This window comes from Trachypithecus francoisi, unplaced genomic scaffold (assembly GCF_009764315.1).
Source record: "Trachypithecus francoisi isolate TF-2019V2 unplaced genomic scaffold, Tfra_2.0 Lachesis_group1, whole genome shotgun sequence".
Lineage (NCBI taxonomy): Eukaryota > Metazoa > Chordata > Mammalia > Primates > Cercopithecidae > Trachypithecus > Trachypithecus francoisi.
In genome coordinates, this window is record NW_022681454.1 from 76326395 (window position 1) to 76398037 (window position 71643).

The 71643-nt window shown below is 45.3% G+C and overlaps 1 protein-coding gene across 3 annotated transcripts; it reads left to right on the forward strand.

The window, feature by feature from the left end:
* The first annotated feature begins 23935 nt into the window (after positions 1-23935).
* SPINK2 (serine peptidase inhibitor Kazal type 2) lies at positions 23936-38876 on the forward strand. 3 transcript variants are annotated; one of them, XM_033214575.1, is made up of 4 exons: positions 24051-24202; positions 25194-25228; positions 36914-37023; positions 38552-38876. In XM_033214575.1, the coding sequence occupies exons 1-4, from the start codon at positions 24148-24150 to the stop codon at positions 38595-38597; spliced, it is 246 nt and encodes an 81-aa protein (XP_033070466.1). In that variant the 5' UTR covers positions 24051-24147; the 3' UTR covers positions 38598-38876. The 3 variants fall into 3 exon arrangements, with proteins under 3 accessions (XP_033070467.1, XP_033070466.1, XP_033070465.1); XM_033214574.1 differs by having other exon boundaries at positions 24057-24307; XM_033214576.1 differs by lacking the exons at positions 25194-25228; positions 36914-37023 and having other exon boundaries at positions 23936-24352; positions 38552-38875.
* Positions 38877-71643: the final 32767 nt, after the last annotated feature.

Consider the following 71643-nt stretch of genomic DNA (forward strand, 5'->3'; position numbering starts at 1 on the left):
ATATGGAAAAACAAAAGAAAAAACATGAAAGGTCAAGCCATTTCACCAGTCCTTTAGGCTGCCCTTGCCTCCTACTTAATTCCTTCTTTCTGCCCTTCTCTAAGCTCTTCCTAAATACAGCATTGAGAAAGCATTTACATTTCTTTTCTTTTTTTATTTTTATTTTTTGAGATGGAGTCTCGCTCTGTCACCCAGGCTAGAGTGCAATGGCGTGATCTCGGTTCACTGCAACCTCTGCCTCCCAGGTTCAAGCGATTCTCCTGCCTCAGACTCCCAAAAAACTGGGATTACAGGTGCCTGCCACCAGGCCTATTTTTTTTTTTTTTGTATTTTTAGTAGAGACAGAATTTCACCTTGTTGGCCAGGCTGGTCTCAAACTCCTGACCTCAAGTGATCCACCCATCTTAGCCTCCCAAAGTGCTGGGATTACAGGTGTGAGCCACTGCACCTGGCCTGTATTTACATTTCTCCCTCTCTCTCTCCCCAGCTTCTCCTTCCCTTCCTTTTTTGGAGTTGCCATAGGAGTCTGTAAGATAGCTCCCAACATCCCCCCCCCCACCCCGCCCCGCCGGTATTCATGCCCTTGTGTACTCCCTCCCCTTCCTTTAAGTGTCAGCTAAACAAAGTGACTTGCTTCTAACAAATAGAATAGGGCACGAGTAATGGGATGGCACTTCCAAGATTAGCGTACAAAAAGAAGATGTGATTTTCATTTTGTATTCTCTGGATCTCTCTACCTTCATTCTGGGGGAAGCCAGCTGACATGTTGTCAGCAGCCCTGTGGAGGGGGCCATGTGGCAAGGAACTGGTGACTTGGGCTAACAGCTTGGGAGACCCTGAGACCTGTCAACAACTACTGAGTAAGCTTGGAAGTGGACTTTCCCCTAGTAGAGCCTTGAGGTGACTATTGCCCTGGCTGACACCATAATTGCTTCCTTTTGAGAGACCTTGAGCCAGAGGACCCAGAAAAACCGTGTTCAGAATCCTGACCTGCAGAAACAGTGAGATAATATTTCTTGCCCCAAAGACAGTCATCTGTTTAGCTTCAGCCCAGTCAACTCTCACCTGGATAACTTCAGTAGCCTTTTATTTTTGAGATGGAGTCTCTCTCTGTTGTCAGGTTGGAGTGCAGTGGCGTGATCTCAGCTCACTGCAACCTCTGCAAGCTTCTGCCTCCCAGGTTCAAGTGATTCTCCTGCCTCAGCCTCCCGAGAAGCAGGGACTACAGACATGCACCACCAAATCTGGGTAATTTTTGTATTTTTAGTAGAGACGGGGGTTTCACTGTGTTGGTCAGGCTGGTCTCGAACTCCTGACCTCAGATGATCCGCCCACCTTGGCCTCCCAAAGTGCTGGGATCACAGGTGTTAGCCACTGCAGGTAGCCTAACTTCAGTAGCCTTCTAGCTGCCTCTTCATAAGGAAATAGTCATCCATTTCTTGCTTGTGTCAAACCCTGTGTGAGACACCCTCACTCTAGCAGTTCCCTCACCTCAACCAATGTATTCATCATATGACAGAGTAATTTTCGGCCAGGCGCGGTGGCTCATGCCTGTAATCCCAGCATTTTGGGAGGCCAAGGCAGGAAGATCACAAGGTCAGGAGATTGAGGCCATCCTGGCTAACACAGTGTAAACCCCGTCTCTACTAAAAATACAAAAAATTAGCCAGGCATGGCGGCAGGCGCCTGTAGTCCCAGCTAGGGAGGCTGAGGCAGGAGAATGGTGAGAACCCGGGAGGCAGAGCTTGCAGTGAGCTGAGATCGTGCCACTGCACCCCAGCCTGGGTGACACAGAGACTCCATCTCAAAAAAAAAAAAAAAAAACCAGGGTAATTTTCCTGAATGGTCCACCTTTCTAAGGGGTCAAGGCCAAATTCCTTAGCATAGCTCATAAGCTCCTCCATGCTTTGGTCCTGGTCTCCACTGCAGTCTTGCCCTGCCTGCCCCTACTCTCCACGCCAGCTGACCCATTGGATTCAGCTCACCCTCATTCACACTTGTTCATTCAGAACACACTCATGAGGCCAGGCCTAGTGGCTCAGGCCTGTAATCCCAGCAGCCTGGGAGACCAAGATGGGAGGATCCGATGAGCCCAGGAGTTTGAGACCAGCCTGGGTAACACAGTAAGATCTCATCTCTGTTAAAAAGAGAGACAGGATCGGGTACGGTGGCTCACTCCTGTAATCCCAGCACTTTGGGAGGCCGAGGTGGGTGGATCGGGAGATGGAGAACATCCTGGACAACATGGTGAAACCCTTCTCTAATTAAAAATAGAAAAATTAGCCGGGCGTGGTGGCTGGCATCTGTAATCCCTGCTACTCGGGAAGCTGAGGCAGGAGAATCGCTTCAACCAGGGAGTCGGAGGTTGCAGTGAGCTGAGATCACGCCACTACACTGCAGCGTGGTGACAGAGTGAGAATCCATCTCAAAAAAAAAAAAAAAACCAAAACATTTATGAGGGCCTACTTGAAGGGGTGGCCTGCCGCTCCACACTTGTGGGTCTTTCTCGTTAGGTGGAACTAGAGACTTGAGAAAAGAAATAAGACACAGAGACAAAGTATAGAGAAAGAAAAGTGGGGCCCAGGGAACCGGTGCTCAGCTTACAGAGGACCCACGCCGGCACCAGTCTCTGAGTTCCCTTAGTATTTATTGATAATTATCTTTACCATCTTAAAGATAAGGGAGTGGCAGGACAATAGGATCATTTTAGGGAGAAAATTAGCAATAAGACATATGGATAAAGATCTCTGTGACATAAATAAGTTTAAAGGAAAATGCTGTGCCTTGAGATGCATATGCAAACTCTCCATAAACCTTTTAGCAGTATTGCTCCAGCAAGTCCCACCTTATTCCTAAAGGCGGTTTTCTCCTTGCTCAGTAAACAAAGCATACAATCGGGTTTTACATGGAGATGTTCCATTGCCCAGGGACAGGCAGGAGACAAATGCTTTTCTCTTACTTGAGATTAAGAGAATGGTGATGACCTTTAACCAGCAAGCAGCCTTTAGGCACTTGTTTAACAAAGCACATCCTGCATAGCCCAAAATCCATTAAGCCTTGAGTCACCACAGCACATGTCTCTTGCAAGGACAAGGTTGGGGGTAGGGTCACAGATTAACAGCATCTCAAATACAGAACCAAATGGAGTCTCTTATGTCTACTTCCTTCTATATAGACACAGTAACAGGCTGATCTCTCTTTCTTTTCCCCACACCTACTGAGTGCCTGGTGCTTTTGAAAGGCACTCAAATTCCACGATGAATAAAATGGAAAAGTTCTATGCCCAAGGAACTACCATATTACTATATAGTAGATGATATCTTTGGGATGTTCTTCAAGTACCATGGAAAACTAACCCAGACTTGGGGGTCCTAGAAAGGCTTTCTGGAAGATAAATGAGGGAGGGCATCCCAGGCAGGCAGAATAGACAGACAAAAGCCTGGACGAAAGTCCTGGCCTCTGCCCACCTGGGAAAAGCTCCTCAAGTTGTTTTGTTTTGTTTGTTTAGAGACAGGGTCTCCTTCTGTGGCCCAGGCTAGAGTGCAGTGGCACAATCATGGCTTATTGCAGCCTGAAACTCACTGTCCATAGAGCCAATCCTGAACCATGCATCCTACATCACTTCCTGTATAAGCACTTACTCTTTTTTTTTTTTTTTTTTTTGAGAGGGAGTCTCGCTCTGTCCCCCAGGCTGGAGTGCAGTGGCACAATCTTGGCTCACTGCAAGCTCTGTCTGCCTCCTGGGTTCACACCATTCTCCTGCCTCAGCCTCCTGAGTAGGTGGGACTACAGGCGCCTGCCACCATGCCCGGCTAATTTTTTGTATTTTTAGTAGAGACGGGGTTTCACCGTGTTAGCCAGGATGGTCTCGATTCCCTGACCTCATGATCCGCCCGTCTCGGCCTCCCAAAGTGCTGGGATTACAGGTGTGAGCCACTGAGCCCGGCCAGCACTTATTCTTGAAGGAAAGAACTGCAATGGTTCTTCCTTTATTTGGGCCCAACTGCTTTAAGATGGCTCTGAATGCCCAGGGGATGGAGCAGGGCAGAAGAGGGAGAAGGCCCCAGAGAGCATAGCAGAGGAGGCATTGGCCCACGGCTAGAGGCATTGAGCTCCTCCAAAGCCCAGCTGCTAGAGGCATCCCTCAATCTCCAATTATCTGATTCTGGGAACCTGTAGGTACTTTCAAGCTGGAAGGAAAATGAGTCCGAAGCTTGTTTGCTCCCTGGGGGCAGTTCTGTGATGGTCAGGTTTTGAATATTTGTATATCAATGAAAACCAGAGACAATAGTTACATAAACCCCTAGGTGGGCTGATTTGGGGAGCAGAATTGGAGGAGGATTGAACTTCAACTCCTCTGGAAATCTGCAGAGCAACTTAATGGACTGCAGAGTCTATTCAGAAGGATGGGCTGGGTGGGGTCTGAATACTTGAATTCTCTTTTACCTTTGTTTAGGATGAGAGAAGCTAGGGGTGGATGGAGGTTTCTGGAAGGCTTTTGCACCATGGCCCTCACCCTCTTATTTATGCCCTGCACACTACACTTTACTCTGTAACCCACTCGCTACCACTAAGATAGCAGCCCCTGCCTCCAGTTGACATCAGATGTTGAATTTTTCCAAAGGGCTGGAATTTTTGCAATTGTCCCTGATCTGTGACTGTATCACAATGCCAGATCTCTCTCTCTCTCTCTCTCTTTTTTTTTTTTTTTTGAGACAGGGTTTCGCTCTGTCACGCAGGCTGGAGTGCAGGCTGGAGTGCAGTGACACAATCGTGGCTCACTGTAGCCTCAACTTCCCAGACTCGAGCGATCCTCCCACCTCTGCCTCCTGAGTAGCTGGGACTGCAGGCATGCACTAATGCCTTGTAGCATGTACATAGTAATGCAGCATGCCTGGCTAATTTCTTTTTCTTTTTCTTTTTTTTTGAGAGGGAGTTTTGCTCTTGTCGCCCAGGCTGGAGTGCAATGGCACTGCAAACCCCGCTTCCCAGGTTCAAGCAATTCTGCCTCAGCCTCCCGAGTCACTGGGATTACAGGCATCTGCCATCTTGCCCATCTAATTTTTTTATTTTTGGTAGAGACAGGGTCTCACCATATTGCCAGACTGATCTCAAACTCCTGACCTCGGGTAATCCGCCTGCCTTGGCCTCCCAAAGTGCTGAGATTACAGGCGTGGGCTGCGCCTGGCCATTTTTATTTTTTTTATTATTTTTTATTTTTTTGTAAAGACGATGTTTTGCTGTGTTGCCCAGGCTGGTCTCAAACTCCTGGATTCAAGTGATCCTTCTGCCTTGGCCTCCCAAAATGCTGGGATTACAGCTGGGGGCCACCTTGCCCAGTCCTTCAGCACCAAATCTCTAACCTAACCCCATGTTTTATACCCTTCAACAACCCCATGTGGCCTGTCTCACTCAACATTGCTTCAGAGACCCAGTGTTGTCGCGTAGTACTGCAGGGGGTGCTATTGATAATGTCAGCAGCAGTGATTCCCACGGGTCAGAAGAACTCCATTCTTGCCTCCCGGAGGAAACAGTTCAGCTGAGGGGCATAAGACAGAGTGACAGACTGAGGCAAGTTTTAGAGCAGGAGTTAAAGTTTATTAAAAAGCTTCAGAGCAAGAACAAAAGGAACTACACTACACTTGGAACAGGGGCAACCAAGCATCTTGAGAGATCCAAGTGCTCCAACTCACCTTGGCTTGAGGTTTGTACATTGGCATGGTTCTGGGGTGTGCATTCCTTCTCCCCTGATTCTTCCCTTGGTGTGGGCTGTCCTCGTGCAGTGGCCTGCGGATACTTGAGAGGGGCCGCGTGAGCAGTGCAGTGTGTTTGCTGAAGTTATGCACATGCTCATTTGAGGCATTCTTCACTTACCAGTTGAGTGTTCCTAGAGGAAGGTCATACACCAGTTAAACTCTGCCATTTTGCCTCTTAGTGCATACGCTTGAGCCCACTCCCCCAACTCCTGAGAGCTTATCGGGAAGCTGTAGATCACCAGCGTCAGGTGTTTTCTTGCTTTTTTTTTTTTAGACAGAATCTTGCTCTGTCACCAGGCTGGAGTGCAGTGGCACGATCTTGGCTCACTACAATCTCTGCCTCCTGTGTTCAAGCGATTCCACTGCCTCAACCTCCCGAGTAGCTGGGACTACAGGCATGCACCACCACGCCCGGCTAATTTTTTGTATTTTAGTAGAGACGGGGTTTCACCATGTTGGCCAGGATGGTCTTGATGCTCTGACCTCGTGATCCACCCGCCTCAGCCTTCCAAAGTGCTGGGATTACAGACGTGAACCACCGCACCTGGCCACTAGGTGTTTTCTATCTATTGGGAGACTGCCTTTCCCTGGTGCCTGTTGCAACCAATTTTTATTTTATTTTATTATTTTTTAGATGGAGTCTTGCTCTGTCGCCCAGTCTGGAGTGCAATGGTACGATCTGGGCTCACTGCAACCTTCATATCCCCGGTTCAAGTGATTCTCCTGCTTCAGCCTCCTGAGTAGCTGAGACTACAGGCACCTGCCATCATGCGTAGCTAATTTTTGTATTTTTGTAGAGACGGGGTTTCACCATGTTGGCCAGGCTGGTCTTGATCTCCTGACCTCAGGTGATCTGCCCACCTCAGCCTCCCAAAGTGCTGGGATTATAAGCGTGAGCCACAGCTCCTGGCCCAATTATTATTTTAGAGAGACAGTTTAACAGCTGCCTGACCATCACCTGACAGTTGCCTGGCCATCACCTGACATTCCTAGGGGGAGGGGAGTCCTCTCCTGCCCTGCTCACATCTGCCTAAGTACCTATTCTAACAGTATGGCGCTGTTTTGGAATTTTAGGTTAAAAACTGAACTTTCCAGTGATGGAGAAAAAAAGAATGTTTCAACTCAATTATCAGGAAATCTGGTGACCAGATACATATGTATCTTTCTTGAATTGGGCCTCATGTAGAAAAGATTGTTCATCGTGAACCCCACGCCCGTTTTACTGCCGTCTCTCAAAGTTTCACAGAAGAGGCACAAAGGTCCCTTAGTAGTCAAGACCTTGAAGTTCAAGGATGTGTCCTATTTATTCCTGGACCTGCCACACTGCAGACATTCAGTAAACATGACGGTCTATTTAGGAGAGAAGAAGCCACCTACAATCTCTGGGTCAATTTCTCCCTCATGCTTTCCCTTTCTGCATAACTCCATAGCTTCTGGTGTCACACCTGCAAAACCAAACCAAACAAGCTTCCCCATAAGCCATCCCTGCCCCACTTTCTTTCTCTCATTTGCCCCTGCTTATGAGCACTTTCTCTCTCTCATTTGCCCACCTTAGCTACTATTCTTTCTTTCTAGAAAAAGAGATGAGTTCCATTTCCCCTATTCACTCCCTACACCCCAACATCACGAAATCTTTCAGCTTCTATTATTCACAGAAACCATATTCACTACATTGATCAGTAGCCTTTTTTTTTTTTAGTTGCCTCTTAATTGAGAAACCAGCAGGGCCCCTTATCGTCACTTAGCTTATATTGCTGTTGACTATTTTGCCTTGAAATGTTTCTATAGGCTGGGCTCGTTGGCTCATTTCTGTAATCCCAGCACTTTGGGAGGCCGAGTGGGATGGATCACTTGAGGTCAGGAATTCGAGATCAGCCTGGCCAAAATGGCGAAACCCTGTCGCTACTAAAAATACAAAAATTAGCTGGACTTGGTGGCGCATGCCTGTAATCCCAGATACTTACCTGGGAGATGGAGGCTGCAGTGAGCCAAGATTGCACCACTGCACTCCAGCCTGGGAGACAGAGTGAGACTCCGGCAAGAAAAGAAAGAAAGAAGGAAGGAAAGTAAGGAAAGTAAGGAAAAGGAAAGAAAGAAAGAGAGAGAGGGAAGGAAGGAAGGGAGGGAGGGAGGGAGGGAGGAAGGAAGGAAGGAAGGAAGGAAGGAAGGAAGGAAGGAAGGGAAAGAAAGAAATGCTTCTATAGTATCTTTTTTGACAACACACTGTCCTGGTTCTCCAAGGACCTTTTCAGGCCAAGTCACCTCTCACCCTCAGGCTCCTTCAGAGCCTCCTTTAATTCCCCTCCTACCCCAATAACATAGGCGTTACTGAGGGTCCTAGTAAATTAAACTAAGTTTGGCCAGAGGCTGCCTCCATACCTTGAGTTCCTACTGAAAGAACTGCAACCTAACTTCAGCAGGTAAACTGAGAGCCTAATATAGAAGTTTTGTTTTGTAACAAATAGCTAAGTGTCAGCCAAGCACAGCAGCTGAGCTTCAGTCAGTCACAGGCTACCAACTGATCAGATCATGTCTTAATACTGAGCTGTAACCGATCAAGCTGTTTTCCACACCTCATTTCTGTTTTTTTTCTGTCTATAAGTGATCCCTGCCTACCTTACATACTGGAGCTCTCTGAAGCTCTGCTTGTTCCCAGAGCCACCTGATTCAGGAATTGTTCTTTAGGCTGGGCATGGTGACTCACATCTGTAATCTCAGCACTTTGGGAGGCTTAGGCAGGAGGATGGCTTGAGGCCAGGAGTTCAAAATCAGCCTGGGCAACAATGCAACACCCTGTCTCTATGAAAAAAATAAATAGCCGGCACGGTGGCTCACGCCTGCAATCTCAGCACTTTGGGAGGCTTAGGCAGGAGGATGGCTTGAGGCCAGGAGTTCAAAATCAGCCTGGGCAACAATGCAACACCCTGTCTCTATGAAAAAAATAAATAGCCGGCACGGTGGCTCACGCCTGCAATCTCAGCACTTTGGGAGGCCAAGGTGGGTGGATCATATGAGGTTGGGAGTTCGAGACCAGCCTGACCAACATGGAGAAACCCCATCTCTACTAAAATACAAAATCAGCCAGCTGTGGTGGCGCATGCCTGTAATCCCAGTTACTCGGGAGGCTGAGGCAGGAGAATCGTTTGAATCTGGAAGGCAGAGGTTGCAGTGAGCCAAGACTGTGCCGTTGCACTCCAGCCGCGGCAACAAGAGCAAAACTCCGTCTCAAAAAAGAAAAGAATTGACTTTTTTTTTTTTTTTTGAGACGGAGTCTTGCTCTGTTGTCCGGGCTAGAGTGCAGTGGCCGGATCTCAGCTCACTGCAAGCTCCACCTCCCGGGTTTACGCCATTCTCCTGCCTTAGCCTCCGGAGTAGCTGGGACTACAGGCGCCCGCCACCTCGCCCGGCTAGTTTTTTTGTATTTTTAGTAGAGACGGGGTTTCACCGTGTTAGCCAGGATGGTCTTGATCTCCTGACCTCGTGATCCACCCGTCTCGGCCTCCCAAAGTGCTGGGATTACAGGCTTGAGCCACCGCGCCCGGCCCAAAAAGAAAAGAAAAGAAATAAATGAATAAAAGCTTGGCATCATGGCGTGTGGCATGTGGTCCTAGCTACTCAGGAGGGTCCCTTGAGCCCAGGAGTTTGAGGCTGTGGTGAGCTATGATTGCGCCACTGCACTCCAGCCTGCGCAACAGAGTGAGACCAGTCTCTAAAAAATATATATTTTTTTAAGGAATAATTATTTGTTCAATTACCCTCTGTTAAATTTAATTTGTCTAGAGTTTTTCTTTCAATAATTCAGTTGCTCCTCTCCCCTCCCTCCCCTTGCCAGAACTTTGCTCCTCAAAGTGTAGGAGGACACTTTGCCAGCAGCACTGTCCTCACTGAGAGCTGTATAGAAATGCAGAATCTTAGGCCCTACCTCAGGCTTTCTGCATCAGAATCTGCATTTTGTTTTTGTTTTTTGTTTTTGTTTCTTTTTGAGATAGAGTCTGTCTCTGTCACCCAGGCTAGAGTGCAGTGGTGGGATCTCGGCTCACTGCAACCTCCGCCTCCTGGGTTCCATCGACTCTTCTGCCTCAGCCCCCTGAGCAGCTGGGATTACAAGTGCTCACCACCATGCCCAGCTAATTTTTGTAGTTTTTTTTTTTTTTTTTGAGACGGAGTCTGGCTCTGTCGCCCAGGCTGGAGTGTAGTGGTGCGATCTCGGCTCACTGCAAGCTCCGCCTCCCGGGTTCACACCATTCTCCTGTCTCAGCCTCCTGAGTAGCTGGGACTACAGGTACCCGCCACCACGCCCGGCTACTTTTTTTGTATTTTTAGTAGAGACGGGGTTTCACTGTGTTAGCCAGGATGTTCTCGATGTCCTGACCTCGTGATCCGCCCGCCTCAGCCTCCCAAAGTGTTGGGATTACAGACGTGAGCCACTGTGCCCGGCCAATTTTTGTAGTTTTAATAGAGACGGGGTTTCACCATGTTGGCCAGGCTAGTCTCAAAACTCCTGACTTGAAGTGATCCACCCACCTAGGCCTCCCAAAGTGCTGGGATTACAGGCCTGAGCCACCATGCCTGGCCTTTTTTTTGAGACTTGGTTTTGCCATGCTGCTCAGGCTGGTCTTGAACTCCTGAGCTCAAGTGATCTGCCCACTTCAGCCTCCCAAAGTGCTAGGACTACAGGCATGTGCCACCATGTCCAGCTATTTAAGAATATATATTTTTTGTAGAGATGGGGGTCTCACCATGTTGCCCAGGCTGGTCTTAAAGTTCTCCTGCCCAGGCTGATCTTAAAGTCCTCCCAAAACACTGGGATTACAGGCACGAGCCACCGTGCCTGGCCTGTTATAATAATTTTTTTTTTTTTTTTTTTTTGAGACGGAGTCTTGCTCTGTCGCCCAGGCTGGAGTGCTGTGGCCGGATCTCAGCTCACTGCAAGCTCCGCCTCCCGGGTTTACGCCATTCTCCTGCCTCAGCCTCCGGAGTAGCTGGGACTACAGGCGCCCGCCACCTCGCCCGGCTAGTTTTTTGTATTTTTTAGTAGAGACGGGGTTTCACCGTGTTAGCCAGGATGGTCTCGATCTCCTGACCTCGTGATCCACCCGTCTTGGCCTCCCAAAGTGCTGAGATTACAGGCTTGAGCCACCGCGCCCGGCCTTATAATAATTTTTTAAAAAATTGCTTACTGGTTGAGAACATAGGCTCTAGAATTAAACTTCCTGGATTCCAATTCTGGCTATGCTTTTCACTAGTTGGTGACCTTGAATATCTTGCTGAACTCCTCTATACCTTGGTTTCTTAATCTAGAAAATGGAAATAATAATTATTCATACTTCAGACATTTTTGGTTTTGGCTTTATTTTTTGAGATAGGGTCTCATTCCCATCACCCAGCCTGGATGCAGTGGCGCGATCATGGCTTGCAGCAGCCTCAACTTCCCAGGCTCAGGTGATCCTCAGCCTCCCGAGTAGCTGGGACCACAGACAGGAGCTATCACACCCAGCTAATTTCTTGTCTTTTTAGTAGAGATGAGGTTTTGCCACATTGGCCAGGCTGGTCTTGAACTCCTGACCTCAAGTGATCTGCCCACCTCTGCCTTCCAAAATGCTGGGATTATAGGCATGAGCCACCTCTCCTGGTTCGGGTTTTGTGAAGATTAAATTAGCTGATACCTATAAACTAACTGCTTAGGAGAATGTCTGACACATTTTGTGATGTTGATGATAACTTACATTAACATGCATGCCTTGTAGGATCCCCTACTTTGACCCTGATGCTCCTACTTTACTAGCTGTTGGACTTTCAGCATGCTTCTTAAATTCTCTAAGTCTTGGCTTCTTATCTGTAAGTGGGAATAATAACACAGGTAATACTTACTGTATTAGATTGTAATGGAAAATAAATTAGATCATTCATGTACAGTGTTTATAAGTGCTTGACAATATGAAGGGTTAAAGTTTTTTTTTTTTTTTTTTTTTTTTTGTTGAGGCAGTCTTGCTCTGTCTCCCAGGCTGGAGTACAGTGGCACGATCTCGGCTCACTGCAACCTCTGCCTCCCAGGTTCCAGAGATTCTCTGCTTCAGCCTCCTGAGTAGCTGGGATTACAGGCATGTGTCAGCACGCCCAGCTAATTTTTTGCATTTTTAGTAGAGACGGCATTTCACCATGTTTGCCAGGCTGGTCTTGAACTCCTGACCTCAAGTGATCTGCTTGCCTGGGCCTCCCAAAGTGCTGGGATTACAGGGGTGAGCCACCTTGCCCAATCAAAAAAGGGTTTTTTGTAAGATAAGATCTTGCTATGTTGCTCAGGCTGATCATGACTTCCTGGGTTCAAGTGATCCTCCTGCCTCAACTTCCCGAGTAGCTAGACTACAGACATGCCACCCCGCTAATTTAAATTTTTTTTTTTTTGTAGAAACAGGGTCATGCTACATTGCCCAGGATGGTCTCAAACTCCTGGCCTCAAGCAGTCCTCCTGCCTTGGCCTCCTAAAATGCTGGGATTACAGGTATAGGTCACCATGCCTGGCCTAATACGAAGGTTTTTTGGTTTTTTTTTGAGACAGAGTCCCACTCTGTCACCCAGGCTGGAATGCAGTGGCTCAATCTCGGTCCACTGCAACCTCCGCCTCCCAGGTCCAAGCAATTCTCCTGCCTCAGCCTCCTGAGCAGCTGGGATTACAGGAGCCTAATACGATGCTTAGCTAATTTTTTTTTTTTTTTTGAGACGGAGTCTCACTCTTGTTGCCCAGGCTGGGGTGCAATGGCACGATCTTGGCTCACTGCAACCTCCGCCTCCTGGGTTCAAGCAATTCTCCTGCCTCAGCCTCCCAAATAGCTGGGATTACAGGCATGCACCACCACGCCCGGCTAATTTTTGTATTTTTAATAGAAATGGGGTTTTGCCATGTTGGCCAGGCTGGTCTTGAACTCCTGATGTCAAGTGATCTGCCTGCCTCAGCCTCCCAAAGTGCTGGGATTACAGGAGTGAGCCACTGTGCCCGGCCTTAAATTTTTTAATAAATTGAAACAAACTGAATTACAATGTCTATTTCACAGTTTACTGTGGAGATAAAATGAGAGTACTTTGAAAATTTTAATTTGAAAGCTTTACTTTGAAAGCTTTAGCACTAAATGATGCACTAGTTATGTCAATTCATTTCCACTAGATGGCAGTAGACATCGCCAAAACCAGCTTAGCTCTACTAGCTGTTGGAGAACGTACATTTTTAGGATATGACTTAACTAGTCTTGGATTTGTGATTATATTGAAATGTTGGAGTTTTGATTTCAAATGAATGGACTACCTGCTTGAGCTTAGAAATATTTTTGCTTGATGTGGATTATGAAAAATGATTATTCTTAGTATACAGCCTGTTCCATACCCCTCTCCCTCAGTTTCCATCTTCATCTTTGAATGTGCACATCTTTGTTTTTCATCTTTGTTTTTGAGACAGAGTCTTACTCTGTTGCCTAGGCTGGAGCGCAATGGCGTGATCTCGGCTCATTGCAACCTCTGCCTCCTAGGTTCAATCGATTCTCCTGCTATCCCAGCACTATGGGAGGCTGAAGATTGAGCCACTGCATTCCAGCCTGGGTGACAGAGTGGGACTCTGTCTCAAAAAAAAAATCAAAAAACCTTCGTATTAGGCCAGGCATGGTGACCTATACCTGTAATCCCAGCATTTTAGGAGGCCAAGGCAGGAGGACTGCTTGAGGCCAGGAGTTTGAGACCATCCTGGGCAATGTAGCATGACCCTGTTTCTAAAAAAAAAAAAAAAAAAAAAAAAAATTTAAATTAGCGGGGTGGTGTGTCTGTAGTCTAGCTACTCGGGAAGTTGAGGCAGGAGGATCACTTGAACCCAGGAAGTCATGATCAGCCTGAGCAACATAGCAAGATCTTATCTTACAAAAAACCCTTTTTTGACTGGGCAAGGTGGCTCAGTCATGAGCCACCGCACCTGGCCTGGAGATATCTTTTCTACCCAACAAAATCATTTGCCACTTATTTTCCATAAGCTAACATCTAACTTTACAGACTCCGGGCCCTATCAATGGTAAATAAATGAAATGAAATGACTTCCTCTGGAATCAGACAACTTCCATGCCGGCCTTTTAGACAGTACTCTAGTGTGACTTTGAAAGGACATATTTGGGCCGGGCGCGGTGGCTCATGACTGTAATTCCAACACTTTGGGAAGCCAAGGTGGGCAGATCACAAGGTCAAGAGATGGAGACCATCCTGGCCAACATGGTGAAACCCCGTCTCTACTAAAAATACAAAAAATTAGCTGGGCGTAAGCCGGCCGCGGTGGCTCACGCCCATAATCCCAGCACTTTGGGAAGCTGAGGCGGGCGGATCATGAGGTCAGGAAATCGAGACCATCCTGGCTAACATGGTGAAACTCCATCTCTACTAAAAATACAAAAAATTAGCTGGAAATGATGGCAGGTGCCTGTAGTCCCAGTTACCGTGGAGGCTGAGGCAGGAGAATGGCGTGAACCCGGGAGGCGGAGCTTGCAGTGAGCCGAGTTTGTGCCACTGCACTACAGCCGGAAGACAGAGCGAGACTCCATCTCAGAAAAAAAAAAAAAAAAAAAAATAGCTGAGCGTGGTAGCATGTGCCTGTAGTCTCAGCTACTTAGGAGGCTGAGGCAGGAGAATCGCTTGAAACCACTGGAAAGCAGAGGTTACAGTGAGCCGAGATCAGGTCACTGCACTCCAGCCTGGGCAAGGAGAGCAAAACTCCGTCTCAAAAAATAAATAAAATAAAATAAAATAAAGAAAGGACATATTTGGAGGACACATTAGGATAATTTTTCTTAAATGTTTAAACTTGTTGCCAGAGGCAATACGGAACATACATGTTGGGTTGCCAACTTGATCGACAATTGCATTTCAATTATGTTAGCTTCAGGGGTAAAGTTTCTATCGACATCACAGAGCCTAATGGTAAAGAAAACCACATTGAATTAGGCTTGTCTTTTATTTATTTTTTATAGAGATGGGGCTCTCACAATGTTGCCCAGGTTGGTCTCAAATTCTGGCCTCAAGCTATCCTCCCATCTCTGCCTCCCAAAGTGCTGGGATTAGAACACCTGGCCAATTCTGTGTTTTGACCACTGTATTTTCCTAGCTATTTTCCAGCTAATCAGAAGCACATACAAGTCAAAAATACCCAGGACACATAATTTCACAATGCTGTGTAGAAAGCAAGGCAAGAAAGGTTATATTAACATTTAATTATAAGTCTTATTATTGTCTTGTTTATGGTGAGCATATTTTGTAAAATAATCGGGATACCTACTCTGACAAAAGGTTGTTTTAATTTTTCTCATAGAAACCTGGGAATCTTTTAGTTGAAAGTTTCACAAATGTCTAAACATTAAATTACATTACGTTTGAATTGCCCTTCATTGTAGAATATAATAAAATCACCTATTCTTGTTTCTTTTCTTTTCTTTTCTTTTTCGAGAAGGAGTTTCGCTCTTGTTGCCCAAGCTGGAGTGCAATGGCCAGATCTTGGCTCATTGCAATCTCTGCCTCCCGGGTTCAAGCAATTCTCCCATCTGAGCCTCCCAAGTAACTGGGATTACAGGCATGTGCCACCATGCCCAGCTAATTTTGTATTTTTTTTTTTAGTAGGGATGGGATTGCTCCATGTTAGTCAGGCTGGTCTCAAACTTCTGACCTCAGGTGATCTGCCAGCCTACAGCCTCCCAAAGAACTGGGATTACAGGCCTGAGCCACCGCACCTGGCTAAAATTACCTATTCTTAATACTTAGACTTAAGGCCACTACGATTTACTAGAATAACATTAATTACTCAGGTTCATTTAAATCATGATGATGTTAAAGAAGGAAAAGAGGCCGGGCGCGGTGGCTCAAGCCTGTAATCCCAGCACTTTGGGAGGCCGAGACGGGCGGATCACGAGGTCAGGAGTTTGAGACCACCCTGGCTAACACGGTGAAACCCCGTCTCTACTAAAAAAATACAAAAAGCTAGCCGGGCGAGGTGGCGGGCGCCTGTAGTCCCAGCTACTCGGGAGGCTGAGGCAGGAGAATGGCGTAAACCCGGGAGGCGGAGCTTGCAGTGAGCTGAGATCTGGCCACTGCACTCCAGCCCGGGCGACAGAGCAAGACTCCATCTCAAAAAAAAAAAAAAAAAAAAAAGAAGGAAAAGAGACTTTGTACACTCAGAATATTTTGAATTACATACCTTTATGGCTGAGCACAGTGGTTCATGCCTATAATTCCAACACTTTGGGAGGCTGAGGTAGGGGAATCACTTGAGGTCAAGCCAACATAGTGAAACCTCATCTCTACAAAAATACAAAAATTAGCCAAGTGTGGTGGCGCTGGCCCATAGTCTCAGCTATTCAGGAGGTGGAGGCATGAGAATTGCTTGAACCCGGGAGGCGGAGGTTGCAGTGAGCCGAGATTGTGCCACTGCACTCCAGCTTGGGGAACACAGCGAGACTCTGTCTCAAAAACAATAACAACAACAACAACAACAACAAAACCCAAAAAATGAAGGCCAGGCGCGCCGGCTCATGCCTGTAATCCCAGCACTTTGGGAGGCCGACACGGGTGGATCATGAGGTCAAGAGATCGAGACCATCCTGGCCAACATGGTAAAATCCATGTCTACTAAAAATACAAAAATTAGCTAGGCATGGTGGTGTGTACCTGTAGTCCCAGCTACTTGGGAGGCTGAGGCAGGAGAATAACTTCAACCCAGAAGGCAGAGAGCCAAAATCAGGCTGGAGTGAAGACTCTAGCCTATTGACAGAGCGAGACTCTGTCTCAAGAAAAAAAAAAGAATTGTGTCTCTTTACTATTCAGATTTTATAGATAATTTTCAAAGCTTCACTTTTATATTTTGAGATGATAGTAGACTTGCATATAGTTGTTAGAAAATAGTATAGTAATATCTTGCGTAACTATAATGTAGAAAATAGGAAACTGACAATACAGTCTACTAACTTGAATCAGATTTCACCAGTTTTACCAATGTTCATTTGTGCGTGTTTGTGTGTGTATTTAATTCTATGCAATTGTATCCACATTTGAAGATTCCTGTGACCACCAACCCCGTGAAGATACATAACAGAATAAAAAAAACCCAGGGTTTACTTTCTTTTTCTTTTTTTTTCTTTTTTTTCTTTTAAAAAAGGGCTGGTCGTGGTAGCTCACACCTGTAATCCCAGCACTTTGGGAGGCTGAAGCGGGCGGATCACCTGAGGTCAGTAGTTTGAGACCAGCCTGACCAACATGGCAAAACTCTGTCTCTACTGAAAATACAAAAATTAGCCTGGCGTGGTGGTGCACGCCTGTAGTCCCAGCTACCCGGGAGGCTGATGCAGGAGAATCACTTGAACCCAGGAGGTGGAGGTTGCAGTGAGATGAGATTGCGCAACTGCACTCCAGCCTAGGTCACAGAGAGAGACTCCATCTCAAAAACAAAAATAAAAAACAGCCACCGCGTCTGGCCTGCTTTGATTGATTGATTGATTGTGTTTTTTTTTTTTTTTTGACACGGAGTCTCACTCTGTCACTCAGGCTGGAGTGCTGCGGCACAATGTCGGCTCACTGCAACCTCTGTCTTCTGGGTTCAAGCGATTATCTGCCTCAGCTTCCTGAGTAGCTGGGACTGCAGGCATGTCCACCACACACCTGGCTAACTTTTGTAGTTTTAGTAGAGATGGGGTTTCACCATGTTGGTCAGGCTGGTCTCGAACTCCTGACCTCAAGTGATCCACCTGACTTGGTCTCCCAAAGTGCTAGGATCACAGGCATGAGCCCCCACCCCTGGCCCCAAGTTTTCTTTTTTGTGGGATAAATGCCCAAGAGTGCAATTACTGAGTCATATGTCATATGGTATTTGTATGTTTAGATTTTTTTTTTTTTTTTTCGAGATAGAGTCTCACTCTGTCACCCAGGCTGGAGGGCAATGGCGCGATCTCGGCTCACCACAACCTCTGCCTCCCAGGTTCAAGGGATTCTCCCTGCCTCAGCCTTCTGAGTAGCTGGGATTACAGGCACCCGCCACCAAGACCAGCTAATTTTTGTATTTTTAGTAGAGACAGAGTTTTGCCATGTTGGCCAGGCTGGTCTCAAACTCCAACCTCAGGTGATCCACCCGCCTTGGCCTCTCAAAGTGCTGGGATTACAAGCGTGAGCCACCGTGCCTAGCCACTTAGATTGTTAAGAAGCTGCCAAACTCTATTCCAGAGCAACCATACTATTTTATTTTATTTTATTATTTTATTTATTTTTTGAGATGAAGTCTCGCTCTGTCACTCAGGCTGGAGTACAGTGGCTCGATCTCAGCTCAGTGGAACCTCTACCTCCTGGGTTCAAGCGATTCTCCTGCCTCAGCCTCCTGAGTAGCTAGGATTACAGGCGCACACCACTACGACCATCTAATTTTGTTTTTGTATTTTCAGTAGAGACAGGAGTTCAGCATGTTGGCCAGGCTGGTCTCGAACTCCTGACCTCAGGTGATCTGCCCACTTCAGCCCCTGAAAATGCTGGGATTACAGGCATGAGCCACTGCGCCCAGCCTATTTATTTATTTATTTATATTTTTGAGGTGGAATCTCATTCTGTCGCCCAGATTAGAGTACCGTGGTGCGATCTCAGCTCATGGCAACTTCTGCCTCCCGGGTTCAAGTGATTCTCCTATCTCGGCCTCCTGAGTAGCTAGGATTACAGGCACACGCCATCATGCCTGGCTAATTTTTGTATTTTTAGTGGAGATGGGGTTTCACCATGTTGGCCAAGCTGGTCTTGTACTTTTGACCTCAAATGATCCACCCTCCTCAGCCTCCCAAAGTGCTGGGATTACAGGCGTGAGCCACCGTGCCGGGCCAGAGTAGGTGTACTATTTCACATTTCCGTGAACAATGAGTAATCCACTTTTCCCACATCCTTGCCAGCATTTGATGTTACTACTGTTTTTTATTTTAGTCATTCTGACAGGTGTGTAGTGTTATTGCAGTTTTTATTTTGCATTTCCCTAGTGGCTTACAATGTTATGCTCATCTGCCACCTGTATATCCTCTCCAGGGAAATGTCTATTCATATTTTTTTGCCCACTTTCTAATCATGTATTTTTTTTATTCTTGGTTTTGAGATATCTTTATATATTTTAGACAAAATATGTTCTCCTGGTCTACAATTTCTCCTTTTCTCTCTCTCTCTCTCTTTTTTTTTTGTTTGAGATGGTGTCTTGCTGTTGCCCAGGCTGGAGTGCAGTGGCACTATCCCGGCTTACTGCAATTTCTATCTCCCAGGTTCAAGTGATTCTTGTGCCTCAGCCTTCTGCCTTTTTTGTTTGTTTGTGTTTAGAGATGGAGTGTCCCTGTGTTGCCCAGGCTGGAGTGCAGTGGCTATTCACAGGTGAGATCATTAAGCACTACAGCCTCAAACTTCTTTTTTGTTTTTGAGATGGAGTTTCGCTCTTGTTGCCCAGGCTGGAGTGCAATGATGTGATCTCGGCTCACTGCAACCTCCGCCCCCGGATTCAAGTGATTCCCCTGCCTCAGTCTTCCAAGTAGCTGGGATTAAAGGGATGTGCCACCACACCCAGCTAATTTTGTATTTCCAGTAGAGATGAGGTTTTTCCATGTTGGTCAGGCTGGTCTCGAACTCCCGACCTCAGGTGATCTGCCCACCTCAGTTTCCCAAAGTGCTGGGATTACAGGTGTGAGCCACCGTGCCCGGTCTATACTAGAGCATCAAACTTCTGAGCTCAAGTGATCCTTCTGCCTCAGCCTCCCGGCTAGCTGACATTACAGGTGCTTGCCACTGAGCCTTGCTACTTTTCATCTTGTTTTTTTTTTTTTTTTTCCCGAGAGTTTCACTCTGTTGCCCAGGCTGGAGTGCAACGGCATGATCTCGGTTCACCGCAACCTCCATCTCCCGGGTTCAAGTGATTCTCCTGCCTCAACCTCCTGAGTAGCTGGGATTACTGGCATGTGCCACCAAGCCCGACTAATTTTTTGTGCTTTTAGTAGAGACAGGGTTTCACCATGTTGGCCAGGCTGGTCTCAAACTCCTGACCTCAGGTGATCCGCCCGCCTTGGCCTCCCAAAGTGCTGGGATTATAGGCATGGGCCACTGCACCCAGCCTCATCTTCTGCATAGGTTTTTTTTTTTTTTTTTTCAGAGCAAATGCTTTCTCCTATGCTTTTCTCTAAAATTTTAAAGTTTCGGCCGGGCGCGGTGGCTCAAGCCTGTAATCCCAGCACTTTGGGAGGCCGAGACGGGCGGATCACGAGGTCAGGAGATCGAGACCATCCTGGCTAACATGGTGAAACCCTGTCTATACTAAAAATACAAAAAACTAGCCGGGCGACGTGGCGGGCACCTGTAGTCCCAGCTACTCGGGAGGCTGAGGCAGGAGAATGGCGTGAACCCGGGAGGCGGAGCTTGCAGTGAGCTGAGATCCGGCCACTGCACTCCAGCCTGGGTGGCAGAGCGAAATTCCGTCTCAAAAAAAAAATAAAAAATAAAAATAAAGTTTCATATTTTAAGTCTATGTTTCATTTTGAGCTAATTTTAGTATAACAGAGCTTGCTTTTTTATGCCTATGGCTGCATTTCAAAAGCCTAGAATTGATTATTAAATAGGTATTGGATAATATGCTTTGATGGGGTTAGTAATAAGATCTTAGTAGGCTGTAGCATGAGAAACCGTGAAAGCTCCTCTCTAGGCCCCTATGAGGACAAGGGGAGCAGCAGGAACTGACAGAAAACTAAAATTGAAAGTCAGACTTCTACAGGCAGAATTAGCTAGATAATTCATGATAAAAAAAAAAACCATGATTTTAAAGGTAGTGACCAGATAATAAGACTGAAAAAAAATTTTTATTTTGCCTAAATTGTCTAGACACTTTATCAATTTTTTTAATTCATTTTGAGCTATGGTGACCTAAGCAGCAATGAATACCTAAAAAATGACTAAAAACCAAACTACAAGGATTAACCACAAAACAGATCTCTTAGCTTGCACCTGGTTTTACCCTCCAACAAACATGCCAGTGGTCTGCATGGCCATTTTTTGGGTTGGGCTTAAGGTCAGTAAACTAAGGCCCATAATCTAAATATGGCCTGCTGCCTATTTTTGTAAAGTCTTATTAGAATATAGCCATGCCAGCTGGGCACAGTGGCTCATGCCTATAATCTTAGCACTCTGGGAGGCTGAGGCAGGCAGATCACTTGAGCTCTGGAGTTTGAGACCAGCCTGGGCAACATGGCAGAACCCCGTGTATTAGTCCGTTTTTACAATGCTGATAAAGACATACCTGAGACTGGGAAGAAAAGAAGTTTAATTGGACTTACAGTTCCACATGGCTGGGGGGCCTCACAATCATGGTGGGAGATGAAAGGCATTTCTTACATGGTGGCAGCAAGAGAAAAAACGAAGAAGCAAAAGTGGAAACTCCTGATGAACCCATCAGATCTCCTGGACTTATTCACTATCATGAGAACAGCATGGGAAAGACTGGGCCCTATGATTCAATTATCCCCCTGGGTCCCTCCCACAACATTTGGGAATTCTGGGACATACAATTCAAGTTGAGATTTGAGTGGGGATACAGCCAAACCATATCACCTACTTCTACAAAAAATACAAAAATATTAGCTGGGTGTGGTGGTGCATGCCTGTAGTCCCAGCTACTTGCGGGGCTGAGGTGGGAGGAGGCTGAGGTTGAGGCTGCAGTGAGCCGAGATCACACCACTGTACTCCAGCCTGGGTGACATAGCAAGACCTTCTCTCAAAAAACGAAACAAAACAAAACAAAAAAAGAATACAGTCATGCCCATTCATTAAGTTACAGTCTATGTCTCCTTTTGCACTACAATGACAGAGTTTGGTTGTGACAAGAAATCAACGGTACTTACTATCTGGCCCTTTACAGAAAATGTTTTTTGACCGTTGTTCTTGGCTCACAAATGCTGAGACAACATGTGAAAAGCACCATGATAGAAAATATTTCTAAGGTATAACTATCAATGTTTTTTTTTTTTTTTTTGAGACAAGTTCTCACTCCTATCACCCAGGCTGAAATGTAGTGGTGTGATCATGGCTCACTGCAGTCTCCACCTCCCAGGCTCAGGTGATCCTCCCACTTCAGCCTCCTGAGTAGCTGGGACTACAGGTGCGTGCCACCACACTAGGCTAATTTTTGTATTTTTTGTAGAGACAGGGTTTTGTCACCATGTTGCCTCCCTTCCCCTGCCCTCCCTGCGCCCCCTGTGAGTGGCGCTGGCACTCCAACTCCTGGGCTCAAGCAATCTGCCCGCCTCTGCCTCCCAAAGTGCTGGGATTACAGGCATGAGCCATCCTGCCAGTCAGTCAACTCTTTGAAACAAAATAACATAAAGGCAGCTGTATCCACACATATCACATTTATAAGAAATCTATCTTGAGGTGTAAATGGCTTTTCTTCTGAAGCCGAAATTCCTACTCACACAACTCTGAGCATTGCCCCTGAGTCTAGGGTCAGATTTGTGTTCCCAGAGCGTCAAAGGTGTTTGTAAGCAAGTGCACATGTCATTTGGTAACAGACATCCAACACAGTTGAGAAAGCGTTATACATAAATTGTATTTTACCAATTCTTGATAAGAATCTTCAGCAAAATGACCTGTGACCATTTTATGACTGTTGTTCAAAGAACTGAATGTGATGTGACTTAGAAAAGTACTAACATTCATTTCAAATTTACCCCTTGGCCTCAGATAGGATACCAGCCAGAACTCAACCATGTGTGGTGCCAAGCGGAGTTGAAAACTGCACAGTGTCTTCTTGTTCCAGCCCTTGAGGTTGCTAAGGTCAAGGGGTGGGCATGGGAACATGCCAGTCATAAGGTGATTCTCCATCAGCTCTACACCTCCCTTTCTATACTCTGCTATGTGGTGCCAGGTCTCAGCAGACCTCATTTCTGCTTTTCCAGCTGGCTTCCGCAAGGTTATGCCCATAGGGTCCGTGAGGGGAAACCCAGAAGGCAGGAGGAGGGAGAAGGGACTGGCTCCTGCCTGCTGGCTGTTTCTTTCAGCAGTGCCACAGCAATGACTCTTCATTACTCTGACAGAATCAGCTGGCTCCAGTCTCCAGCACTTTTTTTTTTTTTGAGACAGAGTTTCACTCTGTTGCCCAGGCTGGAGTGTAGTGGTGTGCTTGGCTCACTGCAACCTCCACCTCCCGGGTTCAAGAAATTCTCATGCCTCAGCCTCCTGAGTAGCTGGGATTACAGGAGTATGGCAACATGCCCACTAATTTTTGTATTTTTAGTGGAGACTAGGTTTCACCATGTTGTCCAGGCTGGTCTCGAACTCTGACCTCAAGTGATCCACCCACTTCAACCTCCCAAAGTGCTGGGATTACAGCACAAATCTGACCCCAGACTCAGGGGCAATGCTCAAAGTTGTGTGAGTAGGAATTTCGGCTTCAAAAGAAGGGCTGGGCAACATGGTGAGAACCCCTCTCTACAAAAAATGCAAAAATTAGCTGGGCATGGTGGCATATATCTGTGGTCCCAGCTACTTGGGAGAGAGGCTGAGGTGGGAGGATACCTGGAACTTGGGAGGTGGAGGTTGCAGTGAGCTGAGATTATGCCACTGCACTCCAGCCTGGGCAAAAGAGCGAGATCCTGTCTGAAATTTAAATAATAATAATAATTTATTATGTATTTTCAAGTAGCTAAATGAAAGGATTTTGAATGTTCTCAACACAAAGTAATAATAAATGTTTGAGGTGATGAATATGCTAATTATCCTGTTTTGATCACTACACATTGTATATATCCAAATATCACTGTGTACCCCCATAAATATGTACAATCATTATGTGTCAACTAAAATAGTTAAAAAATATATTAAAAGAGGGAAAGGCGGAACGCTTCCTGAGAGCAAGGACCTCCTTTGTCGAGGTCAGGGCTGTGTCTTCAGCAACAAAACACTATCTGGGATTTAGTAGATGCTTAAGAAATAGGGGTTGATTGACAGAGCTCCCAAGAGTTCCACGAGGGTTCCCTAGGGCTCTCAGGTTCTTGTACGTCGGAGGGAGAGGTCTTCCCCTTAGTCTCCTCGGCGGGAAGGAGAGGGTGTTGGGCAACAACCACCCCTTCCTCTATCTCCTTCGCCCCCTCCTTCCCCATGGCCCCCTCCCCCGTCCTTCTACCTTTCTCCTTCCCAGTCCTTCCCGGTTCTCCCTCGACCCCCTTCACGGCTCCTCTTCCCGCCGCCCCTCTTGCCTTCGCCACCTACCCCGCACTTCCTCCCACTCTCGCCCCGCCCCTTCTTCCTCCCTTCCCCCGCCCTCCCCGCGCCCCTTGCGAGTGGCGCCGGCACCAGAGCGCAGGGGCCAGACGCCCGGCGCGGGAGGAGGATGGCGCTGGCGGTGCTGCGCTTGGCGCTGCTGCTCCTGGCAGTTACCTTCGCAGGTAGCGCTCGGAGCGGTCCTGGAGAGCGGGGACCTCTGGAGAAAAGCGGGAGAGGGAGTCACGCCGGCGGCGGCCCCTGCCCGGCTCTGGGCGGCCTCGGCGACGGTACCCGCGCGGCCGTTACGGGCGGTTCCCCAGAGGACCTGCCAGGTGGAGGAGCGCGAACTGGGGGGTGTGGTTAGTTCTTGCTTTGACTTCACTCCCAGCTCCAAGGACACCTGCTGTCTAGAGCGCTTTCTCTGTTAAAGTAGATTTTCAGGTGCCCAAGATGAGGAGTTGGGTTTTTATGTATGGTCCCACAGGTCCCTGATATGCGCAGGAATGAGGAATTGTGGATGCTTACGAGAAAGGGGCTTTACTCCACACCTCTCTTAAAATGGAGTTAAAATGCTCACATCTTGCATTAAATTTTGTATTTGTTACCCCGAGTTGCAAAGGAAAAGAACATCATGAACTATTAATTAAGGGTTACTTCCTTGGCCAGCTGCGGTGGCTTGGGCGGGTAGTACCAGTTACTCCGGAGGCTGAGGCGGAAGGCTCGCTTGAGACCAGGAATTGAAGCTGCAGTGCGCTAGCGTGACTTTTATTCCGTAGCTTCAAAGTCCTTTCTCAAGCAAACCTAATGGGAACAGAACCAAATGTTATTTCTGTGTGCTTGTGGGGAGAGGTGCCATAAAAAACTGAATATCCTTTCTGGAGGAAGTGGGATGGGGACAGTTTAAAGAAGGTAGGATTTAGAGGGGAAAATAGAAGATGTGACCTGGATAAATCCCAAACTGGATTTTAAAACATCCTTATGAAGCTGGATGTGGTGGCTCACGCCTCGAATTCCAGCACTTTGGGAGACCTAGGCAGGAAGATCGCTTGAGCCCAGGAGGTCAAGACCAGCCTGGGCAACAGCAAGACCTCATTAAAAAAAAAAAAAAAGTCCTCATGAACAATACCTTACTTTGATCCCATACTGTAAAATGTCTATGCTTTCTTCTTACAGGCCCTCTGTTCCGTCGATTTTCAAAATATAAAACGGTAAGTAGGAAACCACTTGTACTGTTTCTGCCAATACAGTGAAGCCCAAAACCGTCTGGGAGGGAGGCTGGCTTTCAGGTCTGACCTGCCACTTTTGAAACCATTGAGTGTAATCCCAGCACTTTGGGAGGCCGAGACGGGTGGATCACGAGGTCAGGAGATCGAGACCATCCTGGCTAACACGGTGAAACCCCGTCTCTACTAAAAATACAAAAAACTAGCCGGGCGAGGTGGCGGGCGCCTGTGGTCCCAGCTACTCCGGAGGCTGAGGCAGGAGAATGGCGTGAACCCGGGAGGCGGAGCTTGCAGTGAGCTGAGATCCGGCCACTGCACTCCAGCCCGGGCGACAGAGCAAGACTCCGTCTCAAAAAAAAAAAAAAAAAAAAAAGAAACCATTGAGGACTGCGTTTGAAACCAGGTTGTCAGGCAGCCCGTTGATTCAGATAAAAGTGTACATTTTAGTTGAAAACAGCTCAGTCTTTGTTTCTGTTAGTGTTTTCTTTAAAGATTCAAAAGGTCCTTAGAAAAATAGTTATGCCTTGTACTAGATATTTTATGTACTTTTTCAAATTAAATTGTGAGGATGTAAATGGAGACCAACCAAATGAGAACAAGCAAAGGCTGTGTTTTTCAGGGCTTGTTATAGCAAGAGAGTCAGCCTCAGCCACTGTCACTTGCATTTGAGCAGGGACTCGAGTCAAAGAGAGGAGTGCAAAAACTATAGTGGAAAAAAGGAATGGTTTCAGGTATGGCCTGATTGGAGGCTGTTGGCACAGGGAAGCTGCAGGTGAGCTAGCTAGAAGCAGGACATTCTATGGTATGGGTTAGGGGTGCGTATTTGATTTTCTCTGGTTGTCCTAAGTTGGAATCAAGGACAGAAATTATGGAAGCTGTCAGTTAGTAATCAAGTCTTAACCATTTTGCAGCCGGGCGCAGTGGCTGATGCCTGTAATCCCAGCACTTTGGGAGGCTGAGGTGGGCAGATCACGAGGTCAGGAGATCAAGACCATCCTGGCTAACATGGTGAAACCCCGTCTGTACTAAAAATGCAAAAAATTAGCCAGGCATCATGGCACGTGCCTATAATCCCAGCTACTTGGGAGGCTGAGGCAGGAGAATTGCTTGAACCCAGGAGGCAAAAGTTGCAGTGAGCTGAGATCACACTACTGCACTCTAGCCTGGATGACAGAGTGAGACTCCATCTCAAAAAAAAAAAAAAAAAAAAAGCCTAGCCATTTTGGGCTGATTGTTAAAGGGCTTATTATTTGGCTTCCTGGGCTGTCACTAGAGATAGCAGTCTGATTTCCTTCAAGTCTGACTTATAGCCGGCTGGCCCCCTGGCTTGGTTATTCTAAATAATGGTTTGAGTTCCTGGGCAGGATGCTGCAGATTGTGGGTCAGAGTTCTGTTTTATATAAGGTCTAGTCATTGTCTGTTTATTTGGTCTCTCAATTCTCACAATGATGTTGTAAGATAGACATTATCTGACATATGAGGATATTGACTTCAGTAGGTTAACTCTGAGCATTCAGCTCGGAGTAGACTTCTTCCAGGAAGCCTTCCCACGCGATTCCCTTCCTCCAAAGTAGAGATGTAGATATATATACACACACACTTTCTCTCTGCTTACCTATACTGCATCATCATCGCCATCATAACAATAAATACTTAGATACCTACGTGCCACACCAGTGTTCTAAATGCTTCATGTATAATAACTAATTTCATCCTTCACAGTACTGTGAAGTAGGGATCATTATTTCATTATTATCCCCTTGGTCAAGGTCACATGGAAGTGGTGGAGCTATGCTTCTCATCCAGGCAGTCTGACTCTAGATCCAGTGCTTTTCTCTACCCCGTCACAGCTTTAGATTGTAATTGCCTGTTTGCCTATGTCCTCCAGGAAACTATGCCTGTTGTCAGGTATATGTCTTATTTGCTATTTGGTGCTCAGTCTTCAGCATCTCATGGATGCCCAATAACACTTTTAGTCAGTGATTCGGTTTGCTTGGGTTTGATTTTCTTTTAGAAAATGGGAGTTATGGTACCTTCGTTTTAAGGCTGGGATTAGGGTAAAGTGAGTGAGTTCCTACATGTAGAATTTAAGAAGGCATTCACACTCAGGAGGCAATGCAAGTGCTGCAGGACCTGCTGTCTTTTTTTTTTTTGAGACAGAGTCTTGCTTTGTCATCCAGGCTAGAGTGCAGTGGTGAGATCTCTGCTCACTGCAACCTCTACCTCCTGGGTTCAAGTGATTCTCCTGCATCAGTCCACCAAGTAGCTGAGACTACAGGCTTGTGTCACCATGCCCGGCTAATTTTTTTGTATTTTTAGTAGAGACGGGGTTTCACCATGTTGGCCAGACTGGTCTCGAACTCCTGACCTCACAGGATCCACCCACCTTGGCCTTCCAAAGTGCTGGGATTACAGTCATGAGCCACCGCTCCTGGCCTGGACCTGCTGTCTTTTGACAGGATTGTTAAAAGGATGACTTACACAAGAAATCTTTGGTTTGGCTGGTTTTTGTGCAGTGGTGTTTACAACTAATTGATCACAACCACAGATTTCTCTGTTCCTTTTTCATTCCACTGCTTCACTTGACCAGTCTTAAGAAAAAAGAGAGAGAGAGAGAGATTGATCTTTGGTTTTTCTTCCTTATTTCCATTGCCACTGCTCTAATTTAGGGCCCCCATTATCTCTCACCTAGATTAGCATAGTGGCTTTTCAGTGGGTTTTCCCCAGCCTTTTGGTATCTTCACTTTCCAGTTCCTGCTACACACTGCTGCTCCAATTAGTCTCTAAAATCTTGACTGAATGTAGCGTGTCTCTGTGCAAAATCTTCAAGGACTTCTCATTGCCCACAGAGAAAGTCTAACCTCATCAACACAACCTACTTTTCTACCTGTACCTTCTGGTGTTTTCTCATAGTATATCCTCCTCTATTGTTAGTGCCACACCTTTTTTTTTTTTTTTTTTTTTGAGATGGAGTTTCATTCTTGTTGCCAGGGTGGAGTGCAGTAGTACAATTTTGGCTCACTGTAACCTCCATCTCCTGAGTTCAAGCAATTCTCCTGTCTCAGCCTCCCAAGTAGCTGGGATTACAGGTGTGCAACACCATGCCTGGCTAATTTCTGTATCTTTAGTAGAGATTGGGTTTCACCATGTTGACTAGGCTGGTCTCAAACTCCTGACCTCAGGTCGTCCCCCTCCCAAAGTGTTGGGATTACAGGCGTGAGCCACCACGCCCAGCCTGATTACTGTAGTTTTATAGTAAGTTTCAAAATGAGGACGTGTGAATCCTCCAACCATTTTTTCTTATTCAAGAATGTTTTGGCTACTTGGAGTCCCTTATATTTCTATCTGAATTTTAAGATCAATTTGTCAGTTTCTGCTGCAAAAAAAAGGCAGCTAAGATTTTGATGGGGATTCCACTGAACTTGTATATCTATTTGGAGAGTATTGCCATCTTAAAAGTGTTAAGTCTTCTGATCCATGAACATGGGATGTCTTTCTGTGTATTTAGGCCTTTAATTTCAACAATGCTTTGTAGTTTTCACTATACGTGTCTAACACTTTGTAAATATTTATTCCTAATTTTTTTTTTTTTTTTTTTTTGAGACAAAGTCTCACTCTGTTGCCCAGGCTGGATGCAATGGTGTGATCTCGGTTCACTGCAACCTCCGCCTCCTGGGTTCGAGTGATTCTCCTGCCTCAGCCTCCTGAGTAGCTGGGATTACAAGCGCATGCCACCACGCCCAGCTAATTTTTGTATTTTTAGTAGAGATGGGGTTTCACCATGTTGGTCAGGCTGGTCTCAAACTCCTGACCTTGTGATCCGCCCGCCTTGGCCTCCCCAAGTGCTGGGATTACAGGAATGAGCCACCACATCTGGCCTTTCTAGATGTTTTACTCTTTTTTTTTTTTGAGACAGTGTCTCTGTTACCCAGGCTGGAGTGCAGTGGAGCCATCTCGACTCACTGCAACCTCTGCCTCACAGGTTCAAGTGATTCTCCTGACTCAGCCTCCCAAGTGGCTGGATTACAGTCTCCTGCCACCATGCCCAGCTACTTTTATGTGTGTGTGTATATATATTTTATTTATTTATTTATTTATTTATTTTGAGATGGAGTCTTACTCTGTCACCCAGGCTGGAGTGCAATGGTATGATCTCAGCTCACTGCAACCTCCACCTCCTGGGTTCAAGCGATTCTCCTGCGTCAGCCTCCTGAGTAGTTGGGATCACAGGCACCCACCACCATGCCCAGCTAATTTTTGTATTTTTAGTAGTGATGGAGTTTCACCAGGCTGGCCAGGCTGGTCTTGAATTCCTGACCTCGAGTGATCCGCCCACCTCAGCCTCCCAAAGTGCTGGGATTACAGCTGTGAACTACTGTGCCCGGCCTATATTTTTTTAGTATAGACAGGGTTTCACCATGTTGGCCAGGCTGATCTTGAACTCCTAACCTCAGGTGATCCTCGGCCTCCCAAAGTGCTGGGATTAAGGGTGTGAGCCACCACACCTGGCCCTAGAGATGTTTTATTCTTTTTGATGCTATTTTAAGTGGAGTTGTTTTCTTAGTTTTATTTTCAGATTGTTCATTGTTAGTGTATAGAAATAAAATTGAATTTTATATATTGATCTTTTATCTTTCAACCTTGTTGAACTTGCTTATTAGTCCTTTTTCTTTTTTTCCAAGACTGAGTCTCACTCCACATGTGGCTCATGCTAGAGTGCAATAGCATGATCGTAACTTAATATAACCTTGAACTCCTGGGCTCCAGTGATCCTTCTTCCTCATCCTCCTGAGAAGCTAGGACTACACACACAGGTCACCACACATGGCAAATTTTTAATTTTTTGTAAAGATGGGGTCTTGCTATGTTGCCCAGGCTGGTCTTGAACTCCTGGCCTCAAGTCATCCTCCCACCTCAGCCTCTCAAAGTACTGGAATTATAGGAATGAGCCACCGGCCGGGCGCGGTGGCTCAAGCCTGTAATCCCAGCACTTTGGGAGGCCGAGACGGGTGGATCACGAGGTCAGGAGATCGAGACCATCCTGGCTAACACGGTTAAACCCCGTCTCTACTAAAAAATACAAAAAACTAGCCGGGCGAGGTGGCGGGCGCCTGTAGTCCCAGCTACTCGGGAGGCTGAGGCAGGAGAATGGCGTAAACCCGGGAGACGGAGCTTGCAGTGAGCTGAGATCCGGCCACTGCACTCCCGCCTGGGCGACAGAGCGAGACTCCGTCTCAAAAAAAAAAAAAAAAAAAAGGAATGAGCCACCATACTTGGCCTTGTTTATTAGTAATTATTGGTGTGTGTGTGTGTGTGTGTGTGTGTGTGAATTTCTTAGGAATTTCTGTATAACAAGCTTGTGTCATCTTTGTTGCTTGTTTGTTTTTTGAGACAGAGTCTTACTCTTTTGCCAGGCTGGAGGGCAGTGGTGCAATCTCAGCGCACTACAACCTCCACTTCCCGGTTCAAGCAATTCTCCTGCCTCAGCCTCTCAAGTAGCTGAGATTACAGGTGACTGCCACCACGCCTGAAAAATTTTTGTATTTTTAGTAGAGGCAGGGTTTCACCATGTTGGCCAGGCTCATCTCAAACTCCTGGCCTCAAGTGATCTGCCTGCCTCGGCCTCCCAAAGTGTCGGGATTACAGGCATGAGCCACTGTGCCCAGCCCTGTGTCATCTTTGAATAGAGATAGTTTTACTTCTTCCTTTCCCATCTGGGTGCATTTTATTTATTTTTCTTGGATAATTGTCCTGGCAAGAAACTTCGGTACAGTGTTGAATAGAAGAGGTGAAAGTGGACATTCTTGTGTTTTTTTTTCTGATTTTAGGGAAAAGCGTTGAGTCCTTTACCACTGAGTAGAATGTTTGCTGTAGGTTATTTATGGATGCCTTTTGTTTTATTTTTGTTTTTGTTTTTTTCTATGGATGCCTTTTATAAGGTTGAGGAAGTTCTCTTCTGTTCCTAGTTCATTGAGTGCTGTGTTTTTTGTTTGTTTTGTTTGTTTGTTTTTTGTTGTTTGTTTGTTTTGAGACAGAGTTTCACTCTTGTGCCCTAGGCTGGAGTGCAATGGAGTGATCTTAGCTCACTGCAACCTCTGCCTGCTGTGTTCAAGCGATTCTCCTGCCTCAACCTTTTTTTTTTTTTTTTTTAAATCATAAAAGAGTTTTGGAGATTCCTTTAAACTGTTAACTCCAATGCCAACCACTTCTCTTGCCACTGTGCCTTTGCTTGATCAATTTATTCCTTGCGGTAGACATTCTCCCAGCCTTCTATATTAAATTTTACCCATTCTTCAAGACCAGCATGTGTATTTCTTGATTGCCTTATTCCATCCTAAGCTCCTTATAGTCAGGATCCAACTTTTCTTTGTCTTTGTGTCTGCCATAACATCTGTAAATGAGTGACTATACCAGTAAACAATACAAGAAACTTTCAGGAGAAAAGCTTTAGGGCAGCGGTCCCCAACCTTTTTGGGACCAGGGACCAGTTTGTGAAAGACAATTTTTCCATGCACTGAGGCGTGGGGTGGGGTGGGCAGAGATGGTTTGGGATGAAACTCAGACCATCAGGCATTAGTTAGAAGTCTCTGCAGGGTGCGGTGGCTCAAGCCTGTAATCCCAGCACTTTGGGAGGCTGAGGCCGGCAGATCACAAGGTCAGGAGTTTGAGACCGTCCTGGCCAACATAGTGAAACCCAGTCTCTACTAAGAGTACAAAAGTTAGCTGGGCGTGGTGGTGGGTGCCTTTAATCCTACCCATTTGGGAGGCTGAGGCAGGAGAATTGCCTGAACTCGGGAGGCAGAAATTGCAGTGAGCCAAGATGGCATCACTGCAGTCTAGCCTGGGCGACAGAGTGAGACTTTGTCAAAAAAAAAAAAAAAAGGGCCAGGTGCGGTGGTTCATGCCTGTAATCCCAGCACTTGGGAGGCCGAGACGGGTGGATCACGAGGTCAGGAGATCGAGACCATCCTGGCTAACACGGTTAAACCCCGTCTCTACTAAAAAATACAAAAAACTAGCCGGGCGAGGTGGCGGGCGCCTGTAGTCCCAGCTACTCGGGAGGCTGAGGCAGGAGAATGGCGTAAACCCGGGAGACGGAGCTTGCAGTGAGCTGAGATCCGGCCACTGCACTCCCGCCTGGGCGACAGAGCGAGACTCCGTCTCAAAAAAAAAAAAAAAAAAAGGAATGAGCCACCATACTTGGCCTTGTTTATTAGTAATTATTGGTGTGTGTGTGTGTGTGTGGTGTGTGTGTGTGGTGTGTGTGTGTGTGAATTTCTTAGGAATTTCTGTATAACAAGCTTGTGTCATCTTTGTTGCTTGTTTGTTTTTTGAGACAGAGTCTTACTCTTTTGCCAGGCTGGAGGGCAGTGGTGCAATCTCAGCGCACTACAACCTCCACTTCCCGGGTTCAAGCAATTCTCCTGCCTCAGCCTCTCAAGTAGCTGAGATTACAGGTGACTGCCACCACGCCTGAAAAATTTTTGTATTTTTAGTAGAGGCAGGGTTTCACCATGTTGGCCAGGCTCATCTCAAACTCCTGGCCTCAAGTGATCTGCCTGCCTCGGCCTCCCAAAGTGTCGGGATTACAGGCATGAGCCACTGTGCCCAGCCCTGTGTCATCTTTGAATAGAGATAGTTTTACTTCTTCCTTTCCCATCTGGGTGCATTTTATTTATTTTTCTTGGATAATTGTCCTGGCAAGAAACTTCGGTACAGTGTTGAATAGAAGAGGTGAAAGTGGACATTCTTGTGTTTTTTTTTCTGATTTTAGGGAAAAGCGTTGAGTCCTTTACCACTGAGTAGAATGTTTGCTGTAGGTTATTTATGGATGCCTTTTGTTTTATTTTTGTTTTTGTTTTTTTCTATGGATGCCTTTTATAAGGTTGAGGAAGTTCTCTTCTGTTCCTAGTTCATTGAGTGCTGTGTTTTTTGTTTGTTTTGTTTGTTGTTTTTTGTTGTTTGTTTGTTTTGAGACAGAGTTTCACTCTTGTGCCCTAGGCTGGAGTGCAATGGAGTGATCTTAGCTCACTGCAACCTCTGCCTGCTGTGTTCAAGCGATTCTCCTGCCTCAACCTTTTTTTTTTTTTTTTTTTTTAAATCATAAAAGAGTTTTGGAGATTCCTTTAAACTGTTAACTCCAATGCCAACCACTTCTCTTGCCACTGTGCCTTTGCTTGATCAATTTTATTTCCTTGCGGTAGACATTCTCCCAGCCTTCTATATTAAATTTTACCCATTCTTCAAGACCAGCATGTGTATTTCTTGATTGCCTTATTCCATCCTAAGCTCCTTATAGTCAGGATCCAACTTTTCTTTGTCTTTGTGTCTGCCATAACATCTGTAAATGAGTGACTATACCAGTAAACAATACAAGAAACTTTCAGGAGAAAAGCTTTAGGGCAGCGGTCCCCACCTTTTTGGGACCAGGGACCAGTTTGTGAAAGACAATTTTTCCATGCACTGAGGCGTGGGGTGGGGTGGGCAGAGATGGTTTGGGATGAAACTCAGACCATCAGGCATTAGTTAGAAGTCTCTGCAGGGTGCGGTGGCTCAAGCCTGTAATCCCAGCACTTTGGGAGGCTGAGGCCGGCAGATCACAAGGTCAGGAGTTTGAGACCGTCCTGGCCAACATAGTGAAACCCAGTCTCTACTAAGAGTACAAAAGTTAGCTGGGCGTGGTGGTGGGTGCCTTTAATCCTACCCATTTGGGAGGCTGAGGCAGGAGAATTGCCTGAACTCGGGAGGCAGAAATTGCAGTGAGCCAAGATGGCATCACTGCAGTCTAGCCTGGGCGACAGAGTGAGACTTTGTCAAAAAAAAAAAAAAAGGCCAGGTGCGGTGGTTCATGCCTGTAATCCCAGCACTTTGGGAGGCTGAGGCAGGCGGATCACCTGAGGTCAGAAGTTTGAGACCAGCCTGGCTAACATGGTGAAACTCCATTTCTACTAAAAATACAAAAAATTAGCTGGGCGTGGTGACATGCGCCTGTAATACCAACTACTGGGGAGGCTGAGGCAGGAGAATTGCTTGAACCCGGGAGGCGGAAGTTGCAGTGAGCCGAAATGGCGCCAATGCACTCCAGCTTGAGCAACAAGAGCAAAACTCCATTTCGGAAAAAAAAAAAAGCCTCATAAGGAGCGCGCAACCTAGATTCCTCGCATGCCCATGTCACAATAGGGTTCGTACTCCTGTGAGAATCTAATGCCATCGCTGACCTGACAGGAGGCGGAGCTCAGTTGATAATGCTTACTGGCCAGCCACTTCCCTCCTGCTAACAGGAGGCCCAGTTCCTAACAGGCCATGGACTGGTACCAGTTTGTGGCCTGATGGTTGGAAACCCCTGCTCTAGAGTATAAAGGTCAGAGAATTGCTTAAAATTTTAGCATATCCTTCTATAAGAATTATTTTTATTTTAATTTGTCATTTTTTTGAGACAGTTTTGCTCTTGTTGTCTAGGCTGGAGTGCAGTGGTGCAATCTCGGTTCACTGCAACCTCTGCCTCCCAGGTTCAAACGATTCTTCTGTGTGAGCCTCTCGAGTTGCTGGGATTACAGGCGTATGCCACCGTACCCGACTAATTTTTGTATTTTTACTAGAGACGGGGTTTCACCATGTTGACCAGGCTGGTCTCAAACTCCTGACCTCAAGTGATCCACCTGCCTCAGCCTCCCAAAGTGCTGGGATTACAGACATGAGCCACCACGCTCCGCCCTTCTATAAGAATTAAAATGACATTAAGGAATAATAAATGTGCAGTGGCCCTCTTCCAGAGAGTGGAGAGGAAGTTTTGGGGCAATGTCTGCCCAGATTCAACTCTCTTCCTGTAGTCAGTATCTTGTGGGATGAAATTTGGAGCCTCCATAGATGATGAACCTGTTTTGAACATTTTTCCTTTGGCACGAATTTGCTTCAATTCTGAATCTCCTGCTTTCTTTAATGTTTTTGGTTAAATGTCAGTGCCTTGAAAGTTCAGATTGAAAGATTAGATTCCTGATTTTGTCTTGGCATTCAGGCAAGGGATTATGGTGGAATTTTTTTTTTTTTTTTGAGACGGAGTCTCGCTCTGTCACCCAGGCTGGAGTGCTGTGGCCGGATCTCAGCTCACTGCAAGCTCCGCCTCCCGGGTTCACGCCATTCTCCTGCCTCAGCCTCCCAGGTAGCTGGGACTACAGGTGCCGCCACCTCACCCGGCTAGTTTTTTTGTAGTTTTTAGTAGAGACGGGGTTTCACCGTGTTAGCCAGGATGGTCTTGATCTCCTGACCTCGCGATCCGCCCGTCTCAGCCTCCCAAAGTGCTGGGATTACAGGCTTGAGCCACCGCGCCCGGCCTATGGTGGAATTTAATAGAACATCCACATGGACAGTGTAGTGAAGTGCAAATTATGAAGCTAGACAATAAAAAAGTAGGTATGGTGGCGTGTCTCAGACTTTCATTTAAAAATCAGCCAGATTGAAGCCTCTGAGGTCCTTTTTTTTAAAATTTTTTTTAATTTTTTTTTTATTTTTTAGATGGAGTTTCGCTCTCATTGATCAGGTTGGAGAGTTGGAGTGCAATGGCATGATCTTGGCTCACCGCATCCTCTGCCTCCCAGGTTCATTTGATTCTCCTGCCTCAGTCTCATTCTCTTGAGTTCATGATCTGCCCGCCTTGGCCTCCCAAAGTGCTGGGATTACAGGCATGTACCAGCATGCCCAGTTAATTTTGTATTTTTCAGTAGAGATGGAGTTTCTCCATGTTGGTCAGACTGGTCTCGAACTCCCAGCCTTGGGTGATCTGCCCACCTTGGCCTCCCAAAGTGTTGGGATTACAGGCGTGAGCTACCACACCCGGCCAGGGTCCTTTTTTTACATAGCATGTATTGAACCATCACACCAACATTGTATCTGATTTTTGCATTAGAAATCTTTTTTTTGCTAGGTGCAGTGGCTCATGCCTGTAATCCTAGCACTTTGGGAGGCCAAGGTAGGTGGATGACCTCAGAAATTTGAGACCAGCCTGGCCAACGTGGTGAAACCCTGTCTCTACTAAAAATACAAAAATTAGCTGGGCATGGAGGCACACGCCTGTAATCCCAGCTACTTGGGAGGCTGAGGCAGGAGAATCACTTGAACCCAGGAGGCGGAGGTTGCAGTGAGCCGAGATTGTGCCATTGCACACCAGCCTGGGAGACAGGGCGAGACTCTGTCTCAAAAAAAAATTTTTTTTTCTGGAAAATAAAAATATTTTTTTTTTTTTTTTTTTTTTTTTTTTTTTGAGACGGAGTCTCGCTCTGTCCCCCAGGCTGGAGTGCAGTGGCCAGATCTCAGCTCACTGCAAGCTCCGCCTCCCGGGTTCACGCCATTCTCCTGCCTCAGCCTCCCGGAGTAGCTGGGACTACAGGCGCCCGCTACCTCGCCCGGCTAGTTTTTGTATTTTTTTAGTAGAGACGGGGTTTCACCGTGTTAGCCAGGATGGTCTCGATCTCCTGACCTCGCGATCCGCCCGTCTCGGCCTCCCAAAGTGCTGGGATTACAGGCTTGAGCCACCGCGCCCGGCCGAAAATAAAAATATTTTTATTAAATGATTCTAGGAAATTTAGGGAGATCTGGGATATTTTCTCCTCTGAACTATTTTATGAGTGTATCTCAAGTCATTCTTGAATTTCTCTGTCCCTTTCTTTTTTCCAGCCATTCTGCGCTCGGTATCAATTACCAGGATGTCCCAGGGACTTTAACCCTGTGTGTGGCACTGACATGATCACTTATCCCAATGAATGTACTCTGTGCATGAAAATCAGGTAACATGATTTTACAGCTGTAGACTAGCCAAGTATTCTTCATTTCTTTTTCTTTTCTTTTCTTTCTTTTTTTTTTTTTTTTTTTTGACAGAGTCTCGCTCTGTCACCCAGGCTGGAGTGCAGTGGTGCAGTCTTGGTTCACTGCAACCTCTGCCTCCTGGGTTCAAGCAATTCTCGTGCCTCAGCCTCCAAAGTAGCTGGGATTATAGGCACCCGCCACCGCGCCTGGCTAATTTTTTATTTTTAGTAGAGACAGGGTTTCACCATGTTGGCCGGGCTGGTTTCGAATTCCTGACCTCAAGTGATCCACCTGCCTCGGTCTCCCAAAGTGCTGGGATTACAGGCGTGAGCCACCACGCCCAGCCTCTTCATTTCTTTTGTTGAATTTTGATTACTTAGGAGGTAGTGACTGTTTTCTTAGATGTAAGAATCAAAAGTGATGATGGTAGTTCTCAGTTTTCAGGGTGATGGTTAAAGAGATGCAAAATCCTCAGTGCATTTTTCAGATCAAGTTAAACAATGAGATGTGTGATTAGTCAACTATAGGCCAGGTAATCAAATTATGTTATTGACCACTAATGCGAAATTTCGTAAAATTAAGAGTCTATTTAATAGTTAAACTCCATGAAGTATTAAATTTTATGTTTAATTCAAAGGGCATGTGTAGATGATCTGCACACCCTGTACTACTAGTCAGGAAGTGCGACTTACTGACTCTGCTTAGTAGAATGCTAAGTAATGAGGATATGATACTTGATATGCTTCATGTAGCACACCTGACCAGATGACTGCGACTGCTCCTTTAGGTATGCAGCTTTATACGTAGCGGGGATTCATTATTTGACCTCAGTTGGTCTTCTCTGTTTCTTTTTTTTTTGAGACTGAGTCTCACTTATCACCTGACTCACTGCAACCCCTGCCTCCCAGGTTCAAGCTATTCTCCTGCCTCAGCCTCCAGAGTAGCTGGGATTACAGGCATGCGCCATTACACCCGGCTAATTTTTTTTGTTTTTTGAGATGGAATTTCGCTCTTGTTGCCCAGGCTGGAGTCCATTGGCAAGATCTTGGCTCACTGCAACTTCCGCCTCCCGGGTTCAAGCGATTCTCCTGACTCAGCCTCCCAAGTAGCTGGGATTACAGGCATGTGCCACCACACCTGGCTGATTTTTGTATTTTTAGTAGAGATGGGGATTCACCATGTTGGCCAGGCTGGTCTTGAACTCCTGACCTCCAGTGATCCACCCACCTTGGCCTCCCACAGTGTTGGGATTACAGGCATGAGCCACCACGCCCAGCTCTCTGAGTGATTCTTTGGGGTTAATGTCCTGTGCCCTAGGGTTAGGGAAAAAATGGCAGACTGGTGACTTCCACACTCTTTGTTTCCTAGATTTAGCTTAAAAAATGATTAAGTAAGTGTAGCCATGGAAGGAATCTAATGTATATCTATATGGGTCTTTTTACCACAAGTAATGAGACAGTTTCAGTATGGTAGGTAATAAATGTGTTTCTATGATTGTTCAATTTGCAGGGAAAGTGGACAAAATATTAAAATCATCCGACGTGGACCCTGCTGATGGAGCAGTTTACAGAACAGAAGATGGAAAGACCACCTTCACTGGCAGACTAGATAAATTGTGTTTCCCCTTTTTCTCTTTTCCTGTATTTCTTTACATAAGATTTGTTAACACACATCTTCTGAGAGCAGGTATGGAAGACAGCCATGTGTAGTGATGGATAATTTAAATAAAAAAAGAATCCTTGTTTCTTGGCTTTTGCTCCTAGAGTTAAGCTTGCTGCCCAGATAACTTGTGCATTGCTTTATTTAGTTGAAATAAAATCAGCATTGAATTCAGTTCCTACTGTGCTATGTTGAAAATACCATTCTCATTGCAGAGGAGGTATCCTTTAAGAGTTTTTCAGCTGGGTCTGAGAATTAAATGGACATAAGACAGATCAACAGGAGGAAAGCATACAGACTTATTTAATACAAGTTTAACTTGGCATGGGAGCCTTCATAAAGAAATAAACACTTGGCCGGGCATGGTGGCTCACGCCTGTAATCCCAGCACTTTGGGAGGCCGAGGCGGGCAGATCATGAACTCAAGATATCGAGACCATCCTGGCCAACATGGCGAAACCCTGTCTCTACTAAAAATACAAAAATTAGCTGGGCATGGTGGTGCGTGCCTGTAATCCCAGCTACTTGGGAGGCTGAGGCAGGAGAATCACTTGAACTCGGGAGGCAGGGGTTGCAGTGAGCTGAAATCCCACCACTGCACTCCAGCCTGGGCAACAGAGCGAGACTCCATCTCGAAAGAAAGAAAGAAATAAACACTCAAAGACAGAGACTGTATGCCGAATTAGACAAAGAGTTGTGAATTATGAAAGTGTGACATGGCCGAGGAGCTTGGGCTGAGTTAATTGGGTGGAGAAGTGGCTGGGAGGATAAGGATTAGTCTAACAAGGTTGGTGTGTACGCGTTCCCCTTGACCTCAATTTCCAATTTCCCCCCGTCCTTGATGATAAGAATGTTACTTTACTTCTGGCATAGAGAGGACGTCTTTCACAGGGGAATTTTATCTCCTGCTTTTAAGAAACAGAAGGAAAGTCAATGATCTTCTTGCACCTGCTGTTTTTCAAGTGCTTTTAGCTCAAAATAGTTAATATGCCAGGGCAGCATATATTGGGTTGGCATATTCTTATCTCCTTCATCACTCAGCAGCCTCACGTGGCCCTGTTCCTCTCAGGCATGGATGAGTTGCAGTAGGTGTGAAGTGGAGTTATTGTTGAGAGGGCAAGATCTATCCTAACTCCTTCTTTCCCTAATTCTTGGATAATTACTTTATGTGTAGTTGGTACAGTGTTCTACACATGACCAATAATTATAAGGTACTTGGTGCTAACATTAACCCAAACTCATAAAGTTAAAGAATCATGGAGGTACAAATATTTATTAGATTCAAAATTTTCTTTCAATACAGTTTCATTCTGAGTTCATGCAGAAGTTTGGCTTTTTCTTCCTTTTAGAGCAGTGGTTCTCAATCCAGGGTGATTTTCAAGGGGACATGTGGCAGTATGTCTGGAGGCATGTTTGGTATAACAGCTGAGATGTGGAGTGCTACCCAGGGATGCTTCTAAGCATCCTACGTTGCCATAGGTCAGCCCCCAACGGCAAGGAATTTTCCAGTCCAAATGTCAGTAGTGCTAAGGTTGAGACACCCTGTTTTTAGAGTTTGATACAGCATAAACATAACAATATAAGTGAACAGACATTTAGAATGATAGCATTTTCCAGCTAGAGAATTTTGAGTCATAAGGCCTGGGTTTAAATATGTTCCAGCACCAGGAAATTGTGAGACACGAGGCAAGAGGTAGCTAGGAGAGTGGTATAGTGGGGAGAACATGGCTTTTGGAGGTGAGCTAAATCTGAGTTCATTCTGATTCCAACACTTGTGTTTCAGTTTTCATATCTGGAAATGGAGTTGATGTTTAGCTCCTGGAGCTGTGGTGAGGAAACTGTTTAGCATAGTGCTTGGCATATAGAAGCCACTGAAATAGGTACTACTATTGTTTCAGACACCCCTCCTAGAGAGGAGAAAACAGGCCCACAAAGGCAAACACATTTGCCTAAGGTGATAGAAACACATTTAAAACTGAGCCTGGGCCTGCGTGGTGGCTCTTGCCTGTAATCCCATCACTTTGGGAGGCCAAGGCGGGCAGATAACGAGGTCAGGAGTTTGAGACCGGTCTGGCCAATATGGTGAAACCCTGTCTCTACTAAAAATACAAAAATTAGCTGGGCTTGGTGGCACGTGCCTACAACCCCAGCTACTCAGGAGGCTGAGGCAGGAGAATCACTTGAACCTGGGAGGTGGAGGTTGCAGTGAGCTGAGATCACACCACTACACTCCAGCCTGCGTTGACAGAGCAAGACTTCATCTTGAAAAAAAAAGTCATATATGCTTTTTGGAAAATTAAAAAGAAAAATACAGACTGGGTGCAGTGGCTCATCCCTGTAATGCCAGCACTTTGGGAGACTGAGGCAAAAGGATCACTTGAGGCCAGAAGTTCAAGGCCAGCCTGGACAACATAGAAGACCCCATCTCTATTAAATAAATAAATAAATGAAAAAAAATAGATGCAGAATTATATAAAAATAGAGTGAGAGTCTTGCCCATCCTAGCCTCCAGAGGCACCCAAAACTGTTTTGAAATGTCTTTTCTCTCTAAGTACACATGTATACAAAATTACACACATGCACACACAAACTGTCCTGTAAACTTGCTTTTACTCTTAAATATTGGGTTTGTTTTCATGTCGATATATATTGTTTCTTCTTTTTAAAAAAATTATTTTTTTGAGACGGAGTTTTGCTCTGTTGCCCAAGCTGCAGTGCAGTGGCACAATCTCTGCTCACTGCAGCCTCTGCCTCCCAGGTTCAAGTGATTCTCCTGCCTCAGCCTATGGAGTAGCTGGGCTTATAGGCATGCCACCACTACACCTGGCTAATTTTTGTATTTTTAGTAGAGGCAAGGTTTCACCGTGTTGGCCAGGCTGGTCTGGAACTCCTGACCTCAAGGGATCTGCCTCATTGGCTTCCCAAAGTGCTGGGATTTCAGGCGTGAGCCACCATGCCCAGCCTGTTTCTTCTTTAAAACAGCTACACAGTGTCCTGTTATTGTGCCATAATTTATCCAGTCTCTATTGACCTATATCTGGATTATTTATTAGTATTCTCTTGATTGAAAGCGGGAAATCCCAACTCAAACTAGCCTAAGCTAAATTACCGCCTTGGTATAGTGAAGTGACTAAGCACATTGGTTCAAAGCCAGATGTCTGCATTCACTGACCAAGTTACTGCTTAACTCAGCTTCCTCATTTATAAAGTGAGGAAGATAATAGTATCACTTAAGATAATGCATGTAAGGTGTTCAGGACACTTGAAATGTTGGCTGTATTATAGAAAACTATACCTTTTTTTCAAAAACAGCTTGCTTTTTTGACTTAGTATTTCACTGATATTTTTCCAAATCTATACATGTAGTTCTACATCACTGAAAACACTTGCATAGTATTCCGTTATATAGACATACCATAATTTGTTTATTCAACCTCATCCTGATGGACACTTATGTTATTTTTCATTTTTCAGTATCACAAATAATGCTAAAATTATGTCTTTTATTTTTATTTATTTATTTATTTATAAATTTCTGTTTATTTTTTGAGGTGAAGTTTTGCTCGTGTTGCCCAGGCTGGAGTGCAGTGGTGCGATCTCAGCTCACTGCAACCTCCAGCTCCTGGGTTCAAGTGATTCTCCTGCCTCAGCCTCCTGAGTAGCTGGGATTACAGGCGTGCACCATGATGCCCGGCTAATGTTTAGTGTTTTTAGTAGAGACAGGGTATCATCATGTTGGCCACGCTGGTCTTGAACTCCCAACCTCAGATGATTCACCCACCTCGGCCTCCCAAAGTGTAGTGATTACAGGTGTGAGCCACTGCGCCTGGCCTATTTATTTTTTAAAAAGTGAAAAATTTTCTTTTAATAGAGATGGGTCTCACTGTGTTGCCCAGGCTGGAGTGCAGTAGCTGTTCACAGGCGAGATCCTGCTACTCATCAGCACTGGGATTTTGACCTGCCCTGTTTCCGACCTAGGCCGGTTCACCCCTTCTTAGGCAACCTGGTGGTCCCCTGCTCCCAGGAGGTCACCGTATTGATGCCAAACTTAGTGTGGACACCCATAGGCATAGCACATTACAGCCCAGAACTCCTGGACCCAAAATGATCCTCCCACCTCAGCCTCGTGAGTAGCTGGGACTACAGACATGTGACACCACACCTGGCTAAACTTACGTCTTTGTACTCATGCCCTTCCTTGTTTGTGCACGTTCTGTAGGACAAATTCATAAGATTGGCATTACTTGGTCAGAAGATACACACATTTAAAACTTTGAAAGAGATTGCAAAACATTTTTGAAAAGGGTGTACCTATCTACATCCTCTGTGACAAATGAGTGCCTGGTTCTTCTTTCTACTACCATTGAGTTAGAGAAGTAGTGCTGTCCCAAATCTGCTCAGACTTGTTCTGCAAACTCAGTTTGCATCCATTCTTTTTTTTTTTTTTTTTCAAGACAGAATCTCTCTGTGTCGGCCAGGCTGGAATGCAGTGGTGCCATCTCGGCTCAGTGCAACCTCCGTCACCCAGGCTTAAGCAATTCTCCTGCCTCAGCCTCTGGAGTAGATGGGATTACAGGCGTGTGGCACCATGCCTGGCTAATTTTTGAATTTTTAGTAGAGACGGGGTTTCACCATGTTGGCCAGGTTTGTCTCGAACTGCTGACCTCAGGTGATCCACCCGCATCAGCCTCCCAAAGTACTGAGATTACAGGTGTGAGCAACTGCACCTGGCCAGCATTCATTCTTTATTGAAGAATTATTTTTTCCCCCTTAATGTTCTTCTTCTTCTTACTTTTTTTTTTTTTTTGAGACGGAGTCTCACTCCAGGCTGGAGTGCAGTGGCGTGATCTCGGCTCACTGCAACATCTGCCTCCTGGGTTCAAGTGATTCTCCTGTCTCAGCCTCTGGAATAGCTGGGATTACAGGCGCACACCACCATGCCCAGCTAGTTTTGGTATTTTTAGTGGAGATGAAGTTTCACCTTGTTAGCCAGGCTGGTCTAATGTTCTTCTTTAAAGGTGGCATAGTAATTATAGTTGTCTCAAGTAAATGGTGAGAAGAAAGTGCAACAGTCTATGGAGAGTTCTAGAATAGAAGCTGCCAAGGATGGAGATCCTCCAAGTTTTGCTCATCATGGTATTTTCAGTATTTCAGAACAGCATCTAGCACAGTGCATATTTGTTGGTTAAGGACATGAAAATACGGCTTAGGAGGCTCACTAATAATGACAACAAAACCACCAACCTCCATGAATTTCCTTCCTGCAAGAACAGGCAAGATAACTCAAACCAGAAATCCACATACCACAAAGAAAACAAGGTTTTGACTTGCCCAAGAGTGAATTTCATTTTTTCCTATGTTACTCTGAAAAAACAATGCTGCATGCCCAGATGATCATGAACAGTTCCAGGAGCATACGTTGAACTAGTTTAGATTCTTTATTATTTAATTAATTTATGTATTTGAGATGGAATCTTGCTATGTTGCCCAGGCTGGAGTGCAGTGGTGTGATCTTGGCTCACTGCAACCTCTGCCTCCCAGGTTCAAGCGATTCTCTTGCCTCAGCCTCCTAAGTAGCTGGGATTACAGGAGCCCGCCACCAAACCCTGCTAATTTTTTGTATTTTTCAGTAGAGATGGCATTTCACCATATTGGCCAGGCCGGTCTTGGATTTCTGACCTTGTGATCCACCCCCCTCAGCCTCCCAAAGTGCTGGGATTACAGGTGTGAGCCACCATGCCCGGCCCTTTATTTATTTATTTATTTATTTATTTATTTTTTTTGAGACGGAGTCTCGCTCTGTGGCCCGGGCTGGAGTGCAGTGGCCAGATCTCAGCTCACTGCAAGCTCCATCTCCCGGGTTCCCGCCATTCTCCTGCCTCAGCCTCCCGAGTAGCTGGGACTACAGGCGCCCGCCACCGCGCCCGGCTAGTTTTTTTGTATTTTTTTAGTAGAGACGGGGTTTCACCGTATTAGCCAGGATGGTCTCGATCTCCTGACCTCGTGATCCGCCCGTCTCGGCCTCCCAAAGTGCTGGGATTACAGGCTTGAGCCACCGCGCCCGGCCCTGGCCCTTTTTTTATTTTTGAAAACTATTCTTATTTTCGTAGAGATGGGGCTTTGCCATGTTGCCCAGGCTGGTCTTGAACTCCTGAGTTCAAGCGATCTGCCTGCCTTGGCCTCCCAAAGTGCTGGGATTACAGGCATGTGCCACGGCACGTGGCCCTGGCTTAGATTTTTTTAGTGACAAAAAGTCTTTACATCTGATCATTCACTCATTTATGTGGTACACACTTGTAGATATCTACTATGTGATGAGCATGGGGTATACAATGACAAATGACCCTTAGCTCCTATACATGCAGAACTTATACGATCATTCTTTTTCTCTGAAAAGCAGAACAACTCTCACTTCTGAAAACTAAGAATCTGATGTCTGCTGTAGACTTGTAAGTTCCGTGAGGTTAAAACCAATATTTGTTGTGTTCCCTACTGAATTCCCAGCACTTGGCATAGTGCCTGTCATACAGTACGTGCTGAATAAGTGCTGTGAGCGGGCTTACTGAAGTCAGTTTCATTCTGATGACTTCTGCATTACAATGGCAAGAGTATTTTGGACAAAAGGAGAAGCTGAACTTCAGGCAGCAAAGCAAGTGGCAACAGTTAGACATAAATCACTCTCATTCAACCTTCAGGGGAGCTACTTCCTCACTATGTCTTGGAGGTGAGCTCACCCAGGCCATAAACCTCAAAATAAGGGGTCCTATGTCCTAGTTTATTGAACATTTATTTGCTGAACACTATATGTGTATGCTTGTGTATATATGTATATGTTTCAGACATGGTCTCACTTTGTCACCCACGCTAGAGTGAAGATTACAGCTCACTGCAGGCTTGACCTCCTGGGCTCAAGCAATCCTCCTGCCTCAGCTTTCCAAGTAGCTTGAACTACAGGCATGCACCACCATGCCCAGCTAACCCTTTTTAACTTTTTTTTTTTTTTTTGTAGAGACAGAGTCTGGGTCTCCCTATATTGCCCAGGCTGGTCTTGAACTCCTGGGCTCAAGCGATCCTCCCATCTCATCCTCCCAAAGTGCTGGGATTACAGGTGTGAGATGCTGCACCTGGTCAACACTATTTGTTTTTAAGAAAGCACTTTGTGGATATGAAGAAATAGTAACGCTTTTACACTGTTGGTGGGAGTGTAAATTAATTCAGCCATTGCGGAAGACAGTGTGGCGATTCCTCAAGGATCTAAAACTAGAAATACCATTTGACCCAGCAATCCCATTACTGGGTATATACCCAAAGGATTATAAGTCATTCTATTATAAAGACACATGCACACATATGTTTATTGTGGCACTATTCATAATAGCAAAGACTTGGAACCCAAATATCCATCAGTGATAGACTGGATAAAGAAAATGTGGCACATATACACCATGGAATACTATGGAGCCATAAAAAAGGATGAGTTCACGTCCTTTGCAGGGACGTGGACGAAGCTGGAAACCATTCTCAGCAAACTATCACAAGAACAGAAAACCAAACACCACATGTTCTCATAAGTGGGAGTTGAACAAGGAGAACACATGGACACAGAGAGGGAAAATCACACACCAGGGCCTGTCAGGAGGTGCGGGGCTAGCGGAGGGATAGCATTAGGAGAAATATCTAATGTAAGTGACAGGTTGATGGGTGCAGCAAACCACCATGGCACGTGTATACCTATGTAACAAAACTGCATGCTCTACACATGTATCCCAGAACTTAAAGTATAATAATAAAAAAAACAACAAAAAAGCACTTTGTTTTATTTGTCTCTATTATTTATTTATTATTAATTATTTTATTGTTATTTATTTATTTATTTGCAGCAAACCACCATGGCACGTGTATACCTATGTAACAAAACTGCATGCTCTGCACATGTATCCCAGAACTTAAAGTATAATTAAAAAAAATAAAAACAACAACAAAAAAGCACTTTGTTTTATTTGTCTTTATTATTTGTTTATTTTGAGATGGAGGTTTGCTCTTGTTGCCCAGGCTGGAGTGCAATGGCGCAATCTCGGCTCACTGCAACCTCCACCTCCTGGGTTCAAGTGATTCTCCTGCCTCAGCCTCCCAGGTAGCTGGGACTACAGGCACCCGCCACCACACCTGGCTAATTTTTTTGTATTTTTAGTAGAGACAGTGTTTCACCACATTGGCCAGGCTGCTCTCGAACTCCTCACCTCAAGTGATCCGCCTGCCTCGGCCTCCCAAAGTGTTGGGATTACAGGTGTGAGCCACTGCACCTGGCCTTTTTTATTTTTATTTTTAAATAATAGACATAGGAGTCTCACTATGTTGCCCAGGCTGGTCTCAAACTCCTGGGCTCAAATGAGGTTTCCACCTTGGCTTCCCTAAATGCTGGGGTTATAGAAGTGAGCCAGCACATCCAACCATGGAGTTTTCTTCCCGTAGAATTAAAGTGATCTTAGGATAAAAAAAACTGAGAACCCACATTCCAGGGCTTCTTTCACCTGTCCCTCCCCAAACTCCTAATTGAGATCAAATTCTGCTCATACTGAAATGTCCTCTCTTAGTCACAGGGTCTTCAAAGAAAATAAAGCATCAGACAAAATATTGAAAGCATTAAACTTCCTTCTACCTCATTCCAGTTCTCATCCACAGTTGCTCTCTGACATCATACAACTATGTTTATATTATATTGTATACGCATTTAACTGGTACACACAACGAATAAAATACAGAAGAAAAGGAACTTGGGGAAGAAAAGACCTCATTCTCACCTCCTTCTGTAACACCCAGATCTAAGCCTCTGTTTCTGTATTCTCCATGGTGAGAGGAAGCAACATACCTACACAATATTTAGCAATATGAGCAATCACATGTGAAAGCAGTTGCCAATAACAGAATCATTTAGACTGCCAAATTGCATAATTGGCACATTCTCTCTTTAGAGCAGGGAGTTTTATTTTTCTGTGTTGAAAATCAGATAATATTTAGTTTAATGGTTGTCTATTGTTGCATTCACTAGAGTTTTTTTTTTTTTTTTTCGAGACGCTCTGTTGCCCAGGCTGGAATGCACAGTCTTGGCTCACTGCACCCTCTGCCTCCTGGGTTCAAGCAATTTCTGGCTAATTTTTGTATTTTTAGTAGAGACAGGGTTTCACTATGTTGGCCAGGCTGATCTTGAACTCCTGACCTCAAGTGATCTGCCCTCCTCAGCCTCCCAAAGTGCTGGGATTACAGGCATGAGCCACCATGCCCAGCCCACTACAGTCTTCTTCTTCTTTTTTTTTGAGATGGAGTCTCGCTCTGTCACCCAGGCTGGAGTGCAGTGGCGCAATCTCGGCTCACTGCAACTTCTGCCTTCCTGGCTCAAGAGATTCTCCTTCCTCAGCCTCCTGAGTAGCTGGGACTACAGGTGCACACCGCCATGCTCGGCTACTTTTTGTATTTTAGTAGAGACGGAGTTTCACCATATTGGCCAGGCTGGTCTCGAACTCCTGACCTCGTGATCTGCCTGCCTTGGCCTCCCAAAGTACTGGGATTGCAGGTGTGAGCCACCGAGACTGGCCAAAACCCACTCCAGTATTCTTCATCCATAATATTGGAACTTCAGGCACATTTTATGAGGGCCTATGATCTAAAGTGCTGTCCTTTATTTTTATTTTATTTTATTTTATTTTATTTTTTTTTGAGATGGAGTCTCGCTCTGTTGCCCAGGCTGGAGTGCAGTGGCGCGATCTCGGCTCACTGCAAGCTCCGCCTCCCGGGTTCAGGCCATTCTCCTGCCTCAGCCTCCTGAGTAGCTGGGACTACAGGCGCCCGCCACCGCGCCCGGCTAATTTTTTGTATTTTTAGTAGAGACGGGGTTTCACCGTGGTCTCGATCTCCTGACCTTGTGATCCGCCCGCCTCGGCCTCCCAAAGTGCTGGGATTACAGGCGTGAGCCACCGCGCCCAGCCTGTCCTTTATGTTTTATATTGATTAAGACAGAAACATCAAATCTATTTCTTAGTATTCTAGCAGATTCAAAAACTGGTTTTCTTACTGTGCAGAGGATTGTGTTTATGTGACATTTATGATAAAATTAGATTTCATAGTTTTTGTGGCTTTTCTTTCTGTCCTCAAGTAAAATTAGATTTCCTTATCTGTAGAAAGAAAAAAAATTGGGGGAAGAAATACATTAAAACATTAATGAAATTAAATAATCATACTCAAATTTTCTTCAAGGAGTATACACTATTTTGCTAATTATAATAAAATGGGTCTTATTAAAAATCAGAGTGGGGGGAGGAGGAAGCAAGGTCTGATTTTAAAAGCCATGAGATGAAGGAAGTCTTGTTTGAATCAACAAATGCACGAGTCGGAAAGAGCCCAGCAATAATCTCTTACAGATCATGACCAAAAATGCTTCCTGGCCAGTATGGAGACACCAGGGGGCAGTGAGTGCCTCCCTGGGAACTGCTGCTGCTCCTAGCTCAAGCAGCTCAGCCTGCGGTTTACGATTCACCGATTCAACGTCACCAACCTTGGGAAAGTTACGTTGCACTTACATGCTGCTTCCAAAGGCTCTTATGCTTTGATTTCTTGAAGACACTGTTTCTGTGAATAAAACTGAACAACGGTCCGGCGGAGGTTAGCATGTAGTTGAGGACCTGGGTGAAAAGATGGGAAATAAAGACAAACCGAAACCATTTTGCCTTCTGGAGTAGGAGTCAGGGAAAGGGATTTGAAAAGCTGCCACGGTAGGGTTCAAACTTAGCGGTCCAGGTTAACCTAGCTTCCGCAGCCGTCAGAAAGAGGGGCGTGCTTCTCTGTGGGTGGCGGGTTGAGGAGGAAGTTCCCACTTTTCTTCTCCAGCTTTTCTGCCTCAACACTGTGGCCCCCTGTCCCACCCCCAGTTCACAATCTTTCATTCTGGCTAAAACTTCTGCCTTTATGCATTACTTCAGGCGATGCATATAACATTCTATCTTTGCTTGGCTATACTGTTTACAAAGTTGTTTATACTTTATAAGTTATTTTCATGCATGTTTTCCACCCATGATTTGAAATGGTTTGGGCTTTTGACTCCCACGTTAAAGACCTTCACTATATTGGAAATGAGTACACCCCAAGTGACTAAAGCTGATGTTGGAAACCACTGGATTATTGACCAAGCCCTAATGACATCGCATTGGCCTGAGACCACTGACCAGCCTGCTGGCTAAAGCTCCTGATGTGGGCAGAGTGAAAAGTCCAGAATCTCAAATATGGAGCTTGGCAGTGAATTCCTGAAAAGGAAGAGCAAGGCAACACTGTGGAAGCATTTTCTATTCAAAGACTTTCACAGGCATCTGTGCACATCAAATCGGCAATGAATATATGTGAGACAGATGACCCTCATTTTCAGTGTTGTTTGGAGGTCTTTGGAAGAGTGAATTCCTTTGTTTGCCACAGGTGATTTATTAGGGAAAGTTGTCTTTCTAAACCATATATTTTCGAAAGTTGCAACAAGTCTTACTCATGCAGAAAAATCTTTCAAAAGGGGCATTTGCTATAGAGTTTTTAGGGTAGTGTGGTTTTACACATTAAATAAATGCTTGTAAATGTATTTGGGACTTGTGATCAACTGTACCTTTGTTTCCTCTCTTTGCAGTGGATTTGGTGGCTACTGTTACTGTTTTCTTTTCTTTTCTTTTGAGACCGAGTCTCACTCTGTCACCCAGGCTGGAGTGCAGTGGGGCAATCTCAGCTTATTGCAACCTCCACCAAGCGATTCTCTTGCCTTAGCCTCCTGAGTAGCTGGAATCACAGGAATGCGCCACCATACCCAGCTAATTTTTGTATTTTTAGTAGAGACAGGATTTCACCATGTTGGCCAGGCTGATCTTGAACTGCTGACCTCAAGTGATCTCCCCACCTCGGCCTCCCAAAGTGCTGGGATTACATAAACAACTAAGGCGCTAAAAGGATTTAGTTCTCAGTGCTGCTGAGACAGGAGCTTCTCATTTAGACTCTGTTGGGGAAAAAGCTGGTTCCCAAGTAGGTGGCAGCACTTAGGTGGTTTATTATTTGTTGAGCACCAAAGATGTGCTCAGACCAGTAGGAAAATCACATACAGTACCTTCCATGCCTTCTATAGGCCACCTTCTCAGGCTTTTTGGCTCACATCAGACAAAGGAAAATAAAATAAACAACTGAGCCAGGGCATGATATGAAACCTGTAAAGTTGTTTTTTAAATAGAAACCACATTATTGGCAAAATAAATCACAGCACCTTGGACATATTTTATACATTTAACCAGAATTTTGAGTTAATATTAGGTCTATAAAATGGTAGTTAGTAAGGCTAGGAATAAGCAACTTCTTTCTGCACCCTTTCAAGCTGATTCTTTCTTTTGGAACAGATGTTGCTTCCACCTTCTTCAACTCTCTCCATGGCTCCTGCAAAATGTATTTAATATATCCCACTGACCTTCTACCAATGTCTGAGCCTCCATATTTTATCGGTCTTTTAATAAATGGTTGTCTCCACATTCTTCTTTTAACATGCAAATATCCTATAGAAAGGTAATATATTAAGTTTTTAACACAGGGATGCAAATTCTAGGCAAGTTCCCAGGCACGCTGCCAATTGACTGCAGGTGTCACTAATCTATCATCGCGTGCTTTCTCACAGAGTCTGGAATTAGCCTTAGAATCCTCAAGGCGGCCAGGCGTGGTGGCTCATGCCTATAATCCCTGCACTTTGGGAAGCCAAGGCAGGTGGATCATCAGAGACCAGGAGTTTGAGACGAGCCCAGTCAACATGGTGAAACCCTGTCTCTACTAAAAACACAAAAATTAGCTGGGCACGGTGGTGGGTGCCAGCTACTCAGGAGGCTGAGGCAGGAGAATCACTTGAACCTGGGAGGCGGAGGTTGCAGTGAGCCAAGATCATGCCATTGCACTCCAACCTGGGCAACAAGAGCAAAACTCTGTCTCAAAAAAAAAAAAAAAAAAGGCTGGGTGTGGAGGCTCCCAGAAATTTGGGAGGCCGAGGCAGGTGGATCACCTGAGGTCAGGAGTTTGAGACCAGCCTGACCAACACAGTAAAACCCCACCTCTACCAAAAAAAAAAAATACAAAAGTTAGCTGGCCATGGTGGCCAGCACCTGTAAATCCCAGCTACTCAGGAGGCTGAGGCAGGAGAATCGCTTGAACCCCGGAGGTGGAGGTTACAGTGAACTGAGATTGTGCCACTGTACTCTAGCCTGGGTGACAGAGAGAGACTCTATCTCAAAAAAAAAAAAAAAAAAAAGAAGAATCCTCAACACAGTGCTGCTGGCAGCCTATGCAGTCTAGTCAACGTTGGCATATGAGTAGAGGCCTATATGGCATCCCTCCCTACCTTAGCAGCATAATCTGGATGAGTTGCTAATATATTATCTTCTTGGTCAGGGTTCCAGAAACCAGCAAACTGGATGATAAGGGCACGAGGAGGATAAATATTAAGGTCAATCTTGTTCTACATCACAATTGCATCCTAAGCTCTTTGCCTAACTCTCTCTCCCTCTCTCTCTCTGTCTCTCTCTCTCTCTCTCTCTACATATATATATTTTTTATTTTATTTTATTTTATTTTTTGAGACAGAGTCTTGCTCTGTCACCCAGGCTGGAGTGCAGTGGTGCAATCTCAGCTCACTGCAACCTCCACCTCCCGGGTTCAAGTGATTCTCCTGCCTCAGCCTCCCAAGTTGCTGGGATTATAGGTGCCCGCCACCACGCCTGGCTAATTTTTTGAATTTTTAGTGGAGACAGGGTTTCACCGTCTTAGCCAGGAGGGTCTTGATCTTCTGACTTTGTGATCTGCCCGCCTTGGCCTCCCAAGTTGCTGGGATTACAGGCTTGGGCCACCGCGCCCGGCCACTATATTTCAATGGCAGAAATAAGAAACGAGGGTGGCAGAACTACAAAAGAATACTTTAGGAATATTTACTTTAAAATAGTGGAACATTTTCAGGCCTCCCTAAGGGTAATTAGCTGTCTTCAAATAGCTCATTCATCAAGACTCACACACAGATAGTCTTCGATCCCTAGGATAGGTGAAGCCCACACATAGTGGACACGAATTGTTAAATGGGGAAGTATTGAGGAGCTATTGCCAAGAGGAGTTAGATGGTGCCACCTAGAAAATAACAATGAAGTCAGTATCTCCTGCACATTGTGGTAGACTTTCCAGGTACTTTGGATGAACTACTAGAATTTGTTCTCTTCCTGCCCCAAAGTCAGTGTACACGACCTCTCTAAAATAAAAGCAGAGCAAAAATCATACAGAAAGAAAGAAGTCCACTTAAGGGAGTGGGAGCTACAGCTGGCAGATTACAGGAAGCATCTTGAAAGTGAACACAGCTCTGATAGATAATAGCAGTAGTTACGGCTGTGAAAGTATAATCAGCCTTATCACCCCCCACCACCCGGAGTCAGAAGACTTTACTGATGCTTATGGGGGGCAGGAAAGGCCCCCAGGAGCAGGGAGGTTGAGGCAGTCAGTAGTTGCATAAGCCCTGGTCACATAAGGGCAAGTTAGGGAACATTCATCTTCTTAGGATTCTATGGCTCCTTCCTTGTCAAGGGGAGAGGGCATCTCAAGGTGGGAGACAACCCCCAGAGCAGTGAGGGCAGAGAGAGAGATGGCTGAGAGCCCCCACCCTGAAAGAAGCACTATAATAGGCAGCAGCGCCTGTATGGAATGGTCAGGAGGGGAAAATGGGGAGGCAGCAGTGGTTGGCCCCTTGAAGAAGGGTCCAGCCTTGGCCTGGGTGTGCTCATGAGAACACCTAGGGTTCCCCAGGAGTGTGGAGCAGGGCCCAAAGCCCCTTTCCCTGCAGGCTTCTTTAAGGAGAAAAAGGCATTTAGGGAGCACTCTGGCAAGGTATGCCAGAATTAGTCTTGAAGGCACAGCTAGAGCAGGCAGGGCACCAAGTCACCACTGGTAGAGGAGGGGCAGCCTCTGATTAATTATACATGAAACAAACACCGCTTTAACCTCATGGGGATTCTTGGAACTTGGGATGTACCTGCCTTCTCTTTTTCTTTCTCTTTTAATAAAGTTGAGTTAAAAAACAAACCAAATTTAGTTATTGTTGTAAAACAGTAGTTTTTTTTTCTTTTCTTTTCTTTTCTTTTCTTTTTTTTTTGAGATGGAGTTTTGCTGTGTAACCCAGGCTGGAGTGCAGTGGCACGATCTCAGATCACTGCAACCCCTGCCTTCTGGGTACAGGCGATTCTCTTGCCTCAGCCTCCTGAGTAGCTTGGACTACAGGCATCTGCCACCATGCCCGGCTAATTTTTGTATTTTTTATCAGTAGAGATGAGGTTTCACCATGTTGGCCAGGCTGGTCTTGAACTCCTGACCTCAAGTGATCTGCCTGCCTCAGCCTCCCACAGTGCTGGGATTACAGGTGTGAGCCACCTCTCCCAGCCGATCAGTGACTTTTAAACACTAGCCTGCAGCCGAATCATCTGGAGGGCACACACATTGCTAAGCTCCACTCCGAGTTTCTGATTTCATAGTTATAGAATGGGTTCGAAAATTTGTATTTTTAATGGGTTCCTTGGAGCTGCTGATGCTGCTGGTCAGGGATCACATAAAAACCACTAGCATAGAAAGTTTTCTGGACCATGGAATCCTTAGCTGAAAGACGCTGTAGACCAGATTATAATACAAGATAAGCAGTCCCTGCCATAAAATAGTATCCTAACAAGGTACATTCCTGGCTAGGGCCCTGGGGTAGTTTGCTAGGGCTGTTGTAAAAAAGTACCACAGACTGGATGGCTTAAGCAACAGAAATTAATTTTCTCACAGTTCTGGAGTCTAGATATTCAAGATCAAAGTGTTCCAGGGCTGGCTTCTTCTGAGACCTGTCTTGGCTCTGAAAATGGCCAACTTCTCCCTGAGTCTGCACATGGTCTTCCCTCTGTACTTCTCTGTGTCCAAATTTCCTCTTCTCTCTCTCTCTCTTTTTTTTTTTTTTTGAGACAACGTATCATTTTGTCGCCCAGGCTGAAGTGCAGTGGCACAGTCATGGCTCACAGCAGCCTTGAACTCCTGAGCTCAAGCTGTCCTCCCATGTAGCTGGAACTATAGGCTCACACTGCCACACCACACTCAGTGAATTTTAAATTCTTTCTAGAGGCCAGGGGCAGTGGCGCATGCCTGTAGTCCCAGCTACTCAGAAGACGGAGCTGGGAGGATCGCTGGAGCCCAGGAGTTTTGGGCTGTACTGTGCTATGTCGATCAGGCGTCCACACTAAGTTTGACATCAAGGTGACCTCTTGGGAGCAGGGGACCACCAGGTTCACCTGGGGTGAACTAGCCCAGGTCGAAAACGGAGCAGGTCAAAACTCCTGTGCTGATTAGAAATGGGATTGTGCCTGTGAATAGCTACTGCACTCCAGCCTGGGCAATATAGCAAGACCCCGTCTCTAAAACAAAAAGTTCTATCCTTTTCAAATAAAAAATAAAAAAAAATATTTCTAGAGATGGGGTCTCGTTATGTTGCTCAGGCTGGCCGTGAACTCCTGGTCTCAAGTGATCCTCTCACCTCAGCCTCCCAAAGTGCTGGGATTACAGGCATGAGATACCACACCCGGTCAACACTTGATATTTTTCCAGTGCTTGGCATTTGACAACCGTTATCCCAGGGTACCTCATTCCTGGTATTAAGATGGTAGACTAAGAATTATCAATTTGAAGATGATGTGTTGAACATAGAATCAGAGTAAATGGAATTAATAATCTTATGGAAACTGTGCCATGGTTTCTGATCCCTAAATCCAGATGTATCATCTCATGCCTAATTTAACATGTTCTGAAAACATGGCAGAATTTTTAAATTAGAACTCCCCAAGAATATCCTGGAATGTGATTGTTGTACAAAAGGGAATCAATTACCTCCCTCCCTCCCTCCCTCCCTCCCTCTTTCCCTTCTTTCCCTCCTTCCTTCCTTCTTTCCTTCCTTCCTTCCAGACGGAGTTTTGCTCTTGTTGCTCAGGCTGGAGTGCAATGGCAGAATCTCAGTTCACTGCAACCTCTGCCTCCCAGGTTCAAGTGATTCTCCTGTCTCAGCCTGCCGAATAACTGGGATTACAGACGTGCGCTGTCATTCCCTGCTAATTTTGTATTTTTAGTAGAGACGGGGTTTCTCCATGTTGGTCAGGCTGGTCTCGAACTCCTAACCTCAGGTGATCTCCCCGCCTTGGCCTCCCAAAGTGCTGGGATTACAGGCATTAGCCACTGTGCCCAGCCACTTGTTTCTTCTTTAATAAATATTCTATTGAACATCTACTTAATGCCAGAGATGGAGCTAGGTGCTGTGTGCAATAAATAAGGACTAGGCAGGAGGATTATGTAGTGGTTAAAATACATTCTGGGGGTCGGGCTTGGTGTCTCATACCTGTAATATCAACATTTTGGGAGGCTGAGTGGGGAGGACCACTGGAGGCCAGGAGTTCGAGACAAGCCTGGGCAACATACTGAGATCCTATCCCTATTGATTTTTTTTTTTTTGGGGGGGGATGGAGTCTCCCTCAGCAGCCCAGGCTGGAGTGCAGTGGCGCGATCTTGGCTCACTGCAATCACTGTTTCCCGGATTCAAGCAATTCTCCCATCTCAGCCTCCAAGTAGTTGGGATTACAGGCACCCACCATCATGCCCAGGTAATTTTTCTTTTTTTTGTATTTTAGTAGAGATGGGGTTTTACCATGTTGGTCAGGCTCGTCTTGAACTCCTGACCTCTGGTGATCTGCCCAGCTTGGCCTCCCAAAGTGCTAGGATTACAGGCATGAGCCACTGCACCCGGCCCTTTATTGAAATTTTTTAAACATTGAAAAGAAGAAAAAAAAAACAAAACACATTCTGGAGACAAATTGCCTGAATTCAAATTCCAGCTCTACCATTTACTAGCTTGACAGTTGCTTAACCACTTTGTGCCCCAGTTTCCTCATCTGTAAAATGGGAATAATAATTGCACCTTTCTGATAAAGGTCATATGAGAATTCAATGAGTCAACATTTATAAGAAAGCACAGCCAACTGATATTTAACAAAATTGACAAGAACATACATTAAGGAAAGGACACCCTTTTCAATAAATGGTGCTGGGAAAGTTGGATTGCTGTATGCAGAAGAATGAAACTGGACCCCTATTTCTCACCATATAAGATGAATCAATTCAAGATGAATTACAAGACTTATATGTACCTGAAACTATAAAAATACTAAAAGAAAACCTAGGTAAAACTCTTCTGAACGTTGCTCTAGGCAAAGGATTTATGACTAAGACCTCAAAAGTACAGGCCACAAAACTAAAATAGGCAAATGGGACTTAATCAAACTAAAAAGCTTATGCACAACAAAAGAAATAATCAGATAATCAACAGAGTAAACAGACAACCTATCAGATGCAAACTATGCATCCGACAGGGGACTAATAGCCAGAATCTACAAGGAACTCAAACGACTCAACAATGAAAAACATATAACCCCCTTGAAAAAGTGGGCAAAGGCCAGGTGCGGTGGCTCAGGCCTGTAATCCCAGCACTTTGGGAAGCCAAGGTGAACAGATCACCTGAGGTCAGGAGTTCGAAACCAGCCTAACCAACACGGAGAAACCCTGTCTCTACTAAAAATACAAAATTAGCCAGGTGTGGTGGCACATGCCTGTAGTCCCAGCTACTCTGGAAGCTGAGGCAGGAGAATTGCTTGAACCTGGTAGGCGGAGGTTGCAGTGAGCTGAGTTCGCACCATTGCACTCCAGCCTGGCAACAAGAGCGAAACTCCATCTCAAACAACAACAACAAAAAACAAAACAAAACAAAAGTGGGCAAAGCAGGAGTTCAAGGTTACAGTGAACTATGATCATGCAATTGCATTCTAACCTGGGTGACAGAGCAAGACTCTGTCTCTAATAAAAATTAAAAGGTGGGCAAAAGACATGAATAGACATTTTTTTTTGAGAGAGAGAGAGTCTCACTCTGTTGCCCAAGCTGGAGTGCAGTAGCGTGATCTTGGCTCACTGCAACCTCCACCTACTGGGCTCAAGTGATTCTTCTATCTCAGCCTCCTGAGTAGCTGGGACTACAGGCATGCACCACCATACCCAGATAATTTTTTGTATTTTAGTAGAGACGGAGTTTCACCATGTTGCCCAGGGTGGTCTTGAACTCCTGAACTCAGGCAATTTGCCCACCTCGGCCTCCCAGATATTTTTCAAAAGGAGACATACAAATGACCAACGAACATATGAGAAAATGCTCAACATCACTAATCATCAGAGAAATGCAAATTAAAACCATAATGAGAGATCATCTTTTTTTTTTTTTTTGAGACGGAGTCTCGCTCTGTCGCCCGGGCTGGAGTGCAGTGGCCAGATCTCAGCTACTGCAAGCTCCGCCTCCCGGGTTCACGCCATTCTCCTGCCTCAGCCTCCTGAGTAGCTGGGACTACAGGCGCCCGCCACCTTGCCTGGCTAGTTTTTTTTGTATTTTTAGTAGAGACGGGGTTTCACCGTGTTAGCCAGGATGGTCTCGATCTCCTGACCTCGTGATCCACCCGTCTCGGCCTCCCAAAATGCTGGGATTACAGGCTTGAGCCACCGCGCCCGGCTGAGAGATCATCTTTTATCAGTCAGAATGGCCATTATTAAAAAGATAAAAAATAACAATGTTGGTGAGGATGTGGAGAAAAGGGAACTCTAATACACCTTTGGTGTAAGGTAAATTAGTGTGTTCTCTATGAAAAATAGTATGGGGATTTCTCATAAAACTAAAAATAGAACTACCAACCAATCCAGCAATCCCACTACTGAGTTTCCGCCCAAAGGAAAAGAAATCATTACAGCAAAAAGACATCTGCTCTCATTTGTTTATCACACTGCTGTTCACAATAGCAAAGATACGGAATCAACCTAACTATCCATCAAATGGATGGTTGGATAAAGAAAACGTGAGATATATATATATATATACACACACACACATACACACACACACATTGGGATACCATTCAGCCATAAAAAGAATGAAGTCATGTCTTTTGCAACAACATGGTTGGAACTGGAGGCCATTAGGTGAAACAGCTCAGAAACAGAAAGACAAATACTGCATGTTCTCCCTTAGTAGTAGGAGCTAAATAGCATGTTCTCACTTACTAGTAGGAGCTAAATAATGCGGACACATGGATTAAAGTGCAGAATGATAGACAATGGAGACTCAGAAGAGCGAGGGAGTGGGAGGGGCATGGATAATGAGAAATCACTTAATGGGTAAAATGTACATTATTTGGGTGAAAGATACTCTAAAAGCCCTGACTTCAACACTAAACAATCTATGCATGAAACAAAATTACATGTGTACCCCATAAATTTTTACCAAAAAAAGGCAAATGTAAGCATGATTTCTTTTTTTTTTTTTTTTGTTCTTTTTTTTTTGAGACGGAGTCTCGCTCTGTCGCCCAGGCTGGAGTGCAGTGGCCGGATCTCAGCTCACTGCAAGCTCCGCCTCCCGGGTTTACGCCATTCTCCTGCCTCAGCCTCCCGAGGAGCTGGGACTACAGGCGCCCGCCACGTCGCCCGGCTAGTTTTTTGTATTTTTTAGTAGAGACGGGGTTTCACCAGGTTAGCCGGGATGGTCTCGATCTCCTGACCTCGTGATCCGCCCGCCTCGGCCTCCCAAAGTGCTGGGATTACAGGCTTGAGCCACCGCGCCCGGCTGTGATTTCTTAAAGATGCATCAAAAGCTGTTTTCAGTCAGTGAATATAAATGTTTGACAGAGAAACATCTTTGGACGCAAACTTTGAGAACATGTCATTACAACATGTTTCTTAACACACACACACAAAATTTGTAAAAAGCAAAGAACATTATCTGGCACATTGTATGTGTTTTATAAATGTTGTCGTATAAATACACCAGCCTTTGGCTTTAAGAAGCTCACAGTAGGCCGGACAGGGTGGCTCACGCCTGTAATCCCAGCACTTTGGTAGGCCAAGACGGGCGGATCACGAGGTCAGGAGATCAAGCCCATCCTGGCCAACATGGTGAAACCTCCTCTCTACTAAAATACAAAAAATCTAGCTGGGCGTGGTGGCGCATGCCTGTAGTTCCAGCTACTCAGGAGGCTGAGGCAGGGGAATCGCTTGAACCCGGGAGGCAGAGATTGCAGTGAGCAGAGATGGCACCACTGTACTCCAGTTTGGCAGCAGAACAAGACACCATCTAAAAAAAAAAAAAACAGCTCACAGTATTGGGAGGTAAAGAGTGACAGATAAATGTTTCAATACAATGTAGCAAAAGGTCTAACTAAGGTCTTAGTGAAGCCCTGAACTTCCTCTGCAGCAGGATGGAATATAGTAAGACTGTCTGGGGCTGAATGACATGTGCTTGCCACATACACCTTCCCTCCAAGAACCAAGCTGGAGAAAATCCAGCAAGTTTTTATCCTTCCTTTTTGTAGCTTCTACTATGAAAACAACCTCCATTATGGTAACGTATAATTATCACAAATGATTCTCAAAAGCCTATCAAATTTAAATGACAGTGAAACTTGTTTAGGAGACCACCTGTTTGAACTAATAGAACTTATGAGAGTAGTTCATGTGAAAATAGGATTGGGCAACTGTTCTGCTGTTTGAAACCCTGGGTGGGGCACCATGTGAATTAGATGGGGCAGTAAACTTATAAGTAGGGCAGCCAACTTGTCCTGGTTTGCATGGGACACTCTCAGTTTTATTTTATTTTATTTTATTTTATTTATTTATTTATTTATTTTTGAGACAGAGTCTTGCTCTGTTACCCAGGCTGGAGTGCGATGGCGCAATCTCAGTTCACTGCAACCTCTGCCTCCCAGGTTCAAGTAATTCTCCTGCCTCAGCCTGCAGAGTAGCTGGGACTACAGGTGTACACCACCACACTTGGCTAATTTTTCAGTTTTAAAACTGAAGGTTCTCATTCCCAGAAATCCCCTCAGTCTTGGGCAAAAGTTTAAAATTGTTGCAATCATTTTGATAGGATATGAGAACTTTAAAAAGAAAGCTATTACACTGCTTGGTCTGGATAGAACTGGTAAATACAGTTGAAATCAATAGATATTTACGAACTTACTTTTTTTTTTTTTTTTTTTTTTTTTGAGACGGAGTCTTGCTCTGCCGCCCAGGCTGGAGTGCTGTGGCTGGATCTCAGCTCACTGCAAGCTCTGCCTCCCGGGTTCACGCCATTCTCCTGCCTCAGCCTCCCGAGTAGCTGGGACTACAGGCGCCCACCACCTTGCCCGGCTAATTTTTTTGTATTTTTTAGTAGAGACGGGGTTTCACCGTGTTAGCCAGGATGGTCTAGATCTCCTGACCTCGTGATCCGCCTGTCTCAGCCTCCCAAAGTGCTGGGATTACAGGCTTGAGCCACCGCGCCCGGCCCTAAATTACTTTTTAATGAGTGGATGACAACTCATACTCCTGTTTTTTTTTTCTTTGAGACAGAGTTTCACTGTTGTCCCCCAGGCTGTAGTGCAATGGTATGATCTCTGTTCATGGCAACCCCTGGCTCCCAGGTTCAAGCAATTCTCCTGCCTCAGCCTCCCGAGTACCTGGGACTACAGGCAGGTGCCACCATGCCCAGCTAATTTTTGCAGTTTTAGTAGAGACAGGGTTTCACCATGTTGGCCAGGCTGGTCTGGAACTCCTGACTTCAAGTGATCCCTCCATCTCTGCCTCCTAAAGTGCTAGGATTACAGGCGTCAGCCACCACGCCCAGCCAATACTCCTGTTTGTTTTGTTTTGTTTGTTTTTTGAGACAGAGTCTCACTCTGTTGCCAGGCTGGAGTGCAGTGGCACAGTCTCGGCTCACTGCAACCTTCACCTCCCGAGTTGAAGTGATTCTCCTGCCTCAGCCTCCCGAGTAGCTGAGACTACAGGTGTGCACCACCACACCCAGCTAATTTTTGAATTTTTAGTACAGACAGCCTTTCACCACTTTGGCCAGGATGGTCTCGATCTCTTGACCTCGTGATCCACCCACCTTGGCCTCCCAAAGTGTTGGGCTTACAGGCATGAGCCACTGCACCCGACCCAATATTCTTGTTCTTAATGAACTACGATCTGATTCAGTGAACAAGAAACAAACTACTGTAAAGTTAAATCAAGGTACATTTACATATTAGTTCAAGACAATAAGAGAAATGATGTTACAAATTGAATAATGGCCAAATCAATTTTCCACTTAGAATTACTTTGAGAATGGATTTCAGAGGAAAGGAACAACTTTTATTGGAGCTGAGTATTCATGGAAAACTATTAAAACAGTTATACTTAGGCCAGATGCAGTGGCTCACATCTGCAACCCCAGCTCTTTGGGAGGCACAGGCAGGAAGATCACTTGAGCCCAGAAATTCAAGACCAGCCTGTGCAACACAGTGAGACCCTATCTCAAAAAAAAAAAAAAAAAAGGTTATACTTTACAATGGTTCAGAAAAACTGGAGTGATTTTGATACACAGAGATGAAGGAGGAGCGTTACAGGTGGATGGCACAGCACAGGCAAAGCAACAGGAGTGGGAAGAAGCAGAAGGCAAATCCGGGGTGCATGGGGATCAGCTCATTAAAAGGGGGAGGAGGTCGGGCATGGTGGCTCATGCCTATAATCCCAGCATTTTGGGAGGCTGAGGTGGGCAGACTGCTGGAGTCCAGGAGTTTGAGACTAGCCTGGGCAACATGATGAAATCCTTTTTCTACAAAAAATACAAAAAAATTAGCCAGGCGTGATAGTGTGCACCTGTATTCCCAGCTACTCAAGAGGCTGAGTTGGGAGAATCATTGAGCCCAGGAGGTTGAGGCTGCAGTGAGCTGAGATCATGTCATTGCACTCCAGCCTGGGCAACTGGAGTGAGACCTTGTCTCAAAAAAATGCTGGGGTGGGTGGGTAGAGGGAGAAAAGGAGCCAGAGGAGAGAAACGCGTGAGAGGAAGTCAGCATTTGATGATGCTTTGCAGTGTTATGCATCCTCTTATGCATGGAAGACATCTGTTAAGCAACCACTCTCTTTCCCTGTGAGAAGCAACACTACCTTCTCCCCTAAGCTGTTGTTCCACTAAGCTGGAAATACAAGCCCTAAATATAACGCAGTGCAGTACGGTTATAGAGTTGAGGCTGGGATATGGATAATACCTCATCACTGGATTTTCTAATGCCCTTTGCACATAGGCAGATAACTAAGGTCTTGTCAAGAAAATGTAAATCAAAGTGATGTGTGTAATTTCTGCCTCACTTTCTTAAGAGAAAGTTTCTGAGATTAGTCCTTCATTCCGTTCTCCTCCCTAACGGCAAAATAGCAGTAACCGTAGAAAGCTTATGTCCTGTATAGAGGCTTACCAATCCATGTGTATAAGTAACTATGGAGCTGTCTTGGAACACACACTGCACCACCGTGCAAGAAGGAAGAACCTTTTGTTTTGTTTGAACTACTGAATTTTGAAAATTATTAATTATAGCTCTTTTGAGTATGTACTATTTCTAATCCAGACAGCTTGGGCCAAAAATCAGAGAGGATAATTGGACTACTGGTAGGATGCTAAGAAGATGTAAATGCCTGCTCAAAATGATACATACTTTGGTATTTCTAGCAAAGTGAGTCCAATTATGAAATCAAACCACTGAGATACACATTTTCTTTTGAATATTCAAATATTATTTTGCTTCCAATTGGCAAATCATTATAAAATATCTCAACACTTTACAGCAAACATATACTAAGTGCTAACTTGGTTTGCCCCACAAGGTTATAGAGAATTCCAGGAGGAGAGTAGAGAAGAGAATAAAAATCTCCAGGGAGGATACCACTCATTAAACTAAGATTTTGTGTTTGCACAGCCAAGACATAGCTATGGGGGAATACCACTGAGGAGCATTAAAGAAACATCAGGCTGACTAATAATAAGAATTTCCATCCAAATCCATCTACCAAATCAAGTGAATCTGCAATAAATATAAATCCACATGCAGTAGTGTCTCTCCAGGGAAATCTAACATTTTCCCACCAGACAGGATTGTTCTGCATAGCAACCATTTTATGGGGAAGATGACATTTTGTCTGTCTTTGCCTACTGAGATCAGATCAGAATGTCAGCTACGCTACCAGTCAAGGCTGCTCTTCAGTCTAAAGGAGGTGCCAATTTGCCAAAAGGGAACATTTTCTTACCCATACGATCGATCGGCAGGACATTAAGAATAAGTTCAGCAATATAAATGCAATGAAATATCTTAATACATGTATAGAAAACATTTTAAATTCAAAGTTCAGAAAAAAGCACACAATTTAAAGATGTTCTTTAGTAACAGGCCTCTTTGTTTTGGTTATCTAGTGTTCATAACAAACCACTGTAAAACTTAATGAGGGCTTTTTCACAGCTTGCTGGGCTTACGGCAGTCATCTTCCTACAGGGCAGCTGGCTTCCCTCAGAGGGCCAAAGCGGAAGCTTCCAGGCCTTAAGTCCCAAACAGCACCCCTTCTGCCTACTTCTACTGATTAAAGCAGGTCACAGGGCCAGGTCTCCTGGCCTGTAATTCCATACAAGGAGGCATGGCTTAGGGGGGTCACCAATGTGACAGCCTACCACACTCTTCCTTTAACCTCTCCCACAACACAGAGACTTTAGGTAACATTTAATTTTATGCACCTCTGCTTAGAGGAAGAAGACAGCCAGCAGTCTCTCCTGATGGAAAAGAGAACCTAAACAGGAAGTTAAGTCTATTGAGTCCTAAAAGGGACAGCTGTGCAAAGATAAGATGGATCAAGGATCTGAAGCCAGGGCCCCACTCCCCGCCGCCCCTGCCCACCACCTAGGTCAGAGGATCTGGAAAGGGAATGCATGTTTGGATTTGAGATATAAGAGCTGGCCAGCAGCCCACGTCTTTCCTGCAGGACAGCATGGGTTGCTGCTCACATCTTCAAGGAATAGTACTGGAAGTGGAGAGTTCGTCTCTTAATTACCCACAGAGCAGAGGATGCTGCACCACTGCAGGGTTTCATATGATTATTGACCATAGCTTTTGGCTCTGATTCTTCATTTCTCCTCTCCCTGTTCCCCCTCCCTTCCAGGACATAAGGTGCAGACAGCTGAGTTAAATAAAAACACTCATAACACCTATTTCAGAAAACATTCTTATCAACAGTCTGTACAGAGCCCTTTTTTCTGTTTTTTTGTTTGTTTGTTTTTGTTTTTGTTTTTCTGAAACAAGGTCTTGCCTTGTCACCTAGGCTGGAGTACAGTGGCACTATCAGGGCTCACTGCTGCTTCGAACTCCTGAGCTAAAGTGATCCTCCCTCCTCAGCCTCCTGAGAAGCTGGGACTACAGGAGTGTGTCACTATGTCCAGGACTACAAGGCACGCACCACCATGCTCAGCTAAATTAAAAAAAATTTTTTGGGTGTGGAGATGGAGTCTTGCCATGTTGCCTAGGCTGGTCTCAAACGTCTAGCCTTAAGCAAGCCTCCACCTTGGCCTCCCAAAGTGCTGGGATTACTGGGATTACAGGTGTGAGTGATCCTCCTCTTTTTTTGGTTTTTTTTTTTTTGAGACGGAGTCTCGCTCTGTCATCCAGGCTGGAGCGCAGTGGTGCAATCTTGGCTCACTGCAGCCTCCACCTCCTGGGTTCAAGCAATTCTCCTGCCTCAGCCTCCCGAGTAGCTGGGACTACAGGTGCCCACCACCACGCCTGGCTAATTTTTGTATTTTTAGTAGAGATGGGGTTTTATCATGTTGCCCAGGCTGGTCTCCAACTCCTGATCTCAGGTGATCCACCTGCCTCGGTCTCCCAAAGTGCTGGGATTACAGGTGTGAGCCACCGTGCCTGGCCTGATCCTCCTTCTTGACCTCCTCTCTCTTTTAAAAAATTTGTTTTTCCAATGGGGAAAAGACTCCCTATTCAATAAATGGTGCTGGGATAACTGGCTAGCCATATGCGGAAGATTGAAGATGGACCCCTTCCTTACACCATATACAAAAATCAACTCAAGATGAATTAAAGACTTAAATGTGAAACCCAAAACTATAAAAACCCTGGAAGACAACCTAGGCAATACCATCCTGGACAAAAAAATGGGCAAAGATTTCATGACAAAGACACCAAAAGCAATTGTAAGAGAAGCAAAATTTGACAAGTAGAATCTAAGTAAACTTAAGAGCTTCTGCGCAGCAAAATAAACTATCAACAGGGTAAACAATCTACAGAATGGGAGAAAATATTTGCAAACTATGCATCTGAGAAAAGTCTAATATTCAGCATCTATAAGAAACGTAAATTTACAAGAGAAAAGCAAACAGCCCCATTAAAAAGTGGGCAAAAGAAATGAACAGACACGTTTCAAAAGAAGACATACATCTGGCCAACAAGCATATGAAAGAAAGCTCAATATCACTGATCATTAGAAAAATGCAAATCAAAACCACAAAGAGATAACTATTGGGTACTGGGCTTAATACCTGAGTGATAAAATAATCTGTACAACAAATGTAACAAACCTTCACATGTGCCCCCAAACCTAAAGTTGTGTGTGTGTGCGTGTGTGTGTGTGTGTGTGTGTGTGTCTATGTGCCTCCTGCAGGCATCCTGCTCTGGTGTGACTGAGATGTGCTCTTGAATATGCATACATCCTTGTAATATATGTAGTGGTGCCGTGTTTGTGCTTAGTATGCATAAGTAAGAAAGAAGAAGGGAAAAATTTTAAGGGCTCCACAGATGAGCCATTTCCCCCCTTTAAGAAGCTTTACAGATGTTCTACTCAACGATTTCTGTTTCCATCTTGCCAGCCAACATTTTGCCACTTACTTATGCCTATTCACTTGGGAGACGGGGGAAAGTAGTTTTCTTAAACTGGTCATATTGACATTTGCAATAAAGTAAAGGTTTCATTGGCAAGGAAGAAAGGAGAAGTCTTAGTATGGGCTACTATAATAGAATAACATAGACTGAATGGTTTAAACAATAGAAATTTACATCTAACAGCTCTGGAGGCTAGGAAGTCTCAGATCAAGGTGCTGGCAGTTCCAGTGTCTGATGAGGTCCCACTTCTTAGTTTGTAGATGGCTATCTTGTATCCTCAAATGTTGGTGAGTAGAGAGGAAGATTCCCTGTCTCCTCCTCTTTTTTTTTTTTTTTTGAGACAGAGTCTTGCTCTGTCGCCCAGGCTGGAGTGCAGTGGCGTGATCTCGGCTCACTGCAAACTCTGCCTCCTGGGTTCAAGCGATTCTTCTGCCTCAGCCTCCCACGTAGCTGGGACTACAGGTGCCTGCCACCATGCCTGGCCAATTTTTGTATTTTTAGTAGAGACGGCGTTTCACCATATTGGCCAGGCTGGTCTCAAACTCCTGACCTTGTGTTCCACCGGCCTTGGCCTCCCAAAGTGCTGGGATGTCAGGCGTGAGCCACTGCACCCCGCCCTCTCCTCTTCTTTTTATAAGGGCATTGATCCTATCACAAGGGCTCCACCCTCATGACCTCAAATAATCCTAATCACCCCCAAAAGGGCCAATCTCCAAATGCCATCACATTGAGGGTTAGGATTTCAATATATGAATTTTGGGAAGACAAACATTCAGTCTGTAGCAGGGAAATGGCAGTGGGTAGACATCTAGCTGTCTCTGTCACCTGTAGGAATGAGGAAGGGACTGTCAGAGATTTCCTGGTCTCCAGGGCTCACCATGGAAGAGCAGAGGCAAGGAAACAGTGGGGCAGGAGAAAGGGGGCCAGCTCCGCTCCATCCCATCTGTGTCCACTTCCTCAGGAGCAGCAACCATAAGGAGTGACCACTGGGAATGTTCCTTCACCATAAATGTGCTTTCATCCTGGAGGAAACTTGGCCAGAGGATCTTGGGGCAATTTTAGAAGCAAGAGAGGAGCAGGGAAGTGGCACGCATGGGATGAACAACTTGTGAACGTGAATTGCAAGTGAGAGTGGGAACGTGGGGCTTACCCCCCTCTCATTGCCTCTCCTTTCCACTTTCCTTACTAGGGCAATTTGCTTTATTTCACTTAAAGGATATGTCCAGCATATAGTTCAAATGAAAAATGTTTATAAATTAAATGCAAATGTAAAGATAATAAGGACAACTGTGGTGACTGCCGAGACCAGCTTGGTCAGGCCCAGAGGCGCTAGAGGGATTAAAGGCACACACACATAAATATAGAGGTGTGAAGTGGGAAATCAGGGGTCTCACAGCCTTCAGAGCTGACAGCCCCGAACAGAGATTTACCCACGTATTTATTAACAGCAAACCAGTCATTAGCATTGTTTCTATAGATATTAAATTAACTAAAAGGAAAAGCCTCAAATGTAGGTATAAAAGTATCCCTTATGGGAAATGAAGGGATGGGCCAAATTAAAGGAATAGGTTGGGTTAGTTAACTGCAGCAGGAGCATGTCCTTAAGGCACAGATCGCTCACGCTATTGTTTGTGGATTAAGAATGCCTTTAAGTGGTTTTCTGCCCTGGGCAGGCCAGGTGTTCCTTGCCCTCATTCCCATAAACCCACAACATTCCAGCTTGGGTGTTAGGACCATTATGAACATGTTACAGTGCTGCAGAGATTTTATTTATGGCCAGTTTTGGGGCCAGTTTATGGCCAGATTTTGGGGGGCCTGCTCCCAACAAGTGACTACTTTGTGAAAGTCACTACTTAATCTCAAGAGAAGTAGGAAACAGCTAAACACATTTCAAGACACTAAACAACAACAACAACAACAACCCAAAGAAAAACCTTCAGTTATTAAACATGTACATATGCATAAATATTGACATGACACATTTAAAGATTGTAATTCTAGGTGAATTGCCAATTTTTTTTAGTTATCTTGATTCTAAGGCACCAATCCTAGCATTGCAAATGACTTGATTTGCTTTCAGTGGTTTTTCAGTCTAGACATCAGTGTGGATTTATTCTTTTTTTTTTTTTTCCCGAGATGGAGTCTCACTCTGTCACCCAGGCTGGAGTGCAGTGGCACGATCTCGGCTCACTGCAACCTCCGCCTCCCGGGTTCACGCCATTCTCCTGCCTCAGCCTCCCGAGTAGCTGGGACTATAGGTGCCCGCCACCACGCCCGGCTAATTTTTTGTATTTTTAGTAGAGACGGGGTTTCACTGTGTTAGCCAGAATGGTCTCAATCTCCTGACCTCATGATCCATCTGTCTCAGCCTCCCAAAGTGCTGGGATTACAGGCGTGGGCCACCATGCCTGGTGATTTATTCTTATAATCCTATTTATTCTTGTATCTGCAGTTGCCTCTTCAGTGTAGTGAAGAGACATTTCATTGCAGTCTAGTTTCATCCTCTGTGAAAACTGTAAGGGGAACCCGGAGACATATTATTATTATTATTATTTCCCCATCACTTTTCAAACTCAAGCACTAAAGGAGATGTGCTGGTGATTCTTTTCCCCGATGTAGAATCAACAAGAATATCCTTGGCTCTTAGCACAGAGCTCACTTCACCATGCCAACTGAGAGGCTGAGAAGTTGGCAGAGCCATTGTCAGGGAGGGTAAAGATCAAAGAGAAAAGCAGAAGTAGAAGTTACATCACTTGGCCGGGCACAGTGGCTCACTCCTGTAATCCCAGCACTTTTGGGAGGTCAAGATGGGTGGATCACCTGACTTCAGGAGTTCAAGAGCAGCCTAGCCAACATGGTGAGATCCCATCTCTACTAAAAATACAAAAATTAGCCAGGCTGGTAGTGCACGCCCATAATCCCAGCTACTCGGGTGACTGAGGTACTAGAATCGCTTGAACCTGGAAGGCAGAGGCTGCAGTCAACTGAGATTGGGCCACTGCACCCCAGCCTGGGCAACAGAGCAAGACTCTGTCCCCCCCCACCAAAAAAAAAAAAAAGAAATTACATCACTTAAGTCTTCCTGACTCCATTCCATTTGGAGGTGCTAAGTTTCCAAATACACCTAAGGTACAATCAGTGATTGCTGTGGTCTGAATGTTTGTTTCCTTCCAAAATTCATATGTTGAAATTCTAACCCCAGAGGTGATGGTTAGCAGGAGGTGGGGCATTTGGCACGTGATTAGAACAGGAGGACAGAGCCCTCACAAATGAGATTCCAGAGAGCTAGTTGGCCCATTCACCATGTGAGGACACAGTAAGAAGGTAGCTAGCTATCACTGGCTATGAAGTAGAGGGCAGGCCCTCACCACGTATCAAATCTGCTGGTGCCTTAATCTTAGACTTCCCAGCCTCCAGAACTGTGAAAAATAAACTTCTGTTGTTTATCTCAATTTATGGGATTTTGTTACAGCAGCTTCAACAGACTAAAACAATGGCTATGTATTTGTTTCTAAGCCATACCAGTGTGTCCATGACTTAATCAGTCACTTGAACACAAGCACAGCAGAGATGAACTTAGATCCTTTTCATCCTGCTTGAGAAGACCCAGTTAAATGAGGAGAAATGTGGGCTGCTTGGCAGTCAATCTTTCCAGAAAATTCTCAGACAGACCTTCAGACTGTGCCTGTCGTGTCTTCGCCAGCACTATCACTGTTTCTTTGCTTTGGAAAGTGAGAGCTACCTCTTGCAGTCATTAGATTTAGCTCAGTGATGTCTTCTCAACAGAAAACCCAAGCCTCCAAGAAGCTTGCATCCACAAAATCCATTTGGCTCCAACAAATCTATCTTATCTCATTGCTCCTGGCAATCGGGTTTATGTGTCTAATTTCCTCAAGCCAATTTACAAGCATTATAGTCTCATAATTACAAAGTTCTCTGTATCCCAAGCCCAGGAATCAATTTGGTGAGTTGGTGCACGCCCCAGGGTTTACTTCTGCTGCAGTCCATCACAGCTCTTTTTCTTCTTAGAAAAGCACAAATTCATCCAAGACAGAAAACAGCTGCTAAGCAGGCCAGGACAATTCTCAAGGCGCCAATGACTAATGTGAGGCAGTGGGGGATGGGGAGCACCTTTATTTTCTTTCTCCAGTCCTCCCACATCAAGATCCACATCCTGTTCTTGCATAGGTATAGGAGGCCCTATGCAGAACTGCAAAGCCTACAAAGGATCTGCACCCTGGGATTCTCTGTTCTGTCTTTTCTCCACTCAGGGAGCCTCCTTCCCAACTTCCATGTACCTGTTACTCTCTACCTCTCCATCCAACCTATCTCTTGTTTTAAAAATTCCTCCACTCGGGCTGGGTGTGGTGGCTCACTCCTGTAATCCCAGCACTTTGGGAGGCTGAAGTGGGTGGATCATGAGATCAGCAGTTTGAGACTAGCCTGGCCAACATGGTGAAACTCCGTCTCTACTAAAAATACAAAAATTAGACAGGTGTGGCGGAGGGCACCTGTAATCCCAGCTACTCAGGAAGCTGAAGCAGGAGAATCACTTGAACCTGGGAGGCAGAGGCTGCAGTGAGCTGAGACCATGTCATTGCACTCCACCCTAGGCAACAGAGTGAGACTCTGTCTTAAAAAAAAACAAGAAAAAATTCCTCCGCTCTTTTGGTCAGCTCAAAGGATAAAAGGCTGATAGTAACTCAAAATATTTCTTTTCTCAAATCTGTCTCCATTTTAGCAAGGAATAAGATTTCAGGTTAAAGAATTGGAAGGAGTATTGAAAGTGGAATACCAGGTATCACCCAGCAACAGCAGATGGGGAAGATTTGCAGGGAGCTGCTTGGGTCTTTAAAATCACACTTGGAGGCAAAGGTAAAATCCACCTGCTCTAAAACCAGCCCTGTCTACAGGCTTTGGAGCAAAAATGCCTGACTTTGTTTTGGGTTAGATCCTACAGAGATTCTTCCAGCCCTGAAAAAATTCTCCGTGGTTTTATAAGCTTATAATTTCTAGTGATGATTACACAAAGGCATCTCCTGGTATTTCCCACAGGCTGCTTCCCTACCACCCCCACTATCTCCTCTTCTC

Excerpts from the sequence above, each read along its gene's own strand:
- SPINK2 (XM_033214576.1), top strand. The coding sequence starts at position 24,148 with ATGGCGCTGGCGGTGCTGCGCTTGGCGCTGCTGCTCCTGGCAGTTACC. Across the intron at positions 24,353-38,551 it reads TTCCCCAGAGGACCTGCCAG|GGAAAGTGGACAAAATATTA; the intron begins GTGGAGGAGCGC and ends TTCAATTTGCAG.